Source organism: Nicotiana tabacum, chromosome 20 (genome assembly GCF_000715075.1).
Source record: "Nicotiana tabacum cultivar K326 chromosome 20, ASM71507v2, whole genome shotgun sequence".
Lineage (NCBI taxonomy): Eukaryota > Viridiplantae > Streptophyta > Magnoliopsida > Solanales > Solanaceae > Nicotiana > Nicotiana tabacum.
This window is the reverse complement of record NC_134099.1, coordinates 43,801,401-43,873,489: the sequence shown is the minus strand read 5'-3', so window position 1 is coordinate 43,873,489 and position 72,089 is coordinate 43,801,401. Positions and strand designations below refer to the sequence as shown.

Sequence of the window (72,089 nt, the reverse complement as noted above, 5' to 3'; positions counted from 1 at the left end):
TCGTGCCTCATAGGCAAAACATATTTTTGTCAGGTTTAGAATTTTAATGATGATTAATGACTAAACGCCTTGGCTAATGTAAATTTACTATGTATGCAGATTCACTAATCAAATCTAAGGAGGCATAAGAGAATTAAAAAGCAACGGCTCTCAAGAATACAAGGAAGGAAAGAAAATCAATCTAGCATATCAAAGAGACAATGACTATGATATTCAAATCTGCCCATCAAAGGAATACAAGGAAGGAAAGGAAATCAATCAAACAAGCAAGAGACTCTCAAGCATACAAGGAAGGAAAGGAAATGAGTCAAGTACGAGAAATCAGTGGAAGACTCAAGACCAAATAATTGGGAAGACAAAGGAGCCAAATTTCACATTGAGAATGAATCTAGAAATACTTCACACGCTAGATTCAAGACGCTACCCTTGGTCCTACTCTTAGAAGATTCTGCCCCAAAAGGAAAAGTCACGCTATCAATGATTTTCCACAATCTCAGAAAAAGGAATCAAGAACTTCATTGAGCACTATTAAAGATGAGGAGGTAGGACAAGGAAGTTTATGCAACTTAATACATATTTCTATATCTCTCTAGTTCTTAGTACAAACACTATATTCTTGAGTTTACTAGTATCGCCAAAAATAGGAATAGTTAGAAGACAAACAAGAGCTGTGACAAGCAGATCAACACTGTTGCTAAATATCATTAGTGGTGAACGAACTAAAACCACAACTGTTGTAATAATTTAATATTGAAGATCTAAGAGAACTCTTGTGACCCAAGAGAACTGGATGTAGGTACCACACAGGTAATGAACCAGTATAAAACTCATGTTTCTTTACTGTTTTTGTTTTTGCATAATTTACTTATGCAGTAATCAAACCTGTTGGAAAAAATAAGTCGACTATTTCTCTCTCTAGTTAACTAAGTTTTTAAATTGGGCACAATTCACCCTCCACTCTTGTGTTAAATTGGTATCAGAGTAAGGACTCACATGTATTGCCTAACAGCAAGTGAGAAAAAGATCATTGGATCAAACACAGTCATTGGAGCACTATTACAAGAATGAAGCTCTTAAGTAAGACCACCCTACTTCAACGGTCAGCACTTTTCATACTGGAAAGTGTGAATGGAAACTTACACTATGTTATACGACATTAAAGTATGACGTGTGATCAAAAAGAAAAATCTTCTAATTCCACCAAGCAAGGATAAAGACGGTGAGATCATAGTATCATCTGGCCCTCTAGATTTAGATGATTACACTGAATAACAAGCAGCCGTTATTCAAGTGAATGTTAAGGCAAATAATCTCATGTACAATGCCATAAGCAGAAGAGTATAAAAAGATATCAAGCTGTGAAACTGCAACAGAAATGTGGGACAAGTTAGAAGTCACATATGAAGTAACAAACAGAGTGAAAGAAATAAGGATAAATCTCCTGGTTCGTGATTATGAATTTTTCCAAATGAAAGATGGAGAATCGGCGAAAGAAATGTTCTCACGATGCAGCAAAATTATAGGAGATTTGAAATCCTATGGTAGATCAATCAGAAGTGGAGAACATGTAAGGAAAATACTAAGGAGCCTACCCACCATTTGGCAACCCAAAGTCATTGCACTGGAATGTCAGGATCTTGACAAGATGTCATATGATGAACTTAGAGGTGATATAATTGCCTTTGAGAAAACTCATTTAGACAGGCAAGTATAACAAGAAAAAAAGAAGACAGTTGCATTTAAAGCAACTGTGGCTGAGTCGAAGAAGAAGAAGAAGAAGAAGAAGAAGAAGAAGAAGAAGAAGAAGAAGAAGAAGAAGAAGAAGAAGAAGAAGAAGAAGAAGAAGAAGAAGAAGAAGAAGAAGAAGAAGAAGAAGAAGAAGAAGAAGAAGAAGAAGAAGAAGAAGAAGAAGAAGAAGAAGAAGAATACTATCCAATTCCCATAATATTTAATAAGGCAGTTTAAACAAGAGAATTATCTATGTCACATATCAATGTGTGTAAAAGTCATGAATGACGTGATACCGTACAATATGAGGAAAAATGCATCTCTATTTATGTATGTCATGTGTGCATGCCAATACCATGTATCTCAGAGATGAATCGTGTACTCACACTCTCACAGTAGTCAATCACACTGTCTCATACTTTCTACTCATCATGATCAACCACCCGGTACTGTATATGGCCCATTTGGCCTAGGCAAGATCCATCCCGGAATATATACATCACTGACTATCAGTCACTCAGTACCGAGGAAGGCTAATCTGGCCCCATGGAGAAGATCCATCTCCAGTTATATAAATGCTTCGGACAAGGTCCATGTCCAAGGAAGATCCATCCCTCAATATAATCAACCGCGCTCACTAGGGGTGTGTACAGACTCCGAAGGGGCTCCTTCACCCCAAGCACTATCACAAGCTAGATCCAGGCATAAATCAATATAACATGCTGTGACGTGCAACCCGATCCCATAACTGCCACTCATAATCAAGCTCTCGGCTTCACTCAGTCATCAATCTCTCCAATCTCACCCACGGGCTCACAATATCATGAAGACTAATCCGAAACAATAATATGATGTTCCAATGAATAATAAGATATGATATAAATGCATAAATATGACTGAATACGTAATATCAATGAAAACCAGTGGGATGACAACAAGAAATGACCACTATGGGTTCTAACAGTATCAACATGAAGCCTAAATATGATATATAGCATGATTAACAGCTCAATTACTTTATCACATGGTGAAAACACAGATATCAACAAGATAGGGCTACTATATAATGCCATGGAAAACAACAGAGTCACAATTCACAGGGTGCATGCCCATACGCCCGTCACCAAGCATGTGCGTCACCTCAACACCAATCACATAACACGTAATTCGGGGTTTCATACCCTCAGCACTAAGTTTAGAAGAGTTACTTACCTCGAACAAGCCAATTCCAATACCGAGCAAGCCAAGCAATGGTCCAAAAATGCCATCTCGCGCGTTCTGACCTTCGAACGGCTCGAAATTAAACAAAAACAACTCAAATACATCAAACAATACTAAAGGAACCAATCCCAATTGAAAAAGGTCGAATCTTTAATCAAAAGCCCAAAATCGGTCAAAAGGTCCAACCCGAGCCCGCACCTTGGAACCAGCTAAAACTCACAAAATTCGATAATCCATTCAATTATGAGTCCAACCATACTAATTTCACTCAAATCTGACTCCGATCGATGTTCAAAACTTAAAAGTTCACTTTATGAAACTTTAGGCAAAACTCCCCAAATTTCATTTTGAAATCTTCAATCAAATCCCAAAAACGAAGATAGATTCATTAAAATATAACCAAAGCCGAGTAGAGAACACTTACCCCAATCCATATGGTAAAACTTGCCTCCGAAATCGCCCAAATCTGAGCTCCCCAACTCAAAAATCCCTATGGTGAAAATCGCCTTCAAAATCGCTCAAATCCGAGCTCCCCAACTCAAAATATGACCGAATGAATAAACTCTTATTTTATATATTTTTCTGCCAGTTATTCTGCCTCGTTTCTCACGTCAAACAATCCCGAAACTCGCTTTGTATGCCTCCAGTAAATTCCTTGTGAAATTTTAGTCAACTTAGGCTTTTGAATCACTCAATTTAACCTTATAATGAAGGAGATATGTTAGTTTGAATATTTGCAAATAGTGCAGATTTTTAAATACGAATGTAGTGGCAATTTCGTAATTAATCTGAAAATTATACAATTCTTAGTAAAATAATTATAAATTCCTCATATGATGTCCAAATTTGACGATTCGTTTTGTTATGACTCCGTAATTATGATACGGATCTAATGCTTCAATCAAAATAAAAATCGGAGATTATTTTCTTAATGTGGTACCATTTGTGCTTGAAGAAACGACATCGAAACATAAGAAAAATGACTGTAACGCAGCCCAAACCCATTCGAAACTCACCCGAGCCCCTCGAGACCCCGTAAGAACATACCAACAAGTCCCATAAAATAATACAGATCAACTCGAGGCCTCAAATCATTTATAACAATATTCAAACGACGAAATGCGCCTCAAATCAAACTTAATGAACTTTTGAACTTTCGACTTCCAAAAACTCGCATTGAAACATAGCAAATCAACTCGGAATGAACTCAAATTTTGCACACAAGTCCTAATACATCATACGGAGCTACTCGGGCCCTCAAATTACCGAGCAAAATGCAAATACTCAAAATGACCGTCGTGTTATTAAATTCTCCCTTACTTAAATATATGTTCGTCCTTGAATGTGCCAAGAGTTGTTCCTAAGCCGTCAAACCGCCGTGTAACTTTACTATGCACATACCCGAGGCATATCCCGTCACCCTATTCCATATAGGCCCAACAACACAACACAACTGAAGCTCATTACTTCAACCTTAGTCCGTAAATCACAAAATCCAATTTTAACATCCGGAATTTACTACAAGACCGAACTTCGCATCTACAAACTGTATAAGCCTGGACAAGCTATATCAAGTCATAACCACAACCTAAGATGTAATCACCCAACATACCACACGAGTCGCTACTCGTAGTAAAATTTCTAATCACAGTAGCTTCTAAAAACAACCCAATACCGTAATAAACCTCATGTCAAATGAAACATCATTTTAAAACCTTTGTGTACTGCTAATGATGAAAGAAACACGCAGGAACTCATAACCATTCATCTGATCAACCAGTTGTGGAATTCCCTCTCATTCGATAGGAACTATAGCAATGTCAATCAACGACAATGTCCTTCCAAATATATTGCAATCAGATCCGATAGCACCTATTCTAGGTCCAATGACCTCATCTCATCTAACATAACCACTATTGTGACATGCCACATCCATACAATCTAAATCCACAACTCGTGCAATCCGTGCACTAGTAAGCAACAATCCCAATGTACTCAAATCATAGAAAATGACTCAAACGAGAGGACTGCCCCGCAAGCTTAACAAGTATAGCCATAATGAAATGCCGAAAAACCATCACACACTGTAGGACCATCACACGAACCTAACACAAAGGTTCATACCTCAACATAACTCCGCTACAATGCGTGACCCCATCCAAATACTGGTCCATGGCATATACCTCAAGCGACCTTGCTCAAAATCAACAACCACGCAAAATTCGACATCAAGCACCCAAAGTACATTACCATAACCACGGAGAAGCAAATGACAACACCACACAAAATCCGAAAGAGCATAACTTATACGCAATCAATCATGCAATACCCAAATACCCATCTCGCTCAAATTCCACTATAAGGCCCCACTATAACCGCACCATGTGTACATATAACCAATGAATAACAACTACTCGTAGCATAGAAGAGAAACTCACAGATCATATCAGAACATGAATGAGCTCAACAACAACCGAATGGCACATCCCTCAACCATAAAAGTATGGAGCCAACTAATCCGACCCAGTGTACAATACACATCCTAATTGGGCCTACCACTGGACCCCAAATCAACTCTGGTCATCCACAAATCGATAAATAACTCTCTGAAGGTCCACAATGGCATAACCATAACGCATACTATCCTTTGACTAGCTTTGGCCACATTTTCACAGTCCACAACCAGAAACAATTTGCTCCTGAGAACTCCCAGTCTCCAAATCCATAGAACACACAAATCACCATATCTAATCCCCAACTCCACTGCCTGAATGTCTAACACATCTCTAATACATGCTCATACCATGAGGAATGCTTTTAAAATTCTTTTGTGCCACAAAAATAATTTGAATATCAACAGTCGATCAACTAGACGAGTACCACAATACCAATAAAGTATCCTTAAATCAAAACACATCGCCCTTTCTGAATTATATACTCTCATCAAGCCATACCAAATAGTAATGTCATTTACCTAGTCATCTAAAACTGTCCATGCTGCCTAAGAAATTACGTCCTTCCCTTGAAAACCGAATTGTGACCTTGCACTTGCCAATTTCAATCCCACACAACACACCGCATATACCATGCCATTATATGAAAAATACGAGAACTTAATAATCCACTATGAGTCACGAGCAACTACATACTCAGTTAGCCAAGAACCTTCCATTTGATCCCATCCAAGAGAAAATTACAATACGTAACTTGTCCCACACACCAGTAGGAAATGTACATCTCAAACCGTGGTAGAAACCATCAAGACCTCTCCGAAACCCATTTGCACTTAACCAAACCGTCAGGACTGAATCTCGCTAACTCAACCAAGTTACACAAGCCATCAAAACCCGAGGGTATCACCATAAAACACTTGTAGAAACTCACTACATCATAAGAACCAAAAGAGCCAATAACATATTTTACCATGCTGATCCAACCTGTTACTAAGCTGTCCTAATTCTCTGAGTTCCTTCCGAATTGCCTTCAAATCGATACTTTTCCTTTCTAGAACACTACTATCCTTAACCAAAACTTGCCCCACGAACTTTAGCATATGACCACACCTCCCTAAGACTTATAAACTGTTGAATTCCCTCTTAAGCACCCCAAAAGTGTCACAACCGAGATACCTACTTCGAAGAGACCTTCTATGGATATAAAGTTGTTCCTCTTACCTTCCTGATACTAAAATGTAGAATCCATAAGGATATAGAAATGCCGCAAGTCTCGACATCATCCAATGTAAATCTCAGTTTCTAGCCATATGCAAATCTTGAACATCCCCAATTGCTACATATAATTCTTGAACCCATTAGAACCATTCTCGAGAGTCATCCACTCTGCTCAAATCTCAATTAGACTGATCAAATGGACGGAACAACCTGTGCCCCATTAGCATACCAATAACCAAGGAAGTAACCCCACCTTAATGCAATAAAATAAATTCCTGCTCCATGCACATTACATCCTTCACCTATAACAACTCAAATCATTTCGTGATTTTCGTATACCCATAGAGTGTAATACAACTAGTAACCAAAAATTCCCTTACTTGAGTCATCCTCGATCTCACCCTCTGCAAAACATAACTCATTCACAAGTATACCTCAAACCGAAACCAATTCAACACATAACCGTGTAATCAACTTATTAATAGCGGACTCCCCCCACTTGGCTCAAAAGCCATAGATCAAAACACACCATAGCTCACATGCCCATACTTTATTATAGCCATAATACTGCACTGAGATTCAACTAAATCCTCCTTAAGCTCGTATAACACAAATCATCTAGCATCTCAAATAGTCTACAAATCTCGCATTCGCCCTTGTAACAGTCAAACCAACTCTCATAAGTGATCCAAACTCAAAATTGCAACACATATAATTCACTGGTAAAATAGAACCCACTACAAAATAACATAGGGATCACGCAACCTCAGGATACGCCACCGGAGATAGCCCACTTGCTTAGTCTCAAACTGACATCATTCCATACCCTTCTACAGTCACAATTACTATAAAATTACTTAATCTTCATGATTCTGAACTCATCAACAAGAAAGGAGAATCTAATTCATTCCGGAATTAAACAACATGAAAGATTCTCTAATGTGCTCATAACTCGATTCTATATGTCACATCAAGGTAGAAATCAGGCACCCAATAGTCCTTTTTACATCGCAAGCAAACTCTTCTCATCAAATCCAACCCATATGAACACATCTTTAAGTCACATCATACTCATCATGTGGCCATCCAGCCATAAATTCCACTAATAGGGACATTTTCAGGCATATAAATCATAAAGCACGTGCTCACACAATCAACACCTCAGTGCTCAAGCTACAGTCAAAAACCGACCGCAAGTCCTCCAGACTGGCCCATCATCAACACACAAAAATCACATCTCACACCTCATTCAGGGAATCACAGGCCGTCGATGCACAATTGGTACCGAGTGCTCATGTGCGCATATGAATGCGTGGAAGAAATTCAAAGGATTATGCTTCAAGCTGAATCAATGTCGCATGATTGGAAAGAAAGATGGGAAGTATATTCTAAATGCCCTGTAGCCTCTCAAAGATAGGTATGGACGTCATCATACTGATATGCAAGGCTCTACTAGACACTTGCTTATGACTTGTAGAACCTACGGACCTAGAGCTATGATATCAAACTGTCATGACCCAAAATACACTAGTCGTGATGGCATCTAACCCAACCTGCTAGGTAAGCCAACTATACTATCCAATTCCCATAATATTTAATAAGGCAGTTTAAACAAGAGAATTATCTAAATCTTCTACACTTTTTAAGGACTGGTAGTACAAATCATGAGCTTCTAAGAATTGAATTTATAAAGCTGATATGAAGTAAATACATCTTTGGTTTAAAAAGTACATAAACAGAGTTTTATAAATCTACGACTACCATGAGCAAGAGGCAGCTACAACCGAAATGTAGGTACATCTTCAAATCCAGCAACCACCGAACACAGCAACAATAGCGGACAACATTTGTACGCAATGTGTAGAAGTGTAGTATCAGTACAACTATGGTAATTAACAAACATAACCTTAGGTTGAAAGTAGTGGCGAGCTGGAATATAAGTTGGGTCCAACACCAATAACCAATAACAGTTCATAACAATGTAGATCATATAAATGAGGAAGTAACTCAGAGATAAAATGCTCAGCTTTCTTACAGTTTTTCAAAAATAGTGCCGTTTTTCAAGAATATCAGTGAAACACAAATCCTTTACCGAAATCGTCGTAAAATATGAGATAGTTTGAAAACTATAATTTTTCTAAAAATCTTTTTCACAATAAATAAGATGTTTCATTTTCATTCCAGATAACAAGTGTGAAATACCTCTCTATGACACATAACAATGTGTGTAAAAGTCATGAATGACGTGATGCCCAACATGGGGGAAAATGCATCTCTATACATGTATGTCATGTGTGCATGCCAATGCCATGTATCTCATGGATGAATCGTGTACTCACACTCTTAGAGTACTCAATCTCACTGTCTTATACATTCCACTCATCATGATCAATCACCCGGTACTGTATATGGCCCATTTAGACCAGGCAAGATCTATCCCAGAATATATATATCACTGACTATCAGTCACTCAGTACCGAGGAAGGCCAATCCGGCCCCATGGAGAAGATCCATCTCCAGATATATAAATGCTTCGGACAAGATCTATGTCCAGTGAAGATCCATCCCTCAATATAATCAACCGCACTCACTAGGGGTGTGTACAGACTCCGGAGGGGCTCCTTCAGCCCAAGTGCTATCACAAGCCAAATCCAGGCATAAATCAATATAACATGCTGCGACGTGCAACCCGATCCCATAATTGTCACTCATAATCAGGCTTTCGGCCTCACTCAGTCATCAATCTCTCCAGTCTCACCCACGGGCTCACAATATCATGAATACTAACCCGAAACAATAATATGATATGCCAATGAATAATAACTGAGACTGAGATATGATATAAATGCATGAATATGACAGAGTACGAAATATCAATGAAAACCAGTGGGATGACAACAAGAAATGACACTATGGGTTCTATCAGTATCAGCATGAAGCCTAAATATGATATCTAGCATGATTAACAGCTCAATTACTTTATCACATGGTGAAAACACAGATATCAACAAGATACGGCTACTATATAGTGCCATGGAAAACAACAAAGTCATAATTCATAGGGTGCACGCCCACACGCCCGTCACCTAGTATGTGTATCACCTCAACACCAATCACATAACACGTAATTCGGGGTTTCATACCCTCAGCACTAAGTTTAGAAGAGTTACTTACTTCAAACAAACCAATTCCAATACCGAGCAAGCCAAGTGATGGTCCAAAAATGTCATCTTGCGCGTTCCGACCTCCGAACGGCTCGAAACTAGCCGAAAATAACTCAAATACATCAATTAATGCTAAAGGAACCAATCCCAATTGAAAATGGCCGAATCTTTAATCAAAAGCCCAAAATCGACCAAAAAGTCCAACACGAGCCCGTACCTCGGAACCCGACAAAACTTACAAAATCCGATAATCCATTCAATTATGAGTCCAACCATACTAATTTCACTCAAATCTGACTCCGAATCGATGTTCAAAACTTAAAAGTTCACTTTACGAAACTTTAGGCAAACCCCCCCCCCCCCAAATTTAACTTTAAAATCTTCAATCAAATCTCAAAAACGAAGATAGATTCATCAAATATAACCAAAACCGAGTAGAGAACACTTACCCAATCCATATGGTAAAAATCGCCTCCGAAATCGCCCAAATCTGAGCTCCCCAACTCAAAATATGACCAAATGGACAAACCCTTGTTATATATATATATATATATATATATATATATATATATATATATATATATATATATATATATATATATATATATATATATTTTGCCAGCTATTCTGCCTCATTTCTCAGCAAAATGATCCTGAAACTCGCTCTTTATGCTTCCAATGGATTCCTTGTAAAATTTTAGTCAATTTAGGCTTTTGAATAGCTCCATTTAACCTTATAATGAAGGAAATATATTAGTTTCAATATTTACAAATAGTGCAGATTTTTAAATATGAATTCAATGGCAATTTCATAATTAATTTGAAAAATCTGCAATTCTTAGTAAAATAATTATAAATTCCTCATATGATGTCCAAATTTGATGATTCTTTTTGCTATGACTCCGTAATTATGATAAGGATCTAATGCTTCAATCAAAATAAAAATCGGAGATTATTTGATTAATGTGGTGCCATTTATGCTTGAAGAAACGACATCGAAATATAAGAAAAACGACTGCAACGCAGCCCAAGCCTATTTGAAACTCACCCGAGCCCCTCGAGACCCCGTACGAACATACCAACAAGTCCCATAAAATAATACAGATCAACTCGAGGCCTCAAATCATTGATAACAATATTGAAACAACGAAACTCGCCTCAAATCAAACTTAATGAACTTTCGACTTCCAAAAACTCACACTGAAACATATCAAATCAACTCGGAATGAACTCAAATTTTGCACACAAATCCTAATACATCATACGGAGATACTCGTGCCCCCAAACTATCGAGCGAAATGCAAATACTCAAAACGACCGTTGGGTCGTCACATTCTCCCTCACTTAAATATATGTTCATCCTCGAACGTGCCAAGAGTTGTTCCTAAGCCGTCAAACCGCCGTGTAACCTTACTATGCACATACCCGGGGTAGATCCTGTCACCCTTTTCCATATAGGCCCAACAACACGACATAACTGAAGATCATTACTTCAACCTTAGTCCATCAACCATAAAATCCAATTTTTAACATCCGGAATTTACTACAAGACCCGAACTTCGCATCTACACACTGCATAAGCCTGGACAAGCTATATCAAGTCATAACCATAATCCAAGATGTAATCACCCAACATACCACACGACTTGCTACTCGTAGAAAAATTTCTGATCATAATTGCTGCTAAAAACAACCCAATACCCGTTATAAACCTCATGTCAAACAAAACCTCATTTTAAAACTTGTGTACTGCTAATGATGAAAGAAATACGCAGGAACTCATAACCATTCATCTGATCAACCAGTTGTGGAATTCTCTCTCCTTCGATAGGAACTATAGCAAATTTCTATGCCGATCAGCGACAATATCCTTCCAAATATATCGCAATCAGATCCAATAGCACCCATTCTAGGTCCAATTACCTCATCTCATCTAACATAACCACTATAATGACATGCCACATTCATACAATCTAAATCCCCAACCCGTGCAATCCGTGCACCAGTAACCAACAATCCCAATGTACTCAAATCATAGAAAATGACTCAAGCGAGAGGACTATCCCGCAAGATTAATAAGTACCGCCCCAATGAAATACAAAAAATCTATCACACACTATAGGACCATCACACAAATATAACATAAAGGTTCATAGCTCAACATAACTCCGCTACAATGCGTAACTCCATCCAAATACTGATCCATGGCATATACCTCAAGCGACCTTGCTCAAAATCGACAACCACGCAAAATTCGACATCAAGCACCCAAAATGTATTACCATAACCACAGAGAAGAAAATGACAACACCACACAAAACCCGAAAGAGCATAACTTATACGCAATCAATCATGCAATACCCAAATACCCATCTCACTCAAATTCCACTACAAGGCCCCACTATAACCACACCAGTGTTCATATAACTAACGAATAACAACTCTTCGTAGCATAGAAGAGTAACTCACAGATCATATCAGAACACGAATGAGCTCAACAACAACTGAATGGCACATCCCTCAACCATAGAAGTATGAAGCCAACCAATCTGACTCGGTGTAGAATACACATCCTAATTGGCTTACTGCTGGACCCCAAATCAACTATGGTCATCCACAAATCGATAAATAACCCTATGAAGGTCCACAATGGCCTAACCATAACGCATACCATCCTTTGACTAGCTTTGACTACATTTTCACGGTCCACAACCATGAAACAATTTGCTCCTGAGAACTCCCAGTCGCTAAATCCATAGAACACACGAATCACCATATCTAATCCCCAACTCCACCGCCCGAATGTCTAACACATCTCTAATACACGATCATCTCATGAGGAATACTTCAAAAATCCTTCTGTGCCACAAAGCAAAATTTGAATATCAACAGTCGATCAACTAGACGAGTACCGCAATACTAATAAAGTATCCTTAAATCAAAACACATTGCCTCTTCTGAATTATATACTCTCATCAAGCCATACCAAATTGTAATGCCATTTACCTAGTCATCTAAAATCGTCCATGTTGCCTAAGAAATTACGTCCTTCCCTTCAAAACCGAATCGTGACCTTGCACTTGCCAATTTCAATCCCACACAACACACCGCATATACCATGCCATTATATGAAAAATACAAGAACTTCATAATCCACTCCGAGTCACGAGAAACTACATACTCAATTAGCTAAGAACCTTCCATTTGATCCCATCCAGAAGAAAATGACTATACGTAACTTGTCCCACACACCAGTAGGAAATGTACATCTTAAACCGTGGTAGAAACCATCAAGAACTCTCTAAAACCCATTTGCACTTAACCAAACCGTCAGGACTGAATCCCGCTAACTCAACCAAGCTATGCAAGCCACCAAAACCCGAGGGTACCACCACAAAACACATGTAGAAACTCACTACATCATAAGAACCAAAAGAGACAATCATATCTATTACCATGTTGATCCAACCTGTTACTAAGCTGTCCTAATTCTCCGAGTTCCTTCCGAATTACCTTCAAATTGATACTTTTCCTTGCTAGAACACTACTATCCTTAACCAAAACTTTACCCACAAACTTTATCATATGACCACACCGCTCTAAGAGTCATAAACCGCTGAATTCCCTCTTAGCACCCCAAAGCATCACAATCAAGATACCTACTTCGAAGAGACCTTCTATGGATCTAAAGTTGTTCCTCTTACCTTCCTGATATTGAAATGTAGAATCCATAAGGATATAGAAATGTCGCAAGTCTCGACATCATCCAATGTAAATCTCAGTTTCTAACCATATGCAAATCTTGAAGATTCCCAATTGCTACATATAATTCTTGAACCCATTAGAATCATTCTCAAGAGGCATCCACTCTGATCAAATCTCAATTAGACTGATCAAACAGACCGAACGACTTGTGCCCCATTAGCACACCAATTACCAAGGAAGTAACCCCACTTTAATGCAACCAAATAAATTCCTGCTCCATGCACATTACATCCTTCACCTATAACAACTCAAATTATTCCGTGATTTTCGTATACCCATAGAGTGTAATACAACTAGTATCCAAAAATTCCCTTACTTGATTCATCCTCGATCTCACCCTCTGCAAAACATAACTCATTCACAAGTATACCTTAAACCGAAACCAATACAATACATAACCGTGTAATCAACTTATTAATAGCGGACTCCCCCACTTGTCTCAAAAGCATAGATCAAAACACACCATAACTCACAATGCCCTTACTTTATTATAGCCATAATACTGCACTGAGATTCAACTAAATCCTCCATAAGCTCGTATAACACAAATCATCTAGCATCTCATATAGTCTACAAATCTCAGATTCGCCCTTGTAATAGTCAAACCAACTCTCATAAGCGATCCAAACTCGAAATTGCAGCACATATAATTCACTGGTAAAAGAGAATTCGCTATAAAACAACATAGGGATTACGCAACCTCATGATACCCCACAGGAGATAACCCACCTGCTTAGCCTCAAAATAACATCTTTCCATACCCTTCTACAGTCACAATTACTATGAAATTACCTAATCTTCCTGATTTTGAACTCATCAACAAGAAAAGGGAATCTAATTCGTTCCGCAATTAAACAACATGAAAGATTCTCCAATGTGCTCATAACACTATTCTATATGTCACATCAAGGTAGAAATCAGGCACCCAATAGTCCTTTTTACATCGCAAGCAAACTCTTCTCGTCAAATCCAACCCATATGAACACATCTTTAAGTCGCTTCATACTCATCACGTAGCCATCCAACCACAAATTCCACTAATAGGGACATTATCGAGCATATAAATCATAAAGCACGTGCTCACACAATCAACACATCAGTGCTCAAGCTATAGTCAATAATCGACCTCAAGTCCTCCATACTAGCCCATCATCAACACACAAAAAGCACATCTTGCACCTCATCCAGGGAATCACAGGCCGTCGATGCACAACTGATATCGAGCGCTCATGTGCGCATATGAATGCGTGGAAGAATTCAAAGGGTTATGCTTCAAGCTGAATCAATGTCGCATAATAAGGAAAGAAAGATGTGAAGTATATCCTAAATGTCATGTAGCCTCTCGAAGATAGGTATGGACGTTATCATACCGATTCGCAAGACTCTACTAGACACTTCCTCATGACTTGTAGAACCTACGGACCTAGAGCTCTGATACTAAACTGTCACGACCCAAAATACTCTAGTCGTGATGGCACGTAACCCAACCTGCTAGGTAAGCCAACTAGACTATCTAGTTCCCATAATATTTAATAAGGCAGTTTAAACAAGAGAATTATCTAAATCTTTTACACTTTTTTAAGGACTGGTAGTACAAATCATGAGTTTCTAATAATAGAATTTACAAAGCTGATATGAAGTAAATACATCATCTTTTTAAAAAGTACATAAATAGAGTTTTATAAATCTACGACCACCATGAGCAAGAGGCAGCTACAACCGAAACACAGGTACATCTTCAAATCCATCAACTACCGAACACAGCAACAATAGCAGACAACATTTTCACGCAATGTGCAGAAGTGTAATATCAGTACAACTGACCCTATTTACCGGTAAGTAACAAACATAACCTTAAGTTGAAAGTAGTGGCGAGATGGAATATAGGTCGGGTCCAACACCAATAACCAACAACAGTTCATAACAACGTAGAGCATATAAATGAGGAAGTAACTCGGAGATAAAATGCTCAGCTTTTTTACAATTTTTCGAAAGTAGTTCAACTTTTCAAGTATATCAGTGAAACTCAAATCCTTTACTGAAATTATTGTAAAATATGAGATAGTTTGAAAACTGTAATGTTTCTAAAAATCCTTTTCACAATAAATAAGATATTTAGTTTTCGTTCCAGATAACAAGTGTGAAATACCTCTCTATGCCACATATCAATGTGTGTAAAAGTCATGAATGACGTGATACCATACAACATGAGGAAAAATGCATCTCTATGCCTGTATGTTATATGTGCATGCTAATGCCATGTATCTTAGAGATGAATCATATACTCACACTCTCAGAGTATTTAATCTCACCGTCTCACACTTTTCACTCATCATGCTCAACCACTCGGTACTGTATATGGCCCATTTGGCCTAGGGAAGATCTATCCCGGAATATATACATCACTGACTATCAGTCGCTCAGTACCGAGGAAGGTTAATCCGGCCCCATGGAGAAGATCCATCTTCAGGTATATAAATGCTTCGGACAAGATCCATGTCCAGGGAAGATCCATCCATCAATATAATCAACCACGCTCACTGGGGGTGTGTACAGAATCCGGAAAGGCTCTAGAATGGAAGCTTCTTTTTTACATTTTTACCTTCAGCCTAAGCGCTATCATAAGCCAGATCCAAGCATAAATCAATAAAACATGTTGCGGCATGCAGCCCGATCCTATAGCTGTCACTTATAATCAAGCTCTCAGCCTCACTCAGTCATCAATCTCTCCAGTCTCACCCACAGGCTCATAATGTCATGAAGACTAACCCGGGATAATAATATGATGTGCTAATGAATAATAATTGAGACTGAGATATGATATAAATGCTTGAATATGACTGAGTACGAAATATCAATAAAAACTTGTGGGATGACAGCCAGAAATGACCACTATGGGTCCCAATCGTATCGGCATAAATCCTAAATATGATATCTATCATGATTAATAGCTCAATTACTTTATCACATGGTGAAAATAAAGATATCAACAAGATAGGGCCACTATATAGTGCCATGAAAAATAAAAGAGTCACAATTCACAAGGTGCACGCCTATACGCCCATCACCTAGCATGTGCATCATTTCAACAACAATCACGTAACACGTAATTTGGGGTTTCATACCCTCAACACTAAGTTTAGAAGAGTTACTTACCTCGAACAAGTCAATTCCAATACCGAGCAAGCCAAACGATGGCCCAAAAATGTCATCTCATGCGTTCCGACCTCTGAACGGCTCGCAAATAACCAAAAACTACTCAAATACATCAAACAATGCTAAAGGAACCAATCCCAATTGAAAAAGGTAGAATCTTTAATCAAAAGCCCAAAATCGGCCAAAAAGTCCAATTCGGGCCTGCACCTCAAAACTTGACAAAACTCAAAAAATCCGACGAGTCATTCAATTATGAGTCCAACCATACTAATTTCACTCAAATCCGACTCCGAATTAATGTTCAAAACTTAAAAATTCACTTTATAAAACTTTAAGCAAAAACCCCCAAATTTCACTTTGAAATCATCAATCAAATTCCAAAAACGAAGATGGATTCATAAAATATAACCAAAACCGAGTAGAAAACACTTACCCCAATCCATATGGTGTAAATCGCCTCCAAAATCGCCCAAATCCGAGCTCCCCAACTTAAAATATGACCAAATGAACAAACCATTGCTATATATATATTTTCTGCCAACTATTTTACCTTGTTTCTCGTGCCAAATGATCCTGAAAAGTGAAATTTTAGTCAAGTTAGGCTTTTGAATCACTCCATTTGACCTTATAATGAAGGAGATATGTTGGTTTCAATATTTGAAAATAGTGCAGATTTTTAAATACGAATTCAGTGGCAATTTCGTAATTAATCTGAAAAAAATCTTGCAACCCAATTCTTAGTAAAATGACCATAAGTTACTCATACGATATTCAAATTCGATAATTCTTTTTTCTATGGCTCCGTAATTACGATACGGATCTAATGCTTCAATCAAAACAAAAATCGGAGATCATTTGCTTAATATGGTATCATTTATGCTTGAAGAAACGACGTCGAAATATAAGAAAAACGACCCCAACACAGCCCAAGCCTATTTAAAACTCACCCGCGCCCCTCAGGACCTCGTACGAACATACCAACAAGTCCCATAACATAACACGGACCAACTCGAGGCCTCAATTCATGCATAACAATATTGAAACGACGAAATGCGCCTCAAATCAAACTTAATGAACTTTCGAACTTTTGAATTCTAAAAACTCGCACCGAAACATATCAAATCAACTCAGAATGAACTCAAATTTTGCACACAAGTCCTAATACATCATACGGAGATATTCATGCACCCAAACTACCGAGCAAAATGCAAATGCTCAAAACGACTGGTCAGGTCATTACAAAGAAGAAGAAGAAGAAGAAGAAGAAGAAGAAGAATATATATATGCTCTCTAAAGAAGAAGAAGGTGGAGAATAAGATGAGAATACAGCTATGCTCTCTAAAGTTGTAACAAGCATGATGAGGAAAAACATAAATAATAGAAGAGGTCAACCAAATTTTAGAAAGGGAAAAAATGGTAAATGAAAATGATAAAAATAACGGAAAAGGGCCAAAACTATCCCTATCGTTTGCTAAATGGTTTATAAAAACCCTCTGTCCATCTATCCGTCCAAAAAACACATGATTTTAATTCTATTAACAAAATTACCCCCACGACTAATGGCAGAATTGGTGGCCTTATATTTAATGACGTGTCATTTTTCTACTGGGCCACGTGGCAATCTTTAACTAGATCAAAAATGGATACCATTTCGACCTTAGCTGACCCGAACCCAATGGCTTCCCCATTTTTTCCGATCTTCTTCTTGATCTTCCCCAATATTACCTAAAAAGACACAAGATTTAAAACATAAATGAGTTCATAAACATTTTTTAAACAAACCTCACTTGTCAAATAAATCATATAAACCAACAAAACTAGAAAGCAAATCCAAATCACAAAGTTCCATTGATTGAATAATAGATCAAAGCTAAACAGTGGATTGAAGGACATACCAATGGCATGAATGATATTCCAACAATTCCTTAATGATCTTCCAACTTTCCCCTTTTTTTCCTTTTGCAGACAAATGTAATAAAAAATCAACCAAAAAAAAAGAATTTAGCAAAATACCCACTTCAGAAAAAAAAACAACTTTAATTCAAAGAAAATATTTTCTTGATAATCTATTGATCAAGCACTCGTACAAGCACATTTCCTTCTCTCTCTCTTTCACACATGCACACACAAAAACAGAGATAGAGAAATAGAAGAAAGTGAAAAACTAGGGTTCCTTTATTATGCTACTGTTTTATGTTATGCTAATATTAAATCATGTCCCCGCGTTTGCTATTTAGTCTAAAGTGCGCACCAATGAGATCTCAGATCAAGAAGAAGATCGGAAAAAATGGGGAAGCCATTGGGTCAGGTCAGCTAAGTGGGTCGAAATGGTATCCATTTTTGATCCAGTCAGAGATTGCCATGTGGCCCAGTAAAAAAATGACACGTCATTAAATGTAGGCCCACCAGTTTTGTTGTTAGTCACAGGAGTAATTTTGTTAATAGAATTAACGTCGTGTATTTTTTTTGGAAGGATAGATGGACGGAGGGTATTTATAAACCATTTAGTAAACGATAGAGGTAGTTTTGGCCCTTTTTCGTAAAAATAATAGAAGATGATATGAATGTGGAAAATATGGACACATTCAACCAAAATGTCCTGAACTGAAAAAGAAGTTCAACAGAAATTTCCAAAAGAAGAAGTCATTTGGAGAATGGAGTGATGAAAAAGAGTTTGTTCATGAGAAAATTGCCAATATGTATTTTATGGCCATCAATGAAGACAGTGACGAAGATTCTGGTGACCTTGGCCTTATGGCAGACGAAGGAACAAGTGAGGTACGTTTGCCTTATGTGTCCTATATGCAATGAACTTCAAGAATTTTTTGATATTGCCCTTCCAGACATTGAGAATGTTCTACATGAACTTCAAAAGATTCAAAAAGAAAAGAAAGACTGAGCACTGAAACTAAAAGTATGTGAACTTGAAAGAGACATGCTTGAAGAAGAAGTTCATGAACTGCAACTTCAACTGAATGGATTACGAAAATTCACCAGTTAGAGTTCGATCAAATCAAACCAGACAACTTCTTGTAAAACTCATCTGGGACAAGAAATCATTTTGCTTGCATTCATTGTGGCAAAGATGGTCAAACATCTAACCATTGCACGTTTAGAAGTGACAGAGAAAAGGCCTCTAAAGGTTTTAATGATCCATCTGATTTTATTGTAGAAAACATGGACATACATCTAACCATTGTAGGTTTAAGAATAATAAAAGGTGGGTTTGGCAACCCAAGGCCTCAAATCAAGCTAACAATTCATAATACTAACATTCAGGACCCAAGAAGGCTTGGGTACCTAAAAAAATAAGTAATTTGTTCTTGCAGGAACACCACAAGAAGGATCGAAAGGAAAGTGGTATCTCGATAGCGCGTGTTCCAGACACATGACAAGTGACAAATAACTATTCAAAATTGTCATTAAACTGGATGATGGAACATTCACTTTTGGAGACAAATCAAAAGGAAACATAATTAGAGTTGGAAGAGTTCCCCCAGCTCATCATGTGATGTAGACGAAGCCTACTTGGTAGATGAACTTGGTTACAACTTACTCAGCATCAGTCAACTATGTGGCAATGACTATGAGGTTCATTTTAAAAAGCATGGCTGGATAATTGAAAACGAATCAGGTAAAATCATTCTATCTGGGAATAGATATAGGAATGACCATACTCTCAATAATATTGATAGCCTAGGAAATTAAATATGTCTAGATTCTATGATTGATGATCCTTGGGTATGACATAGAAAACTTGGTCATGCTAGCATGCCTACAATTCAAAAACTTTCCAAACGTGATCATGCCATTTGTCTTTCAAAACTAGATTTTTTAAATAATTAAATTTATGATGCATGTCAATTAGGAAAACAAACCGAGTCTTTTTTTAAAGTAAAAAACATTGTCTCTACTGCAAAACCTCTGTAACTTTTGCATATGGACCTCTTAAGTCCAACTAGAACTGCTAGCATTGGTGTCAGAAAATATACTTTTGTTATAGTAGATAATTTTTCTCGATTTAACTGGGTTATTTTTCTGAGTCATAAACATGAAGAATTAAGGAATTTTGAAGTCTTCCACAAGAAGGTTGTTACATCCCGCAATATTACGATGATGTTACGCATTGTAGTATTGCATTACGATGATGTTATGCTTCACATTATATTAAATTACGACGATATTGTACCTTGTAGTATTGTACGATGAATTTTTCGTAAGGTAATTGACATCAGTCCAAGGAAAAAATTATTTGGAGATTATAAGGATTATAAGTGATGAGTAAATTCGTGAAGGTGAGAAGAGAAGCAAGTCAAAGAAAATGAATTTTCGTCCAAGTTTGGCATATTGGGGCAAAATGTGGCCGAGCGAAAATACCGGATATTTATGGACTAGTACCATACAAGATACCATATGACCATGGTAGTAGGAAGTATAAACTGTATTAAAAATAAGTAAAATTTTAAGTAATTTAAGACAATTCTTAATTATGTGGGCAATTGATTAATTACCGGGTAGCGGGATATTACCTAATTAATTAATTGATTATTGAATAAAGTTTAAATCCCCACCCAAAGGAATTACGTGGCAGCCCATAAAGTCACAAGAATGTGACTCTTAAAAATCATACATAGGTGGCTAACCATGTTGTGATCCACGTTAATGGAACATGATCATTCTTATCTAAACGCTTTACTATACTTCCTCCAACAAATAGCACTTCCATTTAAGTAAAACATGAAATAATATAATATATAGTAGTACTTGGTAGATATGATAACAAAATGAATGAATGCAAAGAGGAATTACGGGAGAAATAAGAAAAGATTCGGACACTCAAGCTAATTATCTCAAGTACATAATCAACGACACTGCCAACAATCATTCACCAAAGAAGCACATGAGATAGAAATTTTCTTATACACTTATACTTAGGCTTGCATACGGAGGAATCTCAAAAACCAAAAGGAGTGATATGAAGTCTTTAAAAATTAACGAATGAAGCTCCAAAGTTCGTAAGAAAATAAAACATGCGTAAAATTGCGGTTCTGACGGATTGTTAAGGGAATCGACTCAGGTATGTTAAGGCTAATATCTTCTTTCATTTGGCATGATCTCGTCATTACATTCATATCCCGAAATATATTTTGCTAGTCTCACAAATTGCGTATTTTTTTCTAGTGTTGTAAGTTATAATATTCTCCTTATCAGGACTTCATATTTAGTTGAGTATTTTCTTCTTTCAGTCAAGAGAGCAGGGAAGTTATATATATACAGTATTAAAAGTATTTTCATTACCATCGAGCTATAATCGATGGGCAGGCCCCTATTGGGCAACCTCTAATCAGATGGTAAGTTATATACCGATCCTATTGTGGCCGAGCGCTTATGAGCGAGCCCAATTGGTCGAGATACAGAGCCTAGTATGGCGGAGCGCGTATGAGCGAGCCTACTACGGCAGAACAGTTATATATATACCAAGCCTACTGTGGCCGAGCACGTATGAGCGAGCCCAGCATGGTTGAGATACAGAGCCTAGTATGGCCGAGAACTTATGAGCGATCCTACTACGGCAGAGCAGATATATATGCATACTGAGCCTAATAGGGCCGGACAGCTATTTTACTTAATATATTGAGAGAATTGAGTCAGTATCAGCAGGTAAGCATATCTTCATATTATCTTTGAGTTCCAGCTACTTGCAGTTATTATATTATCAGTTCAGTTTCAGCTTTCAGTATATTACCTTACATACTCAGTACATTATTTCGTACTGACATTCCTTTTCAGGGGGCGCTGCATTTCATGCGTGCAGGTTAGACAGACAGACAAGTGGGCCTCTTCAATAAGTGTTGCCCGAGTTCAGCTTGATCGGTAAGCTCCATGCCTTTCGGAGTTTTCAGGTCTAGAGCCTTATGTACATCTTATATATATATACCTATATATGTTATGAGTAGGTCGGAGAGCTGTTCCGATTACAGTATATCCATCAGTAGAGGCTTGTAGACATATCCTGTCAGTTAGTGTAGTATGTCGGGCTTTCAGGCCTTGTATGTATTTTTGGTTGGTTTTTCAGCTATAATAATTATGACGGCCTTGTCGGCCCAGTTTTATGTTGACATTTAATCAGCATTCGCAGTCGTCTTGCAATGTGGCCCATGGCCAAAGTATGACATCATATGTTCAGAGTCCCTTAGTTGCAAGTTGGTATGCAAGGATAGGTAAGGCACTAGGTGGCAGTCTCGCTCCCCAAGTTCGGGGCGTGACAAAAGTGGTATCAGAGCAGTTCTGTCGTAGGGAATCTACAAGCCGTGTCTAGTAGAGTCTTGTTTATGGGTGTGTCGTGCACCACACTTATAAGTAGGAGGCTACAGGACATTTAGGACTGTCACTCTTTCTTCCTACTTTAGATCGTGTGGTAGAGCTCAGTTATAAGAATTCAGTGTGAGGTCTTTGGCAAATCATGGGACTACTGAAAGGTGTAAGCCTCTTGATAAGGAACCTTAAGGTAAGAATATTTATCCACATTTATGATGAAAGACAATGCTTTCAAGAAGTAAAAGAAGCAAGGTGAAAAAGGGTACGAGGCACCCAGTTAATAAATATTATCAGTGTTACAATTCTGGCAGAAAAAAATATAAGCATTAAGAGTTACCCTCAACAGTAACAGAGATATGTACAATTGGCCGTACCCATCCCAGTTATGCCATATGGGGGCTAACGGGTGTAGTTTAAGAAAAGAACGGAACATCAGGACTTGGCTGGGTTATAGTAAACCAAGATGGTGAATGGATTGTTTGTGTTAGTTGACATTTCCAAAGAATAATGGAAGTATGCTAGTAGATCTCCTTGTGAGACACTTAGATGGTGCACCCTAAAATATTAAAGTTAGATATGAGAACTGGAAGCCTTGAAGGAATAAATATTATCTTAGTATGGCTCCCGCCCCAGTAAAGAAAGAATGCTAGGCAATTAAAGAGCCAAGGGATGGAGCAAGGGGATCCAAAGGCAAAGAAAGTTTTGTTCGAGTTTCTAAAATAAAGCAGTAGACATAGATAAATAGTGGGAGATAAGAAGAGAGTTAACGAGGCATTATGAAGGAATATGATACACGGATGACAACGCTAGGTCAAAAAAATGATGACAGTATTACAGAGTTTACAGTCAAGAGAAGGAAAAGACAAAAGATGACAAGCCTTGAGACAACAAAAGAATATAGGCCATAAAGGCATATCCTCATTTCGATAAATACGTTCACAACTCTAACGTGATTAACAAAAGGATTGCTGCAAGGTGAGTAAGGATCATTGATGTTGTGAAACGACGCCAAAGATGAAGAGGTTAAACATCTATAGGTAGATCCTCATGGCTTCAACTTTTAGTACACCACTAAAGGGGAAAATATGGAGTGATGTGACATTAAGTCAAAATAAGTAGTTCTAGTGACTATGGAATAGTAAAGGAAGAATGCGACAATTGAAAGAGGAATGAGATGACACTTATCTAAATCTTATAGGTACGCTACGATTCAAGAAAATTATACAAATGCGACGTCAAGGAGAAGAAGTACCAGCCTTATAAGAAGTTAGTATAAAACTCTCACTAAATTGTATATACACCAGAGGTGCAAGTATTATAATAGAACTTCAAGTTGAATTATACATATGTAGAGGGAAGGTTATGAAAGAGATAGAAGATGTGATGTGAGGCTTTAAGAAAAGTAAGGTAAAGGTGAACAATGTACGAGACACTTAGAAGCACAAGGTTGAAAGCATTCCATATTTGGGATAGAAGGCTAGAAGCACGGGGATTTAATATCCAGGAATGATAGCGGCATCGTCAGTGGCATATCTCATAGCCTATAGTTTATAGGAATTGAGGAGGCTAATTAACACAGTAAAGAAGAGTTAGAGACGATGTGATGTCTCACTTGATATTCCAGAATGACATAAGGAAATCTATGATACAAATAAGTTGAAGGAAGGTTGCGAGTAATATAAATGGATATGTATAGGCCGCAAGCTAAAGTATGGTAGAGCGACAAAGTTTAAAAAAAACATGGGTAAGGATAAGGAAAGGCAAGTGAAAAGTGACGAGAATGGATAAGTTCTCGGGATTAAGTCCATGAAAACAAGAGAGATAATGGTTTCTCTAAGTTATTGAAAGTTCAATATAGCTTGAATGAACTCAAAAGAGTCTAAGATTAATAGCATTTAGAAAGAATGAATTACTGACTTAGTAATAAAAATGAGGGTATAATTGTGGTAGATAAAGAATGACATTTGGACCTTCGTTTGAATAATGATTTTGAAGAAAAAAAAGAAGAAGAGAAGGAGAAAAGATTTCACTGACGGCACGAGATTAGGATACCCCCCATAAGGTGAATCACATTGAGACAATATGAAATACAATTATGGAAATCACTTCAAATATTCCTCAATGAAACGTAAGCCCTAATGGCAATGTATTGCGTAAGAAGTTTCAAGTCTTCAAGTGGAGGATTGTAGATCAACATTGAGGTGAATCAACAATGGACAGATACAACTTACAAAGTATGACATGAGATTACACCATCCTTCTTAAGACGAACGGTAATGAAGGAGCGTTAAAGGACTGAGATTTATACCTAAAGGATAGGCAACAACAGTAACTGGAGTTTGGTAAGCATACCTCAGTAACGATATATTGAAGTAAAAATCATGGTATAATATGACCCATGTAGATGCAGTAAAGCCATACGAATGGATAACCAGATCTATGAAATAAGATATGGCCATATTCGCAAGTTCTACAAAGTATCAAGCGAAGAACTTCAGTACACCTATAGATGCGCAGAGAGGCATCCTATTAAGCCTTGAATATGTTTACAAAGTAAGGCCTAGATATTGACTAAAAGCTAAAAGAAAAAAAAAAGAACGATGAATCGCATAAGCGCACTTACAAAGCCAGGGTCATACAAGCTGCATGACAAGAGGTAACAGCAGTTGCAAGATTAGAAAGATTTCGACCACAAGTCATGATATGAGCAAGAAAACTAAAGGGGGGAATACATTAGACTTTGGATTTATTCACAGAGTAACTGCTTAAATGGCAAGGAGGGTGTTAAGGTATTCACAAGAGCTATAAGTTATAAAAATAATAAGAGCATCAGTCAACATTCGAGGACGAATGTTCCAAACGAGGGAATGACGTTACACCCCACAATATTACGATGATGTTACGCCTTGTAGTATTGCATTACAGTGATGTTATGATTCGCATTATATTAAGTTACGACGATATTGCACTCTGTAGTATTGTACGATGAATTTTTCGTAAGGTAATTGACATCAGTCCAAGGAAAAAAATATTTGGAGATTATAAGGATTATAAGTGATGAGTAAATTAGTGAAGGTGAGAAGGGAAGCAAGTCAAAGAAAATGAATTTTCGTCCAAGTTTGGCATATTGGGGGAAAATGTGGCCGAGCGAAAATACTCGATATTTATGGACTAGTACCATACAAGATACCATATGACCATGGTAGTACAATGTATAAAGTGTATTAAAAATAAGTAAAATTTTAAGTAATTTAAGACAATTCTTAATTATGTGGGCAATTGATTAATTACCGGGTAGCGGGATATTACCTAATTAATTAATTGATTATTGAATAAAGTTTAAATCCCCACCCAAAGGAATTACGTGGCAGCCCATAAAGTCACAAGAATGTGACTCTTAAAAATCACACATAGGTGGCTAACCATGTTGTGATCCACGTTAATGGAACATGATCATTCTTATTTAAACCCTTTACTACACTTCCTCCAACAAATAGCACTTCCATTTAAGTAAAACATGAAATAATATAATATATAGTAGTACTTAGTAGACATGATAACAAAATGAATGAATGCAAAGAGGAATTATGGGAGAAATAAGAAAAGATTCGGGCACTCAAGCTAATTATCTCAAGTACATAATCAACGACACTGCCAACAATCATTCACCAAAGAATCACATGAGATAGAAATTTTCTTATACACTTATACTTAGGCTTGCATACGGAGGAATCTCAAAAACCAAAAGGAGTGATATGAAGTCTTTAAAAAGTAACGAATGAAGCTCCAAAGTTCGTAAGAAAATACAACATGCGTGAAATTGCGGTTCTGATGGATTGTTAAGGGAATCGACTCAGGTATGTTAAGGCTAAGCTCTTCTTTCATTTGGAATGATCTCGTCATTATATTCATCTCCCAAAATTTATGTATATTTTGCTAGTCTCGCAAATTGTGTATATTTTTCTAGTGTTGTAAGTTATAATATTCTCCTTATCGGGACTTCATATTCAGTTGAGTATTTCCTTCTTCCAGTCAAGAGAGTAGGGAAGTTATATATAAACAGTATTAAAAGTATTTTCATTACCATCGAGCTATAATCGATGGGCAGGCCCCTATTGGGCAACCTCTGATCAGATGGTAAGTTATATACTGATCCTACTATGGCCGAGCACTTATGAGCGAGACCAGTTGGTCGAGATACAGAGCCTAGTATGGCCGAGCGCGTATGAGCGAGCCTACTACGACAGAGATGTTATATATATACCGAGCCTATTATGGCCGAGCGCGTATGAGCAAGCCCAGCATGGTCGAGATACTGAGCCTAGTATGGTCGAGCGCTTATGAGCGAGCCTACTACGGCAGAGCAGATATATATGTATACTGAGCCTTATAGGGCCGGACAGCTATTTTACTTAATATATTGAGAGAATTGAGTCAGTATCAGCAGGTAAGCATATCTTCAAATTATCTTTGACTTCCAGCTACTTGCAGTTATTATATTATCAGTTCAGTTTCAACTTTCAGTATATTGCCTCACATACTCAATACATTATTTCGTACTGACGTTCCTTTTCTGGGGGTGCTGTATTTCATGCGTGCAGGTCAGACAGACAGACGAGTGGGCCTCTTCAATAAATGTTGCCCGAGTTCAGCTTGATCGGTAAGTTCAATAAATGAGTAGGTTGGAGAGCTATTCCGATTATAGTAAATCCATCAGTAGAGGCTTGTAGACATATCCTATCAGTTAGTGCAGTATGTCAGGCTTTCAGGCCTTGTATGTGTTTTTGGTTGGTTTGTCAGCTGTAATAATTATGACAGCCTTGTCGGCCTAGTTTTATGTTGACATTTAATCAGCATTCGCAGTCGTTTTGCAATGTGTCCCATGGCCAAAGTATGACATCATATGTTCAGATTCCCTTAGTTGCAAGTTGGTACGCAAGGATAGGTAAGGCACTAGGTGCCAGTCTCACTCCTCAAGTTTGGGGCGTGACAAAAGTGGTATCAGAGCAGTTCTGTCCTAGGGAGTCTACAAGCTGTGTCTAGTAGAGTCTTGTTTATGGGTGTGTCGTGCACCACACTTATAAGCAGGAGGCTACAGGGCATTTAGAACTGTCACTCTTTCTTCCTACTCTAGATCGTCTGGTAGAGCTCACTTATAAGAATTCAAGTCCCAAACTTCTATTCGTAATAAGACGATGCCTACATTCAGAAAGACGATCGATAAGAGATATAGTTGTGGAATTGTTGATTTAGAGGAACTCGATTTTGCATCTTGCTTATGATAAGTAAATAAGAGGTCTTTAGCAAATCATGGGTGTACTGAAAGGTGTAAGTCTCTTGATAAGGAACCTTAAGGTAAGAATATTTATCCACCTTTATGGTGAAAGAAAATGCTTTAAAGAAGTAAAAGAAGCAAGGTGAAAAAGGGTACGAGGCACCCAGTTAATGAAGATTATCAGTGTTACAATTCCGGCAGAAAAAAAATATAAGAACTATGATTGTGGAAAACTTTCTTCCACACCCACTTCTAGGCAAAAGCTGTAAGTACCGCATGTCACATTATTAACAGATGCCTGATTCGACCTATTCTCAAAAAGACTCATGTGAGCTATGGAAAAGTAAAATACCCAACATCAGTTACTTTCATCTATTTGGTTACAAATGCTTTATCCACAACAATGGAAAAGACAACCTTGGTATGTTTGATTCGAAGAGCGACGAATGTATTTTTCTTGGATACTCTCCCTTAAATAGAGCATATAGAGTTTTTTATAAATGAATTGTATCTATTAAAGAATCCATACATGTTGTATTTATGGATACTGACCCTCGCTTAAGAAATAAAAAACTTTCTGAAGACGAGAAAATTTCCATAGTTCCAAAATATGTTCACACAGGTAAGGACATTCACAATGGGTGACTAATCAGCAACATCAGTCGACTAACAGTCACATGGAAAACCAGGAATCACCTACATCTCAACAATCAATTCCTATCGAAAAGGAGTCATTCTCAGTTGTCCAAAATGAATGAAAAAGTGAACCTAGATATCCACATAAATTCATCATTGGTAATCCTCAGGAAGGCATGAAAACAAAAGATCTCAAAAGCATACGTCAAATATTGCCCTCATCTCTCAATTTGAACCAAAAAAAGTAGATGAGGCTTTTAGGGATAATAGCTAGATAATTGCAATGCAAGAGGAGCTTGATTAATTCAAGAAGAATAAGTTATGGGAACTCATACCTAAAATCCCTAATGCCTCTATTGTTGGAACAAAGTGGGTTTATAGGAACAATCTAAACGAGTCTGGACAAGTGGTACGAAATAAAACTAGTCTAGTTGCTCAAGGTTACCCGCAACAAAAAGGAATTGACTATGAGGAAATCTTAGCTCCTATTGCCAGGTTATAATTAATTCATATTTTATTGGCCTATGATACTCACAAGTACTTTAGACTACTTCAGATGGACGTGAAAAGTGCTTTCTTAAACGTATTCATTTCTGAGGAAGTGTTTGTCAACCCCAAGATTTGTAAATGAATCATTTCTAAATCATGTCTACAAACTATCCAAAGCTCTATATGGGCTGAAGCAAGCACCTAGAGCTTGGTATGAAAGGTTAAGTCCATTTCTAGTCAAACATGGGTTTGATCGAGGTAATATTGACACTACTCTCTCTATTAAGTGCTCAGACGAAGGTAATTTAATTGTACAAATTTTTGTTGATGATATTATCTTTGGAAGTACAAGCCCACAATTATGCAAGAATTTTTCAAACATCATGAAAGGGGAATTTGAAATGAACATGATAGGAGAATTAACATTCTTCCTTGGGCTACAAATCAATCAATCACAGAAAGAGGTCTTTATTAGCCAGACCAAGTACGCAAAAGAGCTCATTAAAAATTTTGGCATGTCTAATTCCAAAGCCATAGGGACTCCCATGATCCCATCAACCACCCTTGATGAAGATAGAAACGGTAAGATTGTTGATGAAATAATGTATCGAGGTATGATCGGATCTCTACTTTATCTTACGGCTAGTCGACCGGATATCATGTTTAGTGTCTGTAAGTGTGCAAGGTATCAATCAGCTCCTAAAGAATCTCATTTCACTACATACTATTTAAAGAATCATCAAATATCTGATAGGGTTAGCCGACTATGGTCTATGGTATGAAAGGTTAAATGTCTTTGATCTCAAAGGTTTTTTAGATGCAGATTTTGGAAGTAATAAAATTAACAGGAAAAACACAAGTGGAACGTGTTAATTACTTGGAAAATCTCTTATCTCTTGGCATTACAAGAAACAAAGTTGTGTTGCCCTATCTACTACTGAAGCAGAATACCTAGCTGTAGGCAACTGCTACACACAAGTTCTATGGATTATTTATCAACTTTTGATCTATGATTTACGTATTAATTTCATTCCAATTATGTGTGATAACACTAGTACTATTTTCCTTTCAAAAAAATTTGTGTATTATTCTAGATCTAAACACATTGAAATCAAGCATTATTTTATCCATGATCATGTTGCAAAAGGTGATATTGTGTTAGAATCTATTAATATTGAAAATGAGCTAGCTTGAAGAAAGATTTTGTTTCCTTTGTGATAAAATATGCATTTTCTTAAATCCCGTTTAATTTCTCTAAGGTTCATTCTTTTAAAGAATGTTCTATATTTGTTTTCGAAATTTTTGCCTAAAATATGCTTAATTGATTTGATTACTCCGTGCATACATTAATGATGTGATTGATGGCAGGTCTTTAGAAGGCAACTTTTCAGTTACCTTTCACGCATCTCTCCAGAACTGAGGCAACCCTTCATCATCACCTTACCCTTTTTTTAACCCGTTTCTCATTCATATCACTTAATCACAAAAGAAAAGATCTCTGGTTTTTCTCTCATAGCCAAAACCAAACCCTCACTGTCTTCTTCTATGCCTCGAAGAAGCCATCACTTTAAGCAGAACTCACAAACTAATGATCCCATGGATGTTGAATCGTCAGAAACCTCAGACCATTAACAGTTCGAAGATGAGTCTACTGATTCATATGATGAAATCCTCATTACTCAGAAGAGGGATGGAAAACGTCCACTGAAGTCAAACCCTAAACAGTCGTCTCAAAAGAAAGGAAAAATTGAGAATATAGAATTTGGGCATGAGGACAAGATAAACTTCTATAATCCCGAGGAAAGAGCCAAATTTGTTTCCTACAAAGGGAAGTCGATTGCCTATGGATCCACTGTAAGTTTGAAATCTATGAAAATCTCTCACTATGATGTTATCTCTGCGTTTGAAACTCAAATACTTCTCTCTCTATTTGGGACTATTGGTAACACTGTCTATGAAGAGCCTGTGCATATGTTTTATACTAATTTATTTGTGAGTGACAAAGATGACTTGGAATCTATGGTCTTGGAAACTCGCATTATTCTTGACTTTTATCAGTTTAAAAAGCTCTTTGTAACTAAGTTTTTTGGGTATAGTTTCTTTGTGTAACATTCTTAGCCTGATAATTTTGAAATGTCTTTTGAAGAAGCAAAAAGTGTTCTATCTGAAAACCCCTTATATTGGTCCGAAAAACCTAAAATTTGAGCACCGTATTCTAGCCTACATTATTGCTACCACCCTATTACCCCGCACTGGTTCTCTCAGCATCTTGTCTATTTGAGATGTATTTGTTATGTACTGTCTTTTTCAATGGAAAAGTTATTGACTGGTTTGCTTGGGCACGTTAGTATATGCATGAAAGCATCATAGAAGTCTCTTCATCTACTTACAACTTGCCTTATGGTTTACTAATCTCTTATATTTTGCAAGTTATGAAAGTGGATTTGTCTCCCTTTACCCCTAAGATCATTTTCAGCACCTATGACAAGACTTCCTTTGCTATGATGAGTTATATTATGGTTAAGGAAACTTGGTTCAAGAAATACAAAAACACCAGAATCCACGCTTCAATAGGACACCAACGGCATTAATTCTGAAGCAAGCAAATCCTCTCCCTCAGACAACTGCTACTGATGTAACAAAATATTGTAGGTATCGAGAAATTGCTAACCTCTATGCAGGAACAGGTGAACAAGATCAGAAAATTGACAAAGGAAACTAGAGCATATGTGGCTAGATTAAGGATCAATCTTCAAGCCACAAAAACATAAGGGATCAGGCTATGCAGGATGTCGCTGAGAAGTTGACCAAAGTCACCAAGGAGAATGATGCCTCTTATGATAGCTTCTACACCAAAGTGATCAACACTTTGAAGTATTTCCTTGGAAGAAACTAATTGTCTGGGCTGTCTAAACAATATTTTCTTTTTGTTTGTTCGATAAAACTTTACTTTTGATTGTGTTTGGTTGGACATATAGTCGACTATGCCCACTTTTGTTTGATTATAACTGTTTAGATGTATATAAATATGTCCTTCGTGCTTTATTATTATTAGCTATTATTATCTGTATCTCTTCTTGCTCTTTTTGCTTGATATCAAAGGGAAAAAAGAAAAAAGTGTACCTAGACAAAGGAGCATAATTGCAAACAAGGACGCAAAGACAGGGGGAACAGAAGTACACCTTGAAAGGAAAATGTTCCCAAATTAGTCAAACTCTATTTGGTTCATTATCATCATCAAAAAAGGGAGATTTTTAGGGTTAAAATTTTAATTATGATTAATAACAAAAAGCCTTGAGTAATGTAAATTTACTATGTGTGTAGATTCACTAATCAAATCCAAGGAGGCATAAGAGAATTAGGAATCATCGGCTCTGAAGAATACAAGGAAGGAAAGAAAATCAATATAGCATATCAAAGAGCCAACAACTATGATATTTAAGTTTGCCCATCAATGGAATACAAGGAAGGAAAGGGAATCAATCTAATAAGCAATAGACTCTTAAGAATACAAGGAAGGAAAGGAAATCAGTCAAGCACGAAAAATCAACGGAAGACTCAAGAGCAAATGATTAGGAAGACAAAGGATCCAAACTGCACATTGAGAATAAATCTGGTTGTACTTAACACGCTGGATACATGAGGCTACCCTTGGGTCCTATTCTTAGAAGATTCTACCTCAAAAGAAAAAGTCGCACTATCAATGATTTTTCACAATCTCAGAAAAAGGAATTAGGAACTCCATCGAGCATTATTAAAGAAGAGGAGGAAGGATGAGGAAGTTTATGCAACATAATACATGTTTCTATATCTTTCTAGTTCTTAGTACAAACACTGTATTCTTGAGTTTACTAGTGTCGCAAAAGATAGGAAGAGTTAGAAAATAAAACAAGAATTGTGTCAAGCAAAGATAAACACTGTTGCTAAATATTGTTAGTGATGAACGAACTAAAACCACAACTGTTGTAACGACTCAATATTGAAGATCTAAAAGAACCCTTGTGACCCAATAAAACTGGATATAGGTACCACACCAGTAATTAACCAATATAAAACTCATGTGTCTTTACTTTTTTTGTTTCTGCATAATTTGCTTCTGCTGCAATCAAACCTACTAGTTTTTTTAGTTGACTATTTCTCTCTCTAGTCAACTAAGTTTTTAAATTTGGCACAATTCATCCCCCCTCCCTTGTGTTTCAAACTTAGGGACTCTAAACCACAACTTATTTCCCATGGGCAACACTTTACACTACCTTATTGTGTCTAACTTATGAGATAGTTTATACCTCATGCTTTATAGGCAAAACTTAGATCAGATAAACTTATTCCGCATAAATAGTACTTTACGCTACCTCCTTGGGTTTAACTTATAAGATACTCTATAACTCTTGCCTTACAGGCAAAACTTAGCTCAAGGATATAAAGCCTTAACTTATGCCTATGTGCAACAGTTTACACTATCTCATTGTGTCTAACTTATGAGATGCCTTATAACTCCTATCTTATGGCAAAACTTAGGTTAGAAACTTTAAATCCACAACTTATGGCTCATGGGTAATAGTTTACAAGGTATTTGTAAGGTATCAGAACCAGTGGCGGATACACCTTTGGACATATGGGTGCTGAAGCACCCATTGGCTTTGGCCAAATTATATAATATATTCATAAATAATACCTAAAAACTTCACTAATTGATCATGAGCACCCACTATGACCATGTTTGGCCATCTAGAATTTAAATTAAAATCAGTGAAGCACCGACGACCTATAAATCCTGGATCCGCCACTGATGAGATACTAAATAACTCATATATTAAGGGCAAAATTTAGCTTTGGGACTTTAAAACCATAACATATGCCCCATATAAGTTTTTAAAAAATAGACTCCAATTGGAACCCTAGAGACCTTTTGAACGAATTAGGAAGGGAAAAGAAAAAAAAATCAAAGAAAAGAGAAAACTTCAAAGTCTGTAGCCCTAAAATATATTAAAGAGTACAATGATCATTTACCATAGGCAAAAATATGCCAAGGATAATAGACCAATATATTACATTTTTTATCTGGGCCAAAAAAAAAAAAAAGAATAATGGACACATGGAAGATCACTCAGCGTATCCTGCTACCATATTGATCAAACCCGATCTATTGAACATTAAAGTTAGAATAAGTTTTATTAATGCATTTAAATAGGATTATGTCTGTAAATTAAAATTTAATCAAACATTTTTGATTTGGGGTTTTTTTTAATTGTGTGCTTAGTTAGGAGAACAAATACAATATGTTGTATTTAGTATTACGTTTTTAGTGTGTAACCAAGTAACTAAATTGTTAAGAGAACTCCAACCATACTTATCTTTTCATCTGGTTGCGCCGCCTCAAAATGAATATTGAACAAAATTCAATATCCATTCAAACTCTTTCATGAATAAAAAAGGAACAAAAATAAGAAAAAATTTGGCTTAAGATTCTATTGACATGGGTATGAACACGTGTATGCTTGCTTTACTGCACCTAGAAGTGTTCAAGGTTCGATTTGGGTAATTTTTTCTCTAAAAAGAAATTAAATAATTAGGTCAGTTTTATAAATATTGAAACCAAACCAAATTAATTCGGTCAGTTTTCAGCGGTTCGATTTTTATCCTTTTTTTGTCGATTTTTTAAACATATGTTACATACATTGTTAGACACATATTCCATTAACTATATTCTAGCATAAGCTACCAAGCCAACTACTCATTAATAAAAGTTGCTATTTACCAAAGAACTAGTCTACAAACCAAAAGTGCAAAAACAAAAATATATATCTTAACTTTTAAAAACTGTATATAAAAATATATACATATATATAGTTATAATTTTTAATAGATATTTATATGGTGGGTTTGGTTCGATTTTTGCGATTATTTTTCACTTAAACAAAAATTAAATAAAATTTTCTCGATTTCAAAAATTAACAACCAAAATCAACTCAAACCATAAATATGTTTATTTTTTCTTCGATTTGAGTCGATTTTCTATTGGGAAACTTATACAAATGTCCCAAATAAATCTCAACTTACCGACCTCTAGCCATTAGTCATAGACTTACTAAAACTAGCCAACAAAAATTGAAAAACCAAATAATAAGGTTCTTTCTCTCAAAGAATCACATGCAAAAATCACCTTCCATATTTTTAAGCGCAATAAGCAACACTAGATACAAGACAGAAAGAAAATTTCATGGATGAGGTAGTAAATAAGGTGATGAAATACAAAAATATATACAATATTCCAAAAATCTAAACAAAAAAGGAACTTTTTCAATGGGTATAGTTAAAATTCATTGAAAATATATAGATAAGTCAGTATACAAAATTTGAGGAAGATTGGAGGTGATTTGGACTGGTTTGTATCAAAATTCATAATTAAATCGAGTTCAAAAAGTCTTTTGCGACACATGTATCATGCATGTATCTCACACATAGGTATACATGGATTTACATGTGATACATAATTGATACAAATATGATACATATGTGATACACAAATGATACACAGTATGATACACATATCATTTTTTTTCATGTTCAGTTTTTACTTCGAATTTTCAATTCAAACCATCTCAAAACTTCACCAAATCATCCCCAAACTGAGATTCTAACTCCTTAAGTTATCTATTCTAATAGCACCCACTCAAAACAAAGCAAAAATTGGATATTTTTTTGCTACAAATAGATAATTAGCTAATTTGGCTAATATTAATAATATTTTATTAATTGATCAATTTTTGTAATGAACTACTTATAAATGGACATAGCTGGTAATTTTCCTTTTTTGTTTTATTCAATTTTTCGATTCTCGTGAACACCGTAATTGCACCTTATCTTTCTAGCATTAATCTAGGAGGGCCACAACACAAAAGAGGAAAACAAATATTTGGGGTTGTTTGTCGAATGAATCAGACGAATATTTACGTTTAATGATTTGACTTATCAGTTTTTGACTTTTAAATATACCAATCCGCTAGCCTATCAATAAGATATTGGGCGATTCAGTATAGGGCTGGCAATTATTGGTAGGCCATCGTATTGTTTATTGGCTAAATCTAAAAATAACGAATTTGCTTTTTAATCTCAATTGAGTCTCTTTTGTCCTCTCTCGCTCTATTTGGTCTTCCAAGTCAACAAAAGGTTTTTTTTTTCTTTTTCTGCTAATAGTTGTTGATTAGCAATTGATTCCCAACCTGTTGAGCCAGTTAATTGGGGTTTCTTCATGGGTGCATGTCGTTAGTTTATGGTTGTTTGACCAAAAAGTATTGAGTTTTTTGTTAAACTAATTAATAAGAAATAAAGGGTGAATTCTAGTTAAACATAATAAATCTTAGATCTTAAATTGAGATATGTCAGTGATATGGGACCGTATTCAAGAGTAATAAATATCAAGTATATGTTCAATAATTGTCAATGAACGTAGTGATAGAAACATGCAATAAATGTAGATAATGACAATGAATGTAATAAGGAGGAATTTATCACCCAAATATTAGATGACTTGGATGATTCTTCTTTCTCACATCAACGTGGAATAATAGAAAGTAAAGATAGATAAGGAATCTTTGGATCTTGTAAATAAAGAATGAATATCGAACAATGTAATCAGTGGACAAGATAAGCTTTTTGTATATTCTTTGTTGTCAACACTTTATAATGTGTTCTTATCAGAGAAGTAAGATCCCTTTTTTATTCCTTATCTCTTCCTATTTATAGGGGATATAATGTGTTCTTATCAGAGAAGTAAGATCCCTTTTTTATTCCTTATCTCTTCCTATTTATAGGGGATATCCCTGAGAAACCCTAAAAAAGTACAACTGAAAGAATATTCAATGGAATATTCCTTCTTTCTATTCTAACTTGTCATACCGTTACTTTCATACGCCCGTTGCCCGACCTCGGTGCTAATCTCTCTTAAGACGACTCCTCACCCTTATGTCGTGGTCGGTTTAATCCTCGAACACGTCCATTTGCAGCTATTGAATCTAATCCAAATTTTGACCAATACAGTTAGTCTTTCCGCTTGTTGAGGTCGCAATCTTGGACGTCCTCGATAAGTGGATCTTGTCTGCATGTCACGAACCCAAACCGGACTCGGTCGTTATGGCGCCTCTCGTGAAGACAAAGCCAGCCGACACAATTCCCAAATTCCTTTTTAACATTTTTTGATAAGTCAATTTAAGTCATTGATAAGAAATAGATCCCAAAATGTAAGCGAAATAAAACAAGTGCGGAAATAGATACAACCCGACATCGGGGTGTCACAAGTCACGAGCATCTACTAAGGTCTAACTACAATAGAAAGTGTGAAAAATGTACTAAATACAGTCTAATGAAATCAAGAGGGAGAAAAGCGGTGCTGCGGACGTCGGGCAACTACCTTGCTAAACTCCGATGACTCTGCCTCTAAGCAACCAACAACCGCTACCGGGTTCATAAATACCTGAATCTGCACACAAGGTGTAGGGAGTAATGTGATTACTCCGACTCAGTGAGTAATAACAATAAATGAAGACTGAGCGATAAGAAATCACACAAAAGCACCTCAACATGCTATAGGGAAGCAGTATAGAACCAGTAAAAACAATGAAATAGTGAAAACATATAAGGACGCCTTAGTTCAAAATAAACTTCTTTAAAACACCTTTTGACAATTAACAAATTAAATGGAAAGTAGTTAGAACAGATAAACACATAAAACCGCCCCCCGGGCACAATGTCAACAGAATTCGCCCCTCGGGCAATATCATGGAACAACACCAGCCCCTCGGGCTACATCTCATATCACAATCGGTACCCGCGCTCACTGGGGGTGTGCAGACTCCTGGAGGGTCCCCTTTCGGCCCAAGAGCAATATCAATCCATCTCGTGACATAATCAATAGGCTCTCGGTATCATATCAATAAGTCACCTTGTGGCGTACAATCTCAGGCCCTCAACCTCATAATCATAAATCAGTGTATCCTCACAATACAGGCCCTCGGCCTTACTCAGTCAGCATCTCATAAACCATTCGGGAAACAATAAAACATGATGCTCAGCTCAAATTATCATTTAGAATATCATTTAATGTGTTAAAACAGAGTAAACATGGCTGAGTTATGAAAACAGTAGAATATAGCATGACTGAGTACAAGTATAAAGTCAAAACAGTGAGGAAATATTAGTAAAAATCCCCTAAGGGTCCAAATAGTTGGCACAAGACCCAAATATGGCTTTCAGCCAAAATATGATGATAGCAAATAGTTTTCAGCCAAATACGCGATAAAATAGTCATTCGGGATGGACTAAGTCACAATCCCCAGTGGTGCACGACCCCACGCTCATCATCTAGCGTGTGCGTCACCTCAATATAGCACAACGATGTGTAATCCAGGGTTCCATACCCTTAGGACAACATTTACAATCATTACTCACCTCGATCCCGTCCAAACTCTAGCCCGCGATGCCTTTGCCCTCTCGAATCAACCTCCAGATGTTCCGAATCTAACCAAAATCCTAAGGGAATAAAGCCCACTTGAAAATATCCAATTTACATCAAAAATCCCAAAAGTGCTCAACCCGGCCCCCTGGCCGATGTCTCGGAATCCGATAAAAATCACATCAATAGAATCCTCATCCTCCCACGAGTCTATACATACCAATAACATCAAAATCGGACCTCTAATGCCCCCCTCAAATTCCCAATTTATACTCTCCAAATTCAAGCCCTAATTCCCCAATTTTAGGCTTTAATTTTCACATATTTCATGTTTAAACAAGTAAGAATCAACATAGGATCGAGTATTGAGTTCAAAAATCTTACCTCAAGTGTTATCTCTTGAATCCCTCTTCATATCCTCTCAAAAAGCTTCAAAACCGTTCAAAAATGGTGAGAAATGGGCTAAAAATCGCGGATATTGGTTTTTATACATTCTGCCCGGACATCCTCTTTCGCGAACGTGGGATAACCATCGTGTTCGCGATGAACAAAACACCAGCCATCAAAAAATGCTCTATGCGTTCACAGCACCAGCCCCGCGAACGCGATAAACACTGGATACAGAACTACGCGAATGTGGCCTAAGACTCGCGTACGTGATGAAGAAAGGTCCTCCAGCCCAGCTCCTAGCTCAACTCTATGCAAACGCGATATCCCATACGCGAACGCGAAGAAGTCCTCCATTAACACTATGCGAACGTGGGACATTCTTCACAATCGCGAAGAGAAATTTGCTGCCACCATAAGAATACACTACGCGTTCGTGACACTTACCTCGCGAACGCGATGATGAACTGAGGCACCAGATACCAACAGAATACAACAGTGAAACATAAAGGAAAAATAGCCCGGAATCAATCTGAAAATGCGCCCGAGCCCCTCTGAACCACAACCAAATGTGCCAACATATCCCAAAACCTCATTCGAACATGTTTCAACCTTCGGAACACTCAAAACAACATCAAAATACAAAAATCGCATCGGATTCAAGCCTATGAATTCCATGAACTTCCAAATTCCGCTTTCGATCAAAAGGTCTACCAAACCTTGTCCGAATGACCTGAAATTTTGCACACACGTCATAAATGACACAACGAACCTACTCCAACTTCCGGAATTCCATTCCGACTCCTATATCAAAATCTCACCTACCAATCGGAAAATGCCAAAATCCTAATTTTGCCAATTCAAGCATAAACCTTCCACGGACCTCCAAAATACATTCTGATCACGCTCCTAAGTCCCAAATCACCTAACGGATCTAACCAAATCATAAAATTCCAATCCGAGGTCATCTACTAAAAAGTCAAATCTTGGTCATACCTTTCAAATTTTAAGCTACAAACTAAGAATTGTTCTTCTAAATTCATTCCGATTACCCTAAAACCCAAAACCGACAATTTACATGAGTCATAATACACCACACGACGAGAACTGGCGAACGAAGTGCAAAAGCTCAAAACGACCCATCGGGTCGTTACATCCTCCCCACTTAAACATACGTTCATTCTCGAATGTGCCCAGAGTTGTTCCAAAAGCTAACCAATTGTTGAATAACCTTACCATGCACATACCCGGGGGTGATCCCATGTCACCCTATCTCATATAGGTTCGATAACATAATGTAACTGAAATTTCACAATCCAACCTAGCCCATAAACCTTAGAACCACATTTCCACTCCTGAAATCATCCACAAGATCAAAATCTCACATCTATACTCTGAATAAGCCCAAACAAGTTGTAACAACCCATACCTGAAACCTCAGGTGCAATTTCATGATATACCACATAACTCAAACACTTGTAGCGATAATTTCTAATCATAGCAGCTGCACACAATAACTGAATATCGATAGTAAACCTCTTATCAACTAAAGTCTCATTCTAACACTTTCATATACTGCAAATGATAAATAAAACACATAGAAAGTCAATAACCATTCCTTAGATCAACTATTCCAGAAGCCACTCCTCCTTTGGCAAGGACCCTAGCAAATTTCCGAGCCGAACATCGATATTATCCTTCCAACATGCTGAAACCGAATCCGTTTGTATTCATTCTAGATCCCAACGATCTCATCTAATCCAACACAACTACTCTGGTGACATGACATATCAATACAATCTAAAGCCACAACTCGTGCAATCCGCGCACCATTAAGCAACAATCCGAACATACTCAAATCATGAAAAATGACTCAAATGAGAGAGTTGTACCGCAAGCTCACCAGTACCACCACGTACAATGCTGAGAACCCGTCACACATCGTAGAAACAGAACACACGAATCTAACCAGAAGGGTCATACCTCCACATAACTTCGTTGCAATGCACGACCCTATCCAAAGACTGGTCCACATGAAACACTTCAAGTCACTATGCTCAAAATTGACAACCACGCCAAATTCGATGTCTAGAACCATAGCAAATCATCATAACCACAACGAAGCAATTGACATAACATTACAAAAACCCGAAAGGACACAACCGATACGCCATCCACCGAGCAATACCCAATACCCTTCCCGCTCGAATTCCACTGAGAGACCCCAATAAAACAGCACCATATGTGCCTATAACCAACAAATCCCAACTCCTCGCAACACGTAAAGGTAACTCATAGATACCCTAAGTCACTAATAAGCTCAACAACAATCGAATCAACACATCCCTCAATAATACAACTCGGAGTCAACCAAGCCAACTCAAGTTAGAACACACATCCACATTGGCCTACCAATGAACCCCTTATCAAGGAGTCCCTGAAGCTGCTCCTTCAACTCTTCTAACTCCGCCGATGCCATACGATACGGTGTCCGACACCTAATCAATACCAAAATCAATAACCCTGTTCGGTGACATGCCCAGCAGCAGGAAACACATCCGGAAACCCCTCATCATCGGAACAGAATCAATGGTAAGAGTCTCTATACTGACATCTGTCACGAAGGCCAAATAGGAATGACAACCCTTCCCAGCCATCCTCTGGTTCTTCCAAAATGGAACCACCCTACTAAGAACATAGTCCGTCGAACTTCACCACTCAATCTGTGGCATCCCCGGCATAGCCAACGTCGTTGCCTTAGCGCAACAGCCCAGAATAACACAACACTGAGACAACCAGTCTGTACCCAATATCACATCAAATTCTAACTTACCAAGCAGCAAAAGATCCACTCGGGTTTCCAAACCCCGATAGCCACTACACAGTGCCGATACACGCGACCTACAACCACAACATAACCTGTTTATGAGAACTCCCAGTCTCTAACTCCATATAGCACACGAATCACCATATCTGATCCCAACTCCGCCGTCCGAACATATTCCACACCTCTAATACCCAATCTTTCCACGAGATATACTCTGAGAATTCTTTTGTGCCACCAAGCAAACTCGAATATCAGCAGTCAATCCAATAAGAGAGTGCCGCAATACTAATGAAGTATCATCAACTCAATCACATTGCCCTTTCAAAAATGTATACCTTCATCAAGCCACACCAATCAGTAATATCATTTCCCCAATCATCTGAAGTTGTCCATGCTACTTAAGAATTTGTGACCTTCCTTTCAAAACTGACCCATGACCTTACATATGCAAATCTCAATCCTGCAAAACATACCGCATATACCATATCATCCTAAGGTAAACATGAGAACTTCATATCCATTCGAGCCACAAGCAACTACGTACTCAACTAGCTAAGAACTTTTCAGTTAGATCCCATCTAGGATAAAATCACTATACATCCCATGCTCCTCATGCGAGTGAAAAATATACATCTCTAACCGTGGTAGAAACCATCAAGAACTTTCCTAATTCCATTCGCACAAAACTAAACCGTCAAGACTGAATCCTTCTAACTCAACCAAGATATGCAGACTACTAAAAACCAAAGAGAATTGCCGTGAAACACCTGTAGAAACTCATTACTTCGTAAGCATCCAATGAACTAATCATGTCCTTACCATGACGATCCGGCCTACTACTAAGCTATCTCATATATCCAAGTTTCCTTCTGATTTACCTTCAACTTGATACTCCTTCTTACTATAACACCACAATTCCTCAACCCAAACTCACCACACGAGGCCCAAGCATAAAACTACACCGTCTAAGGCTCATAAGCCGCTGAATACTCTCTTTAATATTCCCAAAAGCACCACATTCAAAATACCTACCATGAAGAGACTTCCCACGAATCCGAAATCATTACCTTCCTAATACTGATATATAGAATCCCATAATTGATATAGAAATGACACAAGTCTTGACACCCTCCAATGCAAACCTTAGTTTCTAGACAAATTATACACTAAAATTTCCAATTTTTACATGTAAAATATTGATTAGGACCATTCTCGAGAGTCATCCACTCTACTCAAACCTCAATTAGACTGATCGAATGAACTGAACAACCGGTGCCTCATTATCATTCCGACACCGCAGAATGTAACATCATCTTAATGCAACCAAGCAACTTCCTGTTCTATGCACCGCATATCCTTTACCAATAACCACTCAAGACATTCTGTGATTCTCATACACTTATGAAGCATGACATAACCTTCATTGAAATTTCCTTTACTCGAGCCATCCTCGGTCTCAATCTCCGTAAGCCATAACTGATTCACCAGCACGCCTCAAACTAGAACCAACATAGCACATAACCGTGCAATCAACTGATCAATAGTAGACTCCCCTACTTGGCTCGAAGCCATAGATCAAAACACACACAATAACTTATAACGTATATACTCTATTGCTGCCATAATACCATAGTGAGATTAAACTCAATCATTCATAAGCTCGTGGAACACAGACCATCTAGTACTTTAAATCATCTGCAAATCTCGCATTCACCCTCATAACAGTCAAGCCCACTTTCTTAGGCGATCCAAATTCAAATTGCAACACATAAATTTTACTGGTAAAAGAGATCTTCCAACAAACAACATAAGGATCATACAAACTTCAGAAAACCCACAGGAGGTAACCCACCTGCTTCGTCTCCACTGACATCCCTTCATACCCTTCCACCGGCAGAAATATTTCACAGTCACTTAATCTTCTTGAGTCTGTGCTCATATAGCAACATGAAATTTACTTCACTCCCCAACTAGAAAACATAAAAAGATTCTTCACACTCCCATACATCGGGATATACATCAATCAATATGGAAATCAAGCACCAAATAGTCCTTTATATCCTCAAGCAGACCCTTCTTGTCTCATTCAATTCACATGAACACATCTCGCAGTCACATCACACCCGTCACGTAGCTATCCAGTCATCCCTCCCATTAATAGGGGCATTATCGGACATATAGATCCAAAAGCACATGCTCACATGATCAACGCCTCAGAGCTCAAGCTATAGGAAAAATCCGGCCTCAAGTCCTCCAGATTGGCCCAACATCAACACACAAAGATCACATCTCGCCCCTCGATTAGGGAATCGCAAGCCATCGATGCACATCTGATACTGAGCACTCATATGCGCATACGAACGCATGAAAGGAATTCAAAGAGTTACATTTCAAGCTGAACCAAGGACGCACGATAAGAATTCAAGAATGTGAAGTTTTTCCTAAAGGTTTTGCAGCCTCCCGAGGATACGTACAGACGTCTCCGCACCAATCCGCGAGACTCTACTAAACATGCTCATAACTCGTGAGACCTATGTAACCTAGGCTCTGATACCAACTTGTCACGACCCCAAACCGGACCCGGTCGTGATGGCATCTCTCTTGAAGACAAGGCTAGCCGACACAATTCCCAAATTCATATTTAATAATTTTTGATAAGTCAATTTAAGTCATTGATAAGAAATAGATCCCAAAATTTAAGCGAAATAAAACAAGTGCGAAAATAAATACAGCCCGACATCAGGGTGTCACAAGTCACCAGCATCTACTAAGATTTAAATACAATGGAAAGTCTGAAACATGTACTAAATATAGTTTAATAAAATCAAGAGGGAGAAAAGCGGTGCTGCGAACGTCGGGCAGCTACCTTGCTAAACTCTGATGACTCTATCTCTGAGCAACCAACACTCGCTACTGGGTTTAGAAATACCTGAATCTGCATACAAGGTGCAGGGAGTAATGTGAGTACTCCGACTCAGTGAGTAATAACAATAAATGAAGACTGAGTGATAAGAAATCACGTAAAAGCACCTCAACATGCTATAAAGAAGCAGTATAGAACGAGTAAAAACAATGAAACAGTGAAAACATATTAACACACCTTAGTTCAGAATAAACTTCTTTAAAACACCTTTTTGACAATTAAACAATTAAATGTAAAGTAGCTAGAACAGATAAACACATAAAATCTGCCCCTCGAGCAATATCATGGAACAACACCAGCCCCTCGGGCTATATCTCATATCACAATGGGTACTCGCGCTCACTAGTGGCGTGCAGACTCCTGTAGGGGACCCTTATGGCCCAAGCGTAATATCAAGTCATCTCGTAGCATAATCAATAGGCTCTCGGCCTCATATCATCAAGCCACCTCGTGGCATACAATCTCAGGCCCTCGGCCTCATAATCATAAATTAGTATATCCTCACAACACAGGCCCTCGGCCTTACTCAGTCAGAATCTCATAAGCCACTCGGGCAACAGCAAAACATGATGCTCAACTCAAATTATCATTTAGAATATCATTTAATGTATTAAAATAGAGTAAACATGGTTGAGTTGTGAAAACAATAGAATATAGCATGACTGAGTACAAGTATAAAGTCAAAACAGTGAGAAAATATCAGTAAAAATCCCCTAAGGGTCCAAATAGTTGCCACGAGGCCCAAATATGGCTTTCAGCCAAAATATGATGATAGCAAATAGTTTTCAGCCAAATACGCGGTAAAATAGTCATTCAGGATGGACTAAATCACAATCCCCAAAGGTGCACGACCCCACGCTCGTCATCTAGCGTGTGTGTCACCTCAATATAGCACAACGATGTGTAATTCGGGGTTCCACCCTCAGGACAACATTTACAATTATTACTCACCTCGATTCGGTCCAAACTCTAGCTCGCGATGCCTTTGCCCTCTCGAATTGACCTCCGGATGCTCCGAATCTAACGAAAATTAGTACATAACCATTAAAATATCATAAGGGAATAAAGCCCACTCGAAAATATCCAATTTACATCAAAATCCCAAAATTGCTCAAACCCGTCCCTCGGGCCCATGTCTCGGAATCTGATAAAAATCACATCAATAGGATCCTCATCCTTCCACGAGTCTATACATACCAAGAACATCAAAATCGGACCTCTAATGCCCCCCTCAAATTCCCAATTTACACTCTCCAAATTCAAGCCTTAATTCCCCAATTTTAGGCTTTAATTTCCATATATTTCATATTTAAACAAGTAAGAATCAACATAGGATCGAGTATTGAGTTCAAAATTATTACCTCCAAGTGTTATCTCTTGAATCCCTCTTCAAATCCTTTCAAAAAGCTTCAAAACCGTTCAAAAATGGTGAGAAATGGGCTAAAAATCACGGAGATGGGTTTTTATACATTCTGCCCAGACATCCTCTTTCGCGAACGCGGGATAACCATCGCGTTCGCGATGAACAAAACACCAGCGATCAAAAAATGCTTTATGCGTTCGTGGTACCAGCCTTGCGAACGCAATACACACTGGATACAGAACTACACGAACGCGTCCCAAGACTCGCGTACACGATGAAGAAAAGTCCTCCAGCCCAGCTCCTAGCTCGACTCTATGCGAACGCGATATCTCATACGCAAACGCGAAGAAGTCCTCCCCTAACACTATGCGAACGCGGGAAATACTTCGTGATTGCGAAGAGCAATTTGCTGCCGCCATAAGAATACACTACGCGTTCTCGACACTTGCCTCACGAACGTGATGAAGAACTGAGGCACTAGATACCAGCAGAATACAACAGTGAAACATGAAGGAAAAATAGCCCGGAATCAATCCGAAAACGTACCCGAGCCCCTCGAGACCACAACCAAACATATCAACATATCCCATAACCTTATTAGAACTTATTCCAACCTTCGGAACACTCAAAACAACACTAAAATACCAAAATCACATCGGATTCAAGCCTATGAATTCCATGAACTTCCAAATTCCGCTTTCGATCAAAAAGTCTACCAAACCTCGTCCGAATGACCTGAAATTTTGCACACACGTCACAATTGACACAACGGACCTATTCCAACTTCTAGAATTCAATTCCGACTCTTATATCAAAATCTCACCAACCAACCAAAAAACGCCAAAATCCCAATTTCGCCAATTCAGGCCTAAACCTTCCACGGACCTCCAAAATACATTCTGATCATGCTCCTAAGTCCCAAATCACCTAACGGAGCTAACCAAATCATAAAAATTCCAATCCGAGGTCATCTACTAACAAGTCATATCTTGGTCAAACCTTTCAAATTTTAAGCTTCAAGCTGAGAACTGTTCTTCCAAATTCATTCTGATTACCCTGAAAACTAAAACCGACGATTTACATGAGTCATAATACATCACACGGGTCTATTCATGCCTGAGAACTGGAAATCGAAGTGCAAAAGCTCAAAACGATCGGTCGAGTCGTTACACTGCAGCCGTTCAGAGGAAATTTGGTCGTAATGATAGAATCAAATTAGACGAGGTCGAACTAGAGGCAGGGCTGCGGTTGGTGTGGCTATCATAGGATGACACCATGCCATGCGCATCATTATTACGCGTCTTCCCAGTGCAGCATCTGTGATTCTGTCACTTCACTGTTGGTGTCGTTGACGACTCTTTTGCCTCGATTCCGGTGCTACCCAACCCTATAAGTAGAGGAGGGGTTTCATTTTTGAAACTTTTAGCATTCCCCTTGTTGCATGCATATTGTTTTTCTCTGATCTTCTTGGATCTCCACTTCCGATTTCTTATAATTTCTTCTATTTTAGTCCCCGATTTCTTTTTCAGCTGACATCTTTTTTCCATGGCTTTGCTATATACACTTTACTACCGAAATATGTCAAATTCCCATCACATTCACGACAGAGTCAACGATGCCACTCTTTTATCGGTAGCTATTCCTTCCGGTAGTGAGGAATTCGTAGTTGAGGAGGAAGATAATTTTCCCATCGTGGAGGAGGTGGTTCCCAAGAATCCTTTGGTCAGAAACGATTTCCCAAAGGAACATGCTCCTTCTCTTACTCCTGCTCAAGAACTTTCTGAGGCGGGGCTGCGTTAAATAGCTGACCTTCGGTCCAAGTACCATATTCCCTCTCACATCGAGATTATCCCGGTGAAAGATGACATAGTACAGGTTCACCGACCTGGATATTGTGCTTTCTATGTTTACTCATTCTTAATCGATCATTTTCTTCCTCTCCCCCATTAGCGGAGGGGTTTTGTTTCTTTTACAACGTTTTCCCGGCGCAACTCTCCCATTATTTATACATAACTTTTCTGATGCTAGCGAAGTATGAAGAGTTCGCCGGCTATGAGGTCAATATTTGCCATCTACTGCATCTATTCTCACCTAGCTTTTATAGAGGCACGTTGATACATCTGCGACATCGTGGGGTCAAGGGGTTAGTGGCCGGGATGGATGATAAGACAAACCGGCTATTCTGCCGTAAATACTTCTTCATCAAGACCGAGCACCTAGTGGCGAATCCGATCGGGTTCCCCGAGCAATGGAATTATAATCGTAAGCGTCCTGCCATATGTTCGTTATTTTCTTTCTTTCTTTCTCTTTTGTTTTCGGATGTCATGACTTCCTTGTTTTCAGCTGAGAGGCGTTCACCTTCTCTCGTCTTCGATATTGAAGATTGGGTGACTCGTGTGTTACCCCAGACCGTGGGAATTCGCGACTGGGTGTCCTTTCACAAGCGCTTTGGACTCAAGACTCCATCCAGTAAGTGTTATTTCTACTTCTCAACTTTTTCTTGTTCAATAACGCTTTTTGATGCGACCTTCTTTTGGTACCAGGTTGGCGAGTTTCCAAAAAGGCGAAGGCTCTAGTACCTGCATTTTGACAAGCTATTGTGTTGGCTGGAATGCAATTTACTTTAGCTAAGTCTGCTCGGGGAGGTCGGACTCAATTTCCGCCAATGAGGGACTCCGCCCCTCAAACGGTTGTCGTGCAGGATGAGATCTCTTTTCAGCCTATCTTTCACCTTGTAGACGAGCCTTCTATTGGGGAGGAGACATCGTTGAGGAAAAGATGAAGGGTGGAGATCGAGAAGGCCATTGTCGCTGACGTTGAGCTGGAAAGATTCATTGCTTTGGAAGCGGAACATGTGCTTACACCAGACGTCAAGGCCGTTTCTACGGCGGGTGTTATTATGGAGAGTAGACCCTCTGGGGTTTAGAGGGTTGGTGGTAGCGGAGAGCTTACATGGGTCGCAGAAGGTGGCTCATCATCAGCGGCCAGGGGAAGTAGAGCTATCCCTGCGAGGGACGACGACTCTGGCTCGGACATCAACCCTGAGGAGGTATGAACCTTCATGGAGAGGACTACTAGTGTGGAGATAAGTATGAAGGGTCCTAATCGGCATATAGTCATTCCCGTGGACTACGACCTCTTGGCTAACTAAAAACGGGCGGTGTTAGCCTTTGCTACCATGTGCGTGGCTTCTGAGAATACGATGATACAGGAGATGAAAGATGCAAATTCGTCGTTGGGTATATCTAGCATGGCCCTGCGAGTGAGTGCTTTTCTATGTTAGGTTAAGTTTGTTTCATATGTGTAATATGCTTACACTGACTTCTTCTCTCTTTTTTTGCATGTCAGACTCTTTTCATGAGGATTGAGCACGATCGGCAAAAGGAGCGGAGGATGACCATTTTTAAGAAGATGACCTCCAAGTACAAGGAGTACCATACCAAGCACCGAACGCTGGCTGACTTTTTTAGCCAGGATGGCGAGTTTCAGTCGCTTCGTGATGAGCTCAAACAGAAGGATGATAAGCTGACGAAGAAAGATGAAGAGCTAAGGGAGAGGGACAATGAGCTTATGAGGGCCATAAGTAGGTGCAGCGAGCTTGAGGCAGTGCTAAAGGCCAAGGAGGACGAGCTCAAGGTGAGTAAGGGGGTGATGGCTTAGAACGCTGAACTTCAGGCGCAGGTGGCATCCTTAACGGTTGAACTAGGGTAGGGGGAGGCAAGGGCTATCGATCTGGAGGGTGGCTGCTGCTAACTTGGCGAGGCCATCTGCCTCGATGTTTTGTGCTTGAGGTATCTGGTCAAGTTGACATTCGTCGAATTCTGGTAGTAGTTTATGAATTTATTCCTAGTACTTTTGTAGCTTCTACTCTTTGATTTGGAAAGTCCTTATGACTTGGTTGACAACGAGTTGTGAGTCGCATCTGAGGACGACTCGTCGTGATCCATATTTGAGAGCTAGCTTTAGTCCTGCAATTACGGCCTCGTACTCGGCCTCATTGTTAGTCATATCGGGGCACCGTATGGTTTGCGGATGACTTCGCCTGTTGGGACCTCGAGTATGAGTCCCAGTCCAGATACTGACACGTTGGAAGTGCCATCGGTGTATAGGATCCATAGGTCGGGTAACCTGGGAAAGGTACGAGAAGTTTCCTGTTAGACCTCGGGCATTATTTTGGCACTGAAATAGGCGATGAAGTTGGTGAGTACCTACGATTTTATCTCTGTTCGCGGCTGATATGTTATATCGTGCTCGCTCAATTTTTTGGCTCACTTGGCCAATCTCCCCGACAGTTCGGGTTTATGTAAGATGCTCCTTAGGGGGAAGGTCATCACCACCAATATGGGTGGCATTGAAAATAGGGTCTAAGCTTTCGTGAAGCTATGACCAATGCCAAGGCCAATTTTCCGATGTGGGGGTACCTTGTTTCGGCGTCAAGCAGGGTTTTGCTAATGTAATAGATTGGAGATTGCGTACCTTTATTTTCACGGACATGTACTACACTTACTGTCACCTCTGATACGGCCAAGTATATCAGGAGGCGCTCGCTAGGTTCTGCTTTGGCGAGTAGCGGGGGCGAGGACAAGTATGCCTTTAGTTCTCTTAAGAACTTGATGCATTCTAAATTCCACTGTAGTCCGTTGTCCTTTTTAACCACGTTGAAGAATTTATTGCATCTGTCAGAGGATCGTGAGATGAATCTCGACAGGGAAGCTATACGGCTTGTCAGTTTTTGTACTTGTTTCTTGTTGGTCAATACTTCGGGTATTCCCTCAATGGCTTTGATCTGGTCGAGGTTGAACTAGATGCCTCTTTATGACACTAGAAAGCCGAGGAACATTCCCGAGGTTATGCCAAAGGAACACTTTTTGGGGTTCAGCTTCATACTGTATCGCCTTAGTATATTGAAGGCTTCCTTCAGGTGGTCGACGTGGTCTTCCTTCCTTTTTGATTTGACCATCATATCATCTATGTAAACTTCTATTTTTTTTACCGAGTTGGTCCTTGAACATCTTGGTAACCAGCCTTTGATAAGTCGCCACTGCGTTCTTCAACCCGAATGGCATGACTCTGTAATAGTACGTCCCCTGATGGGTGATGAAAGTAGTCTTTTCCTGGTCCTCCTCCTCCATGAGGATTTGGTTGTAACCTGATTAGGCGTCCAAGAAGCTCAACAACTCGTTCCATGTCGTTGCGTCGATGAGTTGATCGATGTGAGGCAATGGAAAGGACTCTTTCCGGCACGCCTTGTTTAGGTCCGTGAAATCCATGCACATCCGCCACTTTCCATTTTTCTTTTTCACTATGACTACATTGGCGACCCATTGGGGGTATTTTGACTCTCGGATGGAGCCGTTAGCGAGTAGTTTACCCACCTCATCATTGACGGCCTTATTGATTGTGGCATTGAATTTTCTTCTTACTTGTCGTACTGGAGGGTAAAGTGGGTCGACGTTCAACTTGTGAGTGGCAACATCTTTCGGGATACCTAGCATATCTGTATGGGAGAAAGTAAACAGATCGGCGTTGTCAATTAAAAACTTATGGAATTTACCTGGTTCTGAGAGTTTGTGGCCTATGTAAGGCTTTTTGTTGTTGTTGTCTAGTTGGATGGGGTCGACATCTTCTAACGTTGACCTTGTGGTTTCCACGACGCTGGGTTCCTTGATGATGTCTTTTTGTTCGTCGAATTCGGGCCCCGACTTTGGTAAATGCTATGCTTCCGAATTTGTTCCCTTTAACTAATGAGTGTATGTACAATCTTGGGCGATGCGGTAGCATTCTTGGGCTGTGCGTTGTTCGCCTCGGATGCTGAATATCTCCCAAGGAGTAGGGAACTTGATTATTTGATACAGGCTAGACGGGATGGATCTCATGGCATGTATCAATGGTCGCCATATAATGGCGTTGTAAGCTGTGTCCTGGTTCATGACATGGAACGTTGTTTCTAGGGTGACGTCCCTAGCCAGAAGCAGCGTTATCTCTCCTGAGGTTCGCTCAACTGCATTGTTAAAACCTGTTAGTGTTATGCAGTGTGGTACTATCTTGTCCTCGAGTCTCATTTGTGTGAGAACTCGAGAGTGAATAATACATATGCTGCTTCTGTCACCTACCATTATTCTTTTTGCATCAGTATCTGAAATACGTAAACTAATGACAAGAGCATCGAAGTGAGGAAAGGTCAAACCGTGGGTATCTGACTTATCGAAGATGATACTGTCTTCGAGGTCATCATACCGTTTGTGGGTGATCGACTGCTTCAGTTTATGTGTGGTGGTAAACTTCACATGGTTGATTGCTGCTTCGTCGCCCCGACCGATGATCATTTGGATGGTGCGGGCGGGAGAGGGTGGCTTTGGAGTGCCTTGGTGTTGTTCTCGTCCGCGACCGAATTTGACTCTCCCTTGGTCGCTCATTAACTCCCTTAGGTGTCCTTGGTGAAGCATGTTCACCACTTCTTGCCGTAGGGCTATGCAGTCCTCAGTCTTGTGGCCTCGTTCCTGATTAAACTCATAAAGGACGTTCGATTTTCTGGTACTTGGGTCGGATTTCATCTTTCGTGGCCATTTTACCTTCGGGCCAAGTATCTCTAGTGCGTACTCTATTTCTGAAGGGGAAAAACAAAAATTGTGAGCAGATAAGAGTGAAGGCATACCTCTTTCATTCCGCTGAGTCCCTGTATGTGGCCTAGATGGCCCTTCGGCATGGCGAGGAGCGGGCAGGATGGCCATTCTGACATATTGTTGGTGCATGTCCCTATTGGGGTGTGGGCCTGAATGTTCTCTTCGGCCATCATTACGGCGGTCTTTCCTCAACTCCGTTTGGACTGACGTTAGCCGTTGGGTTGGACCGTTGAGGTCATCCTCATCTGTTCTCACCTCGACGCAATAGGCATTGTGAATTTCTTCCCAAGTGGTGGGGGAGGTATTTCATAAGTTTGCTCAACAACTTTCTGGTCGCCCTTCACCCATTCCTGTTCAACCCATCTTGGAAAGCTGCCACCGCCATCCCTTCTGATACATTTGGCAAGCTCATTCTTACTCTGTTGAATTTGGCGAGGAAGTCCCTGAGTCCTTCACCAGGAGATTGTCTGACGGCGAATATATCATTCACCCTGGCCTCCGCTTTTTTGGCTCAATGGGTGGTGATGAACTTGTCAGCCATTTCTTCGAACGTTGTTATCGATCGTGCCGGTAATTGTGAGTATCATGTTAAGGCTCCTCCTGTTAGGGTTTCGCCAAACTTCTTCAGTAACACTAATGGTACCTGCTCTTTTGAGAGGTCGTTGCCTTTTACTGTTGTGACGTAATGAATAATATGATCATTGGGGTCAGTTGTACCATCGTATATTTTCAAATATGGTGGCATTTTGAAGGTCTTGGGTATGGCATGTGGGGCCACCTTCTCGTTGTACGATTGTTCGATGAACCGGCCAATGTCCCGTTTCGGTAACAGTTTCGGGGCGCCGGGTATCTTTTCAACCCTTTCTCGATGTTCCTTCATCTGGTCGCGAAGCGCTTTATTTTCGTTCTCAATTTCTTCCATTTTCTTTAGAATGGCCACAAGTGTGTCGTTACCTGCATCAACAACAATGTGAGTTTTACCTGTTTGGGGAGTAGGTTGCTTGTCGGCGGTTTCTATGGTATTTGTTTGTGCAGCATTTCTATTCGCCCTTTGAATGGATTTGTCGTGCATGTTATTTAAGGTACTTGTCAACCATTCCTCCAGTAATATTTTTTACTACTTGTGGCACTTCCTCAGCTGTGGACGTGGAGGCTCCCCTTTCGCGTGAAGCGGTTACACTTCCATGAGGGGGAGGTGAGTCACCTCGCCTGGGTGTAGCACTCGGCGTCACATTTTCCTCACATTTTCTGTCAACCTTGTTGATGGTGTTCAAGAGGTTGGCAGTGACGTCCACTACTGCTTTCAGTCTTTCATCTCCTTTTCCTACCATTGTTAGTTCGTGCAAACGAGAAAAAGATGGATGTTGTTTTTTTATCTAGATGAAACTAAAATTTTAACTAGTAACTCTCTACATACGGCGCCAAATTATTTGACCAAAAAGTGTTGAGCTTTTTGTTAAACTAATTAATGAAAAAATAGAGAGTGAATTATAGTTAAACGTAATAAATCCTAAATCTTAAACTGAGATATGTCAGTGATATGGGACCGTATTCAAGAGTAATAAATATCAAGTATATGTTCAATAATTGTCAATGAATGTAGTGATAGAAACATGCAATAAATGTAGGTAATGGCAATGAATGTAATAAGGAGGAATTTATCTCAAATATTAGATGACATGGATGATTCTTCTTTCTTACATCAACGTGGAATAATAGAAAGTAAAGATGGATAAGGAATCTTTGGATCTTGTAAACAAAGAATGAATATCGAACAATGTAATCAGTGGACAAGATAAACTTTTTGTATATTCTTTGTTGTCAACTCTTTATAATGTGTTCTTATCAGAGAAGTCAAGATCCCTTTTTTGTTCTTTATCTCTTCCTATTTATCGAGGATATCCCTGAGAAACTATAAAAAGTACAACTGAAAGAATATTCAATAGAATATTCCTTCTTTCTTTCTAATTAGTCATACCGTTACTTTCATACGTCCGTTGCTTGAACTCGATGCTAATTTCTCTTAAGACGACTCCTCGCCCTTATGCCGTGGTCGGTTTAATCCTCGACCACGTCCATTTGCTGCTATTGAGTCTAATCCAAATTTTGACCAATACAATGGCATCACCCTACTGTGGTTGAGTATCCTAGAAATTTTTTTTAAAAAAAAAAAGTCTTGTCGAAAAATCTGTCATATTAAAATCTTAGAAAAAAGTCTCTTTGTTGCTTTAGAAGTTCCAAATCACAAGGTAACTGGGAGGTGTATCATGCTTTCCGACACTAGACGCTAAAATTTTGAGTGGAAGTGCACTAATTCTTTGGACCCAAGAAGATATATATTAGTTGGAGAACGCAATATTTGTCAGAAATGAATGGGGCTTTAGCCTTTAGGGTTAATAATAGATATTTTATATATATAGGGGTAGAAATATAAATTTAATAATTTTTAACGGGTTAACGATTTATCCGATAAGAAAATTGAGTAATTCATTCTCGAATCAATAAATCGTTAACTACTAAATTTTAAATTGTTTACCAACCGTTAAGCTAATAATCCGATACTAATAAGTCAGTAAGCTAATTTTACAATTGGATTATCGATTACAGTTCGAGTTTGAACCGTCCTGCACACACTGATGAATCAAAGCATTAAGGCTTGTTTATGGATCTCCGATAATCTATTTAGTAAAAGATGGAGTATTAGTGATGTTATGGAAATAAGACGCTACTACAATGTAAGTACGACTTTTAAATTAAAAAATTATTAGTGATGCTATGGAAATAAGACATAATATTTTCTCTCGATTTGATTACAAGGGAGTCTGAAGCAAGTGCTAGTGATTTAATTCATTAATGTGAATTTTCCTCTTTCTAGGTCGTGTAGGTCTCATAGAATTACCCAAAAAAACAAGGTGCCTCACGAACAAACACATGTATTCATACTCCCATCAATAGAATCCACACCCTAATTCTCTTTCATTTCAATTATTGCTTTTCACCATGAAAGAGTTGAATGAATTTTGTTTTAGGTTTATTCTTGTCTTTCGAGATGATATAACTGGGACGAAATGATTTATAGGCTTTATGGGCTTTCTAAGCAAACCAGTAACAAGATTACCAGATTGAAAAGGAGCATTTGCATCTATACCCGCTTTTTGGACCACGTTTTAACTTATACCCGCTTTGCAAAAAAAATACAAGTGTACCCACTTTTCGCGTAACTTCAGGCAAACGGGTCTGAAGTAGCAAAGGCAATCACGCAAACTTCAGCATTCTAGTAGACGGGCCTGAAGTAGCAAGTTTTTGTTTGTAATTGCTGAACTTAAGCATTCTAGTAGCTTAAGTTTTGTTCTCTATTTGCTGAAGTTTTTGTTTGTAATTGCTGAATTTAAGCATTCTAGTAGCTGAAGTTTTGTTCACTATTTGCTAAAAAATTTGTTTGTAATTGCTGAACTTAAAGCATTCTAGTAGCTGAAGTTTTGTTCTCTATTTGCTGAACTTCAACATTCTAGCAGCTGAAGTTTTTGTTTATATTTGCTGAACTTCAGCTCTATGACAAGTTGTCATTAAGATCCAGTTGCTATAATGAAATTATCAGGAAATTTAAAAAGCAATACTCCTGTAAAATAAGACCATTATTAAAAGTAACATCTTCAGCTAATGCATAGGGAATCAAGTCGTTCTTTCATATTTCAATAGCAATTCAAGGAGCGCACAGGTCGTAGGAAGAAGAAGGCGTCTGTCACACCTCCTTTTTCCTTCCCGAGGGAAGCGTCGTTTTTCAAATTTAAGTGATATTATTCGAAATGGGATTATTTATTAGATTTCAGAGTTGTAACTTGGGATATTTGTTATGGTATCTCAAATCACCGATTTGAGGAATTAAAATTACAAAAATCTTTGAACATGTATAAGCACTTATTAAAACAAACATTTGGATAATAACAATCTAAACAGGAGGAACCAAAATGCCAAATAACCACCTAAAAGAAACGAAACAAAGGGAAAGACATTCATGGCTAAACTTCAATACCATACAAAGTCAATAGGAAATAGCAGCTCACAAATATCATGTATATCCTGCTCAAATACATACGCCCTCTTGCTTTTTTCAATGGTTTTGAGCGTCAAATTTTAAAATTATTTTTTAGCAAGTTAATTCATGATAAATATTATTATAAACAGCAACTGGAATTGATAATCATGAAACCAAGGAAAATTTGTATCCAGGCACATAAAACTCTAAAGTCACGCATCAATTAGAAATAAGATAAGCAAAATTGAACCTTTCAATGTAGCAAAGTTCTTTCAGATTTGAAAAATGGCAAAACACCAAAGCAAAGGTACAGCAAATGCTCCGTTTCACTTAAAAGTGCGATAGTGAGCTTCGATTGCAAATCATCCGAAGTTGAACCGTGACCGGAGTTCGAACAAAACTCGTCGACGAACTCGGGCTCGAATGTGTTTTAACAGTGATGAAGACGAACTATTTTTGTAGCTGAAAATTGATGGAAAATCAGCTGGGTTTGATGTCCATTTTCGGACTATTTTTGAACTTAAATTGGCAGCGGTTGAGCTGCTGTTCTGTTGCTTGTTTGGGGTAAGTTTCAGCTTATTGTTGCTGAGTTTGGGGCTGGATTTTGAGATAAGTTAAGGCTGGAGTTGAGCAGAGTTTTTTGGCTACTAATTTGGATGATTTTGGGGCTGTTTTGATAGTGAAAATGGCATGAGGGAGGAGCTGGATATTGGGCCTTTCATGGCTGCATTTTTACTGAGTTTGTAGCAAAGTTTACATGGGTTTTTTCATCCAGCTTATGGCAGAGAAGAGAAATGAAATTAAAGAAGAGGAGGATCCTTCTTCCTTGCTTTGTGCGGCTGAGCTCTTTTAAAAAATTAGGTTAGGCTTTGAGTATAATGTGTATTTTATATGGGAGGGAAAATGAATCTCAGCCTTTAGATTGAAAGAATTTTTAACAACTCAGATTTCATCTTTATTTCTAAAAGGGCTAATGGGTCAAGCTATTTGGGCTCAGGTTTGGCCTAATTTGGACCATGACTTAAACATTTGAATTAAGCAAGACTCTAGGAAAACTTGTCCAAATTACAACTTCTTTTTTGTTGTGATTTTAATTTTTCTTTAATTGAGTAATAGATAAAAAAAAAAAAAATACTACTCCAAAACTTGAATAGCAAGATAAAATACTAATCACTCAAAATTTACTTATCAAACTAATATATCTTTTGGAAAATATTTTCTTTATTTTTAAATGAAGATAAAGTTTATGTTAAAAATGTGACACTTTTTTATTGTTTTTAATTTTCTTTAAGTAAAATATATAAAAGGAGAAATAAGAGCTAAAATATGTAGATTAAACTTAAAATATATTTACATACTAAAAGGTGATGAAAAACTCAAATATAGTAAAAATTTAGGTGCTCACAGCTGCCCCTCTTTTGCTCAGAAACATGAAAAATTTTCGGACAAAAATAAAGTGAGTCATGTGACTCATTTTTGGCTAAATCTTTATTTAAAAAGAAAAAATAACAAAGGAAATGGTGCAACCGAGTCCTGGTTTTGGCCAGCCTACATATCACGGGTCATAAGGGAATTGTTGCTCCCAAACGCACACGCAAGTATACGTGGTCGACAAGTAATATAATGATAAGTTGAGTGTCGAACCCACAGAGATTTGTGTAAACTACTCACTAAATCACTAAAATTGTTATTCAATCCAGCTAAAATCAAAGTCCAATAATATGATTATATTATACTACAATTCTAAATAATAACTAAGTTATCAAGTAACGAGTTGATTGTTGTGTATTCAGTAGAGACAAATATTCCAGAGTTGTGATCGATTCACCAATCGTATTGTGTTCTAATTAACTCTCCCTTTCATATAATTCACTCATGGTTGCTAATTAATCGATAAATGCTCTCATAGCCTTCTCCCGAAGTACTACTCACCTATTCTCAATAGATTAACGCCTATATTCCTATGAAATCAATCTATTAAGAACGCATTAAGAGCATGATATTTAATTAAGCACGGTGACTAGGTAAATTCCTATCCTAACCACAAATTTGTTCTCCCTAAGGGTTAAGATCATGCTCTCTTCAATTCTTCTCTAATCTAAACACGGCTTTCCCAAGCATAGCATAGATAGTAAATAGAACCTAACGGTTGGCCAGACAATTAAGCAATTAAACGCAGAATTGAAGAAACAACCATATATTGGTGAATTATAATTAAGGTCAAGCAAATATAAAACAACAATATTCATGGCTAAATCACAACCCCAGAACAATGGGTGTTTAGCCATTCATAATGTAATCAAACAATTGCACAAGTTTTGAATCAGTTGGAAATACTAGAACAAGATGAAGAAAACTGAGATGTTCTTGCTCCTCAATGTTTCTTGCGTGTATTTTTGCTCCAAAGTGCGTCTCCCCCCTCAAAAATAGGTTTAGTCTTGCTTTTATATCAGTTGGGTAGGTCTAGGGCCGAAATAAACTTATCCCGGGCAAAATAGGACATGATTCGCGTCACCGACGCCCAGCCCGGTGCCAGGTGCCCTCCATAGCGCCCCAATTTTTGAGCCTACTGTTTTCAGCGCCACAGGTGGCGCCAGGCGCTGCCTGTGGCGCCCAACTGCTTCCTTTCCCGATTTTGTTCGTTTTAGCTTCAAATCTTTCACATTTTGCCCCAAATTGCTCCCGAATCATTCCTACAAGTAAAAACACTTCAAATCAATATAATTCATAGCATTTAACATCCCAAATTCACAAAACAAGAGTAAGATATGAGGCGATATACATAAAAATATATATACTTTAAGCTAAACATCAACACCCCACACTTAGGCTCTTGCTCGTCCTCGAGCAATATGACTATCTAATAAACCCCCAACTACGTTCAAGTATCAATTATAGAGGAGCACTTTAACCTTTAACTACACATTATACCCTTGACTATGATCAATACCGGCACACAAGGATGACCACACAAAATTTTACATTCTTCCCGTTTAAGCAAGCCCAAGTATAATATTTCAATTCAATAATTTCCAATAACCTATTTGTCACCACCCAACCTCAAAAGCCGACTTGCAACCACTAAGCACCCTCAACTCATGCACTTACCCAACAAGAAAGTTTACAACATTACCAATCATTCATGAGATCATGTGCCCTCACCAACAAACCGAAAGTGAATATAAATTGGTCCACACATTCAAATATGCTTTTGAACATAATTTAAGGACATCACACAATTGAATAAAATTCTCTCACTCTCACAAAGAATTCATATGCATCCCGTGGTCATTCCATAAGCTTGCCTGTAGTGTATATTTCCACTAATTTAAGCTAGCCAAATCTAGGATCAATTAGAACTTTTAGGTTGTAATGTAGGCTAAGGGACGGGTAGGATATATTTAGAAATAGTAACTCACCCTCCTAAGCACTTTAATACACTAGATTTACACTTCAAGCACATATTCTTCTCAGCTAAATCACTTGCCATATACAACATAGCCCTCTTTTCACTTAAGTACTTCTCTATGTTGTCACTAGCACAAATCAATAAGAATTGGAGGTGTGTATTTTTCTACATTATTTGAACTATCATATTTTCTTTTTTCTCTTTTCTTGCAATTTTTCTTTCCCTTTCTCTCTCTTTTTTTTTCTTCACACACTCCATACATTAAAGTTCATCGGCTAGTGACTTTTGATTTCAACTTTAGTGCACCAACGAGCCCTTCCATGTTTCCACTCGAAAGCTACTCCCCAATATCTCACCTTGCTTCCTTTAGCGACTAAGTGCCTTAGGAGGTAAAGGTTCAATCAATATCAAATTAAGAACAAAATAGGGATATGGCTTGTATGTGGGTGCCAAAAGAAAGGTCTATAGGCTCAAAGGGGCTAGCAACAGAAAATTTTACTTTTATGTGACAAGCACATCTATGATCAAGCAAGAAATGCCTACGTCATCTCCTAGATTAGAAAAACTCACAATTTCGCTTCAATTAACACACGGGGCAAGCTAGACTACACAGGATAGCACAGAAAATCACGAATCCTCACACACACGTTGCACATGACTCAATCAAGACGGTTCTGTTCAACTCTCAAGTCAAGCAATCACAAATAAATGAGAAATTTAAGCAACATTGCACTATGCGGCATACAAGTCAGACAACTGAGAAAAGGCGTCACAAAGCAGGCTATTTACTTTACTTGGGCTTTACAATTCAAACCAAATACACGGGAAAATAGAATGTATGTCATAGACTAATGTGCCAACATCAACTATGCCAGTGAGTATCTCAAAATGACTCAGTTCCTTCCTAAACTACTCCTACAAAGAAATTAAAAGTGCCCAGTTCGAGCTACATCCTTAGAAAAGAACCGGTGCCCAAAGAAAAACCAAGGAATACCACCTAGATATTCTAAGAAAATAAAATGACACATAAAAAAAATTTGGTGTTTTTAAATCGGACTTTAATCCCTCAAGAAAATTGTCCAAAAGATCCATCGTCAGGAACAGTCCGAGCTTTTTTAACTTTTTTTTGAACCTAGACTATGTCTACTACGAGTTATAAAAGAAAGACAATTATACACCAGAAAGTAGTTTTCCCACCCCACACTTATATTATGCATAGTCCTCGATGCATGATCATAGAGAAATATTAAAATAAGGGTGAGAAATACTCCCTGAGACCCTCTCAGATCTAACTCGGACATGATCCTCAATATTAAGGGCTGGGATGACCCCACACTTAAGATCAAACATGCTCCTCAACTTCAACTTTGGGTACTTAGACTTCCCCTACTCTGCAAAAATAAAAAACACAACAACACAAAACACGGTAAAAAGAAATAATCAATAGATAAAAGATACACAGGTTGGGTTGCCTCCCAACAAGCGCCTTATTTATAGTCGTGGCACGACTCTGCTACTCTGCTCAAGTTGGGCGCTTTCTCTTCTTCTTTCTCCCATGAATTCTAGCCTTTTTGCGCGCTCTCAGAAGGTCTCCTCTTTCATCTCTGGTTCTTTTCTCAATCATCTTTGCACGCTCAGCTGGAAACACGACCTCCTTTAACTCAGTTGTCCCATCTGGATCACTATAATTCACATAAGGACTCTGCTTTATCCCCTTCGATTCTACCACAGTAATCATGCACAAGTCCTCATAGTGCTTAGGAATCTTAAGTGCCTTGTACACATTAAAAGTGACCTCCACATCGTCAACTCTCATTTTTAACTTCCCTGCTCTCACATCAATAATTGCTCCACCAGTAGCTAAGAATGGTCGCCCCAAAATAATGGGCACTTCCTCATCTGCCTCGTAATCAAGAACAATAAAATCAGCAGGAAGAATAAACTTTCCCACTCGAACTAACACCTCCTCAATAATTCCTTCGGGCATGACTAGTGACATATTTGCTAGCTGTAAAGTGATTGTAGTAGGTCTAAGCGCCCCCAATCCGAGTTGCTTGAACAAAGAGGATGGCATCAAATTTATATTGGCCCCTAAATCACACAAGGCTCTACCAACCTCTTGTTTTCCAAGAGACAAAGGAATTGTGAAACTCCCAGGATCCTTCAACTTAGGAGGAAGTTTACTCTGAACTCTGGCACTACACTCTTCAGTAAGTGCAACTGTTTCAAACTCTGCATGTCTTTGTTTGTTTGCCACAATATCTCTGAGATACCTTGCATACATAGGCACTTCCTGCAAAATTTCCACCAAAGGCAGATTCACGCTCATTTGGCTCAAAATATCTAGGAATGTCTTGTACTTGGCATCATCTTTTTGCTTCTGCAGTCTTCGTGGAAACGGAGGCGGTGGCCTAGTCTCAGTTACTGGCTTGGGTCCTTTATCATCTTTCTCATTCCCCTCAACTGTCTTGGGAGCTAATTCTCCTTCAGGGTGATCTATATTCTTCTTTTTCTTTGGAACTTCTTCTAGTGCTCTTCCATTTCTCAAGGTAACCGCATTGACTTGAGCTTTAGGATTGGGCTCAGTATCACTTGGAAGAGCTCCAGCTGGTCTAGTGTTTTGAGCACTGGCAAGTTGTCCCATTTGATGCTCCAAATTTCTCACTGTTGTGGCGAGGGCTTGCTGTTCAGCCATCACTTTTTTCAACATATCTTCAAGGTGACTTGTATGACTCGCTTGTTGTTCAACCTGAGGTGGTCTATATTGTTGTTGAGGTGCTTGAGGCCTGTATTGATTCTGAGTGCCCTGGTTTCCACCCCAAGAGAAGTTTGGGTGGTTCCTCTAGTTGGGATTGTAAGTATCTCCATACTGATTTGTTTGGCCTTGATTTGCATTACCCACAAAATATACAGACTTTGGATTTGCTGGGCATAGATTGCTCATGTGACCCTCTCCACATACTTCACAAAATATTTGAACTTGTTGCACTGGTTGGGCTTGCTGCTTGTTGATACTCAAGTTCATCTAGTTGACTTGATTGGTCAGTGTAGAAATCTGCGCTGATAATGCTGAGACGACATCTAACTCAAGAACCCCTGCAAACTTTGCACTGTGTGTCTGCCCATCTCTCCTTTCCAATCCGGATTGCTCTTGGAGAATTTGTTCAATAATGCATATATCCCGTCAAAGCTTTTCTCTAACACTTGAACCCCAGCTGCAGCATCTACCACGATCTTTGTTCCAGCATGTAGCCCTTCTATGAAAGTGTGAGCTAACACTTCATTTGTCTGATTGTGATGAGGACAGTCTCTGAGTAGCCCCTTGAACCTTTCCCAAGCTGAGTATAAAGATTCTCCCACTTTCTGTTTGAAGGCCACTATCTCACTTCTGATCTTTGCAGTTTTGCCTGAAGGAAAGAACCTTGCCAGAAATTTTCTTGCCAAATCACTCCATGATGTGATGGAGTTAGCTGGTTCTGCCTTTAGCCATCGCTTAGCCTCGCCCAATAGAGAGAATGGAAAAAGTGTGAGCCTCACGTAATCTAGAGTGACCCCGTTAGTGATATAAGTATCACCAATCTCCAAGAAGTTCAGAATATGCTATTGTGGATCCTCGTGTGGAAGACCCATAAATTGCCCGTTTGCATGAAGTAACTGGATCATGCTCTGTTTCAGCTCAAAGTGCCCAGTGATCCTGGGCTTTACTATACTAGAGGTGACATTAGCAATGCTGGGCATCGCCACCTCCTGAACAACCATGGGTTGCTCCTCTGCCATGTCCACAGGAAATTGAACAAGTGCCTGAATATTATTCGTGTCCCTTGCTTCCCTCAACCTCCTGTGAAATGTTCTCTCAGGTTCAGGATCAAAGCCTTGAAGTCGGTCCTGGCTTCTGACCCTACGCATTCAATCAAAGTTCCTGAGATCTGAGCAACAATCAAGTAATGTTAGAATAGACTAAATAAACAATTAAAGCAAAAACTAGCAAGTACTTAATATTCAAGTCCCTGTCAACGGCGCCAAAAACTTGTTGCTCCCAAACGCACACGCAAGTAAAAACTTGTTGCTCCCAAACTCACAGCTGCCCCTCTTTTGCTCGGAAACATGAAGAATTTTCGGACAAAAATAAAGTGAGCCATGTGACTCATTTTTGGCTAAATCTTTATTTAAAAAGAAAAAATAACAAAGGAAATGGTGCAACCAAGTCCTGGTTTTGGCCAGCCTACATATCACGGGTCATAAGGGAATTGTTGCTCCCAAACGCACACTCAAGTATACGTAGTCGACAAGTAATATAATGATAAGTTGAGTGTCGAACCCACAGAGATTTGTTTAAACTACTCACTAAATCACTAAAATTGTTATTCAATCCAGCTAAAATCAAAGTCCAAATATGATTATATTATACTACAATTCTAAATAATAACTAAGTTATCAAGTAACGAGTTGATTGTTGTATATTCAGTAGAGACAAATATTCCAGAGTTGTGATCGATTCACCAATCATATTGTGTTCTAATTAACTCTCCCTTTCATATAATTCACTCATGGTTGCTAATTAATCGATAAATGCTCTCATAGCCTTCTCCCGAAGTACTACTCACCTATTCTCAATAGATTAACGCCTATATTCCTATGAAATCAATCTATTAAGAACGCATTAAGATCACGATATTTAATTAAGCACGGTGAATAGGTATATTCCTATGCTAACCACAAATCCGCTCCCCCTAAGGGTTAAGATCATGCTCTCTTCAATTCTTCTCTAATCTAAACACGGCTTTCCCAAGCATAGCATAGATAGTAAATAGAACCTAACTGCTGGCCAGATAATTAAGCAATTAAACGCAGAATTGAAGAAACAGCCATATATTGGTGAATTATAATCAAAGTCAAGCTAATATAAAACAACACTATTCATGGCTAAATCACAACCCCAGAACAATGGGTGTTTAGCCACTCATGATGTAATCAAACAATTGCACAAGTTTTGAATCAGTTGGAAATACTAGAACAAGATGAAGAAAACTGAGATGTTCTTGCTCCTCAATGTTTTTTGCGTGTATTTTTGCTCCAAAGTGCGTCTCCCCCCCCCCTCAATAATAGGTTTAGTCTTGCTTATCAGTTGGGTAGGTCTAGGGCCGAAATAAACTTATCCCGGGCAAAATAGGACACGATTCGCGTCACCGGCGCCCAGCCCGACGCCAGGCGCCCTCCATAGCGCCCCAATTTTTGAGCCTACTGTTTTCAGCGCCACAGGTGGCGCCAGGCGCTGCCTGTGGCACCCAACTGCTTCCTTTCCCGATTTTGTTCGTTTTAGCTTCAAATCTTTCATGGTTTGCCCCAAATTGCTCCCGAATCATTCCTACAAGTAAAAACACTTCAAATCAATATAATTCATAGCATTTAACATCCCAAATTCACGAAACAAGAGTAAGATATGAGGCAATATACATAAAAATATATATACTTTAAGCTAAACATCAAGAATCAGGTCGCGTGTAGTTCAAGAAGAATGATGGAGTGATGAGTTCGAGAGTCGAGTGAAGTTCTGTCGAGGCTCCGGTTCGTGGTCCTATTATTACATCAAAATCAAAATGAAAAATACTAACTAAGCCTATCAGCTACGAGTTACAAGATTCCTATTTATGAGTCTTCTGAAGCTCGATCTTGAGTCTTGGCTGGTTCTTCATGCAGACTCTGATCTAAATCTTGATGCTTGTTAGGTGCAGGTGCTGGTTCATTCTTCTTCAGTTTTTTCGGATCAAGATGGGACATGCAAAGCTTGTGACTTCAATCATGTCTTGAGCAACCCACATCTTTCTCTGCTTTTGCACTTTGAGTTCACTTCTTTTTCTTTTCTTCTTTTTCTTTTATTCAGGATTGGGGCTTATTCTTTTTGTCATATCGAATCCTTTATTTCGAGGTATAACCTGATCAGACACCAAAACCAACAAATGAACAGAATTTTTCTACCCCACTTTTCACTAGGAAAATTTCGTGAGTTATTTGTAAACAAAACTCTACTACTTCATTATTGAAAGCAATAAAAGTCAGGATTGTGTATCCTTAGGAAAAAGAGATTAGAAAATGGAGACCCTATATCTAAAATGAAATCAACTAGGGATTAGAGATCCTAGGTTGGAAAAACCACCAAGTTATGCTGGCATCAACTAGGGAGTGGGACCTTAAGTCGGAAAATCATGAGGTTATGCTGCCATTAACTAGGGAGTGAGACCCTATGCTGGAAAATCATCAGGTTATGCTGGCATCAACTGGGGAGTGGTACCCTAAGTTGGAAAATCATCAGGTTATGCTGGCATCAACTAGGGAATGGAGACCCTATGTCGGAAAATCATCAAGTTATGCTGGCATCAACTTGGGAGTGGAGACCTTATGTTGGCATTAACTAGGGAGTGGTGACCCTATGTTGGCATCAGGTTATGCTGGTATCAACTAGGGAGTCAAGACCCTGTGTTGGAAAGTCATCAACTAGGGTGTAGTGACCCTATGTTGGCATCAGGTTATGCTGGCATCAACTAGGGAGTGGAGACCCTATGTTGGCATCAGGTTATGCTGGCATCAACTAGGGAGTGGAGACCCTATGTTGGCATCAGGTTATGCTGGCATCAACTAAAGAGTGGAGACCCTATGTTGGAAAGTCATCAGGTTATGTTGGCATCAACTAGGGATTGGGACCCTATGTTAGAAAGTCATTAGGTTATGCTGGCATCAAGTTATGCTGGCATCAACTAGGGAGTGGAGACCCCTAGTTGGTGTTGGCATCAACTAGGGAGTGGAGACCCTATGTTGGCATCAACTAGGGAGTGGTGACCCTACGTTGGCATCAAGTTATGCTGGCATCAACTAGGGAGTGGAGACCCTATGTTGGCATCAACTAGGGAATGGTGACTCTACGTTGGCATCAAGTTATGCTGGCATTAACTAGGGAGTGGAGACCCTATGTTGGAAAAAACGCAGCTAGGGATTGAAGACCTAAACTATCATGATTTTGAACTTTTCCTCTTTTCATTTCATTTCATTTTTTCGTCATTTTTTTATTTATTTAATGAGTGAAAATGCAGGAAAGAATTCGGAGGAGACTTCCCTTTTGGATTGATTAATGCTGCAAAGCTATTTTAGCCTCTGCGCGATTTCCTTTTGTTGCACCTGCTTCTTGCAAGGTTGCTTTTGGATTGCACCCGTTTCCTGTTTTCAAACAAACAATAATTGTTAGTTTGAAACGATGGTTGGTTTTGTAGCCTTGATTGTTTCCGTCACTTGATCTCGGCCCGGCTTCTTGGATGAAGATCAACTGCAACTACTTATTCCCTAAGGACCGATTTCATTTCTGAACCTGGAGAATCTCTGGCTTTTCCAGACTTTGCCATGATGGTAGTTACGTGGCACTCAACCTTTTTTACTTTATTTTGCCTTTGTAGGCCTTTAACTTCTGACTTATTTTTTTTTAATTTTTAACTTCGAGGCATTGGGGAACTTTTTGGCTCCTTAAACTTTGCTGCAACGTCTAGTCGCTTGGGACTTAACCTTTTCTAACTTTATTTCGCCTTCGTAGGCCTCTCATTTCTGGCTTATTTCTTCCAATTTTAATTTTAGAGAATTTGGGGTATCTTGGTGTCACGGCCCAGATTTCCCACCCTCGGGAGTCGTGATGGCGCCTACTAGTGAAAGATAGGCAAGCCAACCATTTATATTATTTACATTTTCCCATTTTAATCCTTTAACAATTAAGAACCAATATTATGTAAATAGCAGAATTTAATAAGCGGAAGAACAAAATATAACCATTTAAATATTACCAATACAATTCCTTAAACATGGACTACCCAGAACTGGTGTCACAATTTTACAGACAGTCTAGGAATACTACAAATAAGGGTTCGAAAATAAATACAACGCTGTCTCTGAAATACATAAATGAAACAAGGTGAAAGGATAGAAGGAGACTCTAGGGCCTGCGGACGCCTGCAGGACTACCTCGGATCTCCGAATGGACTGAAGGCAGCAACCCAAAGCTAAGGTCTGTATGCTCCAGTACCGGAATCTACACACAGTGCAGAGTGTAGTATCAGCACAACCGACCCCATGTGCTGGTAAGTTCCTAGCCTAACCTCGATGAAGTAGTGACGAGTCTAGGACCAGACTACCAAATAAACCTATGTAGTTAAATCATATACAGCGAAAAATAAAGGCAGAAATGTACAGTTAAGGATAAGAGGTGGGAAACATGTTGCGGGGAACATCAAGTAATAACAGAAGAACAACAGATAAATATAATGAACACCAAAGTTCAATTATCAACAAGAATTTGAAACAAAAGACAAGTGCACGGCATCACCCTTCGTGCTTTTACTCTCGTCCTCACCATAAATCAATAAAATCGGCATGGCATCACCCTTCGTGCTTTTATCTTACATAAACATGGCACGGAATGATCCTTTGTGCATTATCACTCATATCATGGCATGGAATTGTACATCGTGCGACACGACATCACCCTTTGTGCATTAACACTCTCTCACAAATATCATACACGGCATTACCCTCCGTGCTTTAGCACTCTCTCACAAAAAAATCATGCACGACATCACCCATCATGCTTTAACACTCTTCCTTACCCAAACAACAATCACAAAGCAATAAGGGCAAGAGAATCAATAAAATCCCGGCAAGGGAATAATAGTACAACAATCATATCCCGGCAAGGGAAAACAATATCAAAACAATACATCCCGGCAAGGGAGATAATCTTAAAACAATAACATCACGGCAAGGGAGACAATATCATAATCCTCTTTTCTTTTTCATATTTACTTCACAACTCAATTCACAATTTGAGCCAATACTCTTTAATGTTCAATTGCCAATTATACTTCCACAATTCATTTTACAACTTGAGCCAACGCTCTTCAATGTTCAAATACCAATATTACTTCCACAAACCTTGCTCAACAATAGAAATCATCACATAAAGCATGAACAGTACAAACAGAGTCACATTAATCATAGTATATGACTCACGGGCATGCTTGACACCAACGTATAGATACTCGTCATCATGCCTCTACGCCATACTCAACAACTAACACATAGAAAATAGGACACAACTCTTAATCCCTCAAGCTAAGGTTAGACCAAACACTTACCTCGATGCCACGAATACAATACAAGCCTCAACTACCGCTTTACCTCTTGTTTCCACCACCAATTCGCTTGTATCTAGCCACAAGTTACTTAACTATATCAATAAATGCTAAATAAATCAATTCTAATGCATGAAAATAAGTTTTCTAAAGTTTTTCCCAAAAAGTCAAAAATTGATCCCGGTCCCACATTGTCAGAACCCAAGGTTCGAACCAAAACCCAATTAACCATTCATCCACGAACCCAAATATATAATTTTTTTTGAAATCGAACTTCAAATCGAGGTCCAAATCCCCAATATTTGAAAAACCTAAGTTCTACCCAAAACACCCAATTTTCCCCATGGAAACCCTTGATTTTGAGTTGAAATCATGTAAAAAGATGTTAAAGATTGATGAAAACGAGTTAGAAATGACTTACACTCAATTTGGAAGATTACTTGTCTTTGAAAAATCGCCCAAAGGTGTTTAGGTTTTGAGAAGGTTTGAAAAATGAGAGATTTTCGGCTAAGCATGATTTACACAGGTGTAGATATCGCAATTGCGAATCCTGGTTCGCAAATGCGAACTTGCAATTGCGGTCAAAGCTTTGCAATTGCGAAGGATGGCCTATGTCTACTTTCTTTGCAAATGCGAACAGTGTTCGCAATTACGGTGCCTGTCAAGGTCACATTTGCGACATAAGCTTCGCAAATGCGAAGGTCCCTATCCAGCCAGTCTTCGCAAATGCGATGGGTTTTTCGCAAATGCGAGCTCGCAATTGCGAACCCTGCAGATCTGCAATATACCAACAGTTTTTCCTAAGTTAAAAACACTCTGTGGCCTATCCAAAACTCACCCGAGCCCTCGGGGATCCAAACCAAACATGCATGCAAGTCCAAAAATATCATACAGACTTGCTCGTGCGATCAAATCATCAAAATAACATCAATAACTATGAATTTAGCATCAAAATCAAAGAAAAATCTCATGAACTCTTAAGTTCCAATTTTAACAACCGATGGTCCGATTCACGTCATATCAAGTCCGTTTCTTACCAAATTTTACAGGCTCAACCTAAATCCCATATAAGACCTGTACCGGATTCCGGAACCAAATACGGGCCCGATACCATCAAATTCAAACATATTTCATTTCCAAAAACTCATATATATTCCAGAAAATAATTTTCTTTAAAAATTCATTTCTCGGACTTGAGACCTCGGAATTCGATTCTAGGCATATGCCCAAGTCCCAAATTTTACTACGGACACTACAAGACCGTCGAATTACAGGTCCGGGTCCGTTTACCAAGAATGTTGACCAAAGCCAACTTAAATTTATTTTAAAAGCAAAATTTATCATTTTTCACAGATTTTCACATAATAGCTTTTCGAATACATGCCCGAATTGGACACGCAAATTGATGTGAGAAAAAATTAGTTTTTAAGGCCTTAGAATACAGAATTTATTTCTAAAACAAGTGATGACCTTTTGGGTCATCACATTCTCCACCTCTAAAGCAATCGTTCATCCTCGAACGGACATAAGAAGGAAGTACCTGAGTCGGAGAAAAGATGGGGATATTGGCTTCCCATATCGAACTCGGACTCCCAGGTCGATGCCTCAACAGGCTGACCTCTCCACTAAACACGAACAGAAGGGAAACTCTTCGATCTCAACTGAGAACCTACTGGTCTAGAATAGCTACCGGCTCCTCCTCGTATGACAAGTCCTTGTCCAACTGGACAATGCTAAAATCTAACAGGTGGGATGGATCGTCGTGATACTTCCGAAGCATGGACACATGAAACACTAGATGCACGGCTGATAAGCTCGGCGGAAGTGCAAGTCTGTAAGCCACCTCTCCCACTCGATCAAGAATCTCAAACGGGCCAATGAATCTAGGGCTAAGCTTTCCCATCTTCCCAAATCTCATCACGCCCTTCATAGGCGACACCCGAAGCAATACTCGCTCGCCGACCATGAATGCCACATCACGAATCTTACGGTCGGCCTAACTCTTTTGCCTGGATTAAGTTGTACGAAACCTATCCTGAATGATCCTGACCTTGTCTAAGGCATCCTATACTAGATCTGGCGACCGACACCGCCTACCATATAAAGCCTTATAAGGAGCCATCTGGATACTCGACTGGTAGCTGTTGTTGTAGGCAAACTCCTAAAGTCAAGAACTGATCCCACGAGCCTCTAAAGTTAATGACACAAGCTCGGAGCATATCCTCCAAAATCTGAATAGTACGCTCGGATTGCCCGTCCGTCTGAGGATGAAATGTTGTGCTCAACTCATCCCGTGTGCCCAACTCACGCTAAATTGCTCTCCAGAAATGTGAGGTAAACTGCATACCTCGGTCCGAAATGATAGACATGGGAACACTATGAAGACGAACAATCTCTCGGATATAGATCTCAGCTAACCTCTCGGAAAAATAGAAGACTGCCACAAGAATGAAATGTGTTGACTTGGTCAGCCTATTAACAAT

General features: G+C 38.7%; 1 protein-coding gene and 1 non-coding gene across 2 annotated transcripts; one reads left to right on the top strand and one right to left on the bottom strand.

Annotated features, from left to right (window-relative positions):
- Positions 1–61,964: 61,964 nt before the first annotated feature.
- On the bottom strand, positions 61,965–63,137 carry LOC107787306 (uncharacterized). The gene is made up of 2 exons (XM_016608853.2): positions 62,664–63,137; positions 61,965–62,603 (listed from the first exon to the last, which is right to left on the bottom strand). Exons 1-2 carry the CDS (start codon positions 63,135–63,137, stop codon positions 61,965–61,967), a joined length of 1,113 nt encoding a protein of 370 aa, XP_016464339.2.
- A 596-nt stretch (positions 63,138–63,733) lies between these two features.
- On the top strand, positions 63,734–63,838 carry LOC142174981 (small nucleolar RNA R71). The gene has a single exon (XR_012704178.1). It is a non-coding gene; the product is annotated as a small nucleolar RNA R71 (small nucleolar RNA).
- Positions 63,839–72,089: the final 8,251 nt, after the last annotated feature.

Coding starts and splice junctions, on each gene's coding strand:
- LOC107787306 (XM_016608853.2), bottom strand. CDS start 63,137: ATGGCTGAACAGCAAGCCCTCGCCACAACAGTGAGAAATTTGGAGCAT. Junction 62,604..62,663: donor GACATGCAGAGTTTGAAACA/GTTGCACTTACT, acceptor CCTAAGTTGAAG/GATCCTGGGAGTTTCACAAT.